General features: G+C 37.0%; 4 protein-coding genes, 1 long non-coding RNA gene, 1 other non-coding gene and 1 pseudogene across 8 annotated transcripts; 2 read left to right on the top strand and 5 right to left on the bottom strand.

The window, feature by feature from the left end:
• Positions 1-14,638: 14,638 nt before the first annotated feature.
• On the bottom strand, positions 14,639-20,241 carry LOC139192868 (uncharacterized). 2 transcript variants are annotated; one of them, XM_070815727.1, is made up of 10 exons: positions 19,267-20,241; positions 19,089-19,190; positions 18,941-18,986; positions 18,778-18,853; positions 18,291-18,660; positions 17,352-17,601; positions 16,759-17,001; positions 16,559-16,678; positions 15,364-15,819; positions 14,639-15,017 (listed from the first exon to the last, which is right to left on the bottom strand). In XM_070815727.1, exons 1-9 carry the CDS (start codon positions 19,336-19,338, stop codon positions 15,371-15,373), a joined length of 1,728 nt encoding a protein of 575 aa, XP_070671828.1. In that variant the 5' UTR covers positions 19,339-20,241; the 3' UTR covers positions 14,639-15,017; positions 15,364-15,370. The 2 variants fall into 2 exon arrangements, with proteins under 2 accessions (XP_070671828.1, XP_070671830.1); XM_070815729.1 differs by having other exon boundaries at positions 19,103-19,190; positions 19,267-20,216.
• A 3,755-nt stretch (positions 20,242-23,996) lies between these two features.
• Positions 23,997-26,321, bottom strand: LOC103418344 (transcription factor HHO5-like). 2 transcript variants are annotated; one of them, XM_029091775.2, is made up of 5 exons: positions 25,886-26,321; positions 25,559-25,782; positions 25,059-25,461; positions 24,736-24,812; positions 23,997-24,633 (listed from the first exon to the last, which is right to left on the bottom strand). In XM_029091775.2, exons 1-5 carry the CDS (start codon positions 26,085-26,087, stop codon positions 24,403-24,405), a joined length of 1,137 nt encoding a protein of 378 aa, XP_028947608.1. In that variant the 5' UTR covers positions 26,088-26,321; the 3' UTR covers positions 23,997-24,402. The 2 variants fall into 2 exon arrangements, with proteins under 2 accessions (XP_028947608.1, XP_028947610.1); XM_029091777.2 differs by having other exon boundaries at positions 24,736-24,809; positions 25,886-26,308.
• Positions 26,322-30,736: 4,415 nt separating this feature from the next.
• Positions 30,737-31,357, bottom strand: LOC139191203 (secreted RxLR effector protein 161-like). The gene has a single exon (XM_070811775.1). The coding sequence runs from the start codon at positions 31,355-31,357 to the stop codon at positions 30,737-30,739; it is 621 nt and encodes a 206-aa protein (XP_070667876.1).
• A 22,452-nt stretch (positions 31,358-53,809) lies between these two features.
• TRNAK-UUU (transfer RNA lysine (anticodon UUU)) lies at positions 53,810-53,882 on the bottom strand. The gene has a single exon. It is a non-coding gene; the product is annotated as a tRNA-Lys (tRNA).
• A 4,767-nt stretch (positions 53,883-58,649) lies between these two features.
• LOC103402785 (serine/threonine-protein kinase SRK2I) lies at positions 58,650-62,344 on the top strand. The gene is given in 9 exon segments (NM_001328726.1): positions 58,650-58,826; positions 59,181-59,255; positions 59,357-59,458; positions 59,571-59,624; positions 59,724-59,816; positions 60,245-60,337; positions 60,867-60,971; positions 61,053-61,151; positions 62,063-62,344. Coding segments are annotated over 9 exon segments (1,080 nt in total).
• A 1,232-nt stretch (positions 62,345-63,576) lies between these two features.
• Positions 63,577-66,782, bottom strand: LOC114822974 (probable disease resistance protein At5g66900; annotated as a pseudogene).
• A 3,518-nt stretch (positions 66,783-70,300) lies between these two features.
• Positions 70,301-70,830, top strand: LOC114820657 (uncharacterized). The gene is made up of 3 exons (XR_003768097.2): positions 70,301-70,495; positions 70,615-70,689; positions 70,782-70,830. It is a non-coding gene; the product is annotated as an uncharacterized lncRNA (long non-coding RNA).
• Positions 70,831-72,089: the final 1,259 nt, after the last annotated feature.

The raw sequence follows: 72,089 nt of genomic DNA, 5'->3' as shown, positions 1-72,089 counted from the left end.
CATGAGAGCATTCCCCCTTCTTCTCGTTGTTCTTCTCCCCTTATGCTCGAAATAATGATTAGAATGTGAGAGTGCTTAGCTGTCATTAGAGTAAATATATACCTGAAAAACGATTCCAAATGATCCAGTACCTACAACATGTTCTGCCATATAATTGATCGTCTGTAATTAAGAACAAATTAAGAATACAAAACAAATGGAAACTGAATAATTCTTCAGAAATTATAGTGTTCGCAAAGAGCCTTAACTACTAGAACTTCTTTTTGATGAACATGAAATAAAAAATTGACCAAAAACAGTGTTCACATAGAATTTATCCTCTCTCATGTCATGTAATCCTGGATTATGAATGAGAAAACTGCACAACTTGTTGTGCTATAAAAGGAATTAAATGGGATGAAGAAAGGTTTGATCATAGTTTTAGCCATCAAATGGATCAAAAGGGGTAAATGATGGAAGAAAGAACTAGTACTAACCAGCTTGGGTTCACCATTTTTACCACCTATTGTTGCTGAAATAATGTGACCAATGACTGCATCATTTCCCTTCAAAACAAGAGCTGACATTTCTTGCAATTTACAGAAACACAAAAGTTCAAACACAAGCACAAACTTCAGGCTTGCTTTGAAAAAATATGACTGGCAGGCTGGTGCTTGCTAAGGATTTACCCTGCCTAAATGCAACTGAAACCAGTAGGCCCCTTACGGGTGATACCCAAAATATGAATTTGCACAAAAGGAAACAATTCAAAAACAACAAACCCCAATTGCTCAAATTGGCTGCTGAGTGGGAAAGTTCGAGCAATCAAAACTTTTAAACTCAGCTCAACTAAGCTTTAATTTCCATATTAAGTAATTTAACAAGCTTATAAATGCAATTGTAATTTAACCCAATCCCACATTTTCTATAATTTTTTCTCCTAATTGTCCTAAAGCAGCTCCACCTCATTCAGGAAAACAGAATTTACAAAAAATTATTATAACTACAGAAATAATAGAAGAAATACCAAAATTAAACAAAAAATTTGAAAAAAAAATACAAAATCTGGCCGGAGAGAAGCTCTGGCGAGGTGGGTAATACCTCAAAAGACGCAGAAAGTTGCGAATCGACTAGAATTAGTGACGAAAGTGAAGAGTTGAGGTGGATCAAGGGCGATCTGAGCACCAAAAACCTACCTTTACGGGGATGAAGCAAACTTTTAAGAGGAGCATAGCTCAAAGAGGCGGTTGAGAAATGTGTGAGAGAGAGTGAGGAGAGAGAGAGTACCTTGTCGGAGTCCATTTGGGGGGCTCAACGAGTCACGTGGTTCAGTGGCTCACTGTGGTCTGGCTGTTGCTGTGGCTGTGCCTCTGCTTGTTGATGCTTCGACCTCAAACCCACAAGGGCCATGTGATGTGAGATTGCGAGTCTCTCTCACACACACCCCTTCTCTCTCTTCACTCTTTTACTCTCTGTTACTGTTACTGTAGGTTAAAACCCACAGAGGCCATGTGATGTAAGATGGAGGGGTTTTATTTTGGAAAAATTTCATTACTGTTGGTTAAAACCAATAGAAACATTTTTTAAAATAAAAACCTACAGAAAATTTTCATTACTGTCAATTATAACCGATAGAAAAAAAATGATGGCAAAAATCCCTCCCAAAATTTTAAATTCCCCCCTAAAATTTTGTTACGATTTTAAAAAATAAAATAATAATTGTTTGGTTTAATAAACAAATAAATAATATGTATTTAAATAGAATACTTTTCAAAAATTAAATAAATAATTGTTTGGCTTAATAGATAAAAACCCATGTAAAATATGCGATAAAGAAATAAAAAGATAATTGTACAATGAAAATGTCGTTACACAAACTAAATATTGTCTAATCAATACTTGAAAAACATAAATAAAAATTTAGCATAAATTAGTTTTCCCACTTCAAAATTTAAGCAAATTTAATGGAGATATATATTCCACGAAACTAGCTTCCATGATCTAACCGTCAAACTTGTTTGTAGATACTGCAAGATCGTATACGTAAAAAATCACAAAAAAAAAAAACATTCAAAGATTAGATAACAGAACAAAAGTTTTCGACGGTTATAAAAAAAATAACAATTTAACGGTTATTTTAGCTCCGGTTTTGATGATTTTTTTACAGCTACACTCCTCAACCCTATAAGAATGTAGTGAACGAATTCGATCTTCAATTTAAAACATTTACACTAGTAGATACCACAAAATCTTATTTTATACTTAATGGAAGTATAATATTAACTCTAAGTGTTTGTTTAATCTACCGTTTTGACACGATATGCATTCTACGAAACTTTTTTCAAAGATCCAACCGTCAAACTTATTTGTACACACTCCAAAATTGCATACGTAAAAAATCTTAAAAAACAAACATTTAGAGATTACGTAACGGAACAAAAGTTTTCGATGATTATAAATGAAAATTCACAATTTAACGGTTATTTTTACTCCAATTTTAATGATTTTTTTTACAGCTACACTCATTAACCCTATAAGAATGCAATGAATGAATTCGATCTTCAATTTAAAATATTCACACAAGTGGATAAATCTTATTTTATACTTAATGGAAGTATAACATTAACTCTTAAGTGTTTATTTAATCTACCGTTTTGACGTGATACGAATTCTACAAAACTTTTTTCAATGATCTAACCGTCAAACTTGTTTGTACACACTCCGAGATCGTATACGTAAAAAATCATAAAAAACAAACATTCAGAAATTATGTAACGGAACAAAAGTTTTCGACGGTTATAAACAAAAAATCACAATTTAGCGGTTATTTTAGCTCCAATTTTGATGATTTTTTTTTTACAACTACACTCCTCAACCTTATAAGAATACATTGAACGAATTCGATCTTCAATTTAAAATACTTACACTAGTGGATACCACAAAATATTATTTTATACTTGATGGGGAAGTATAACATTAACTCTAAGTGTTTGTTTAATCTACCATTTTGATGCGATACGCATTCTACGAAACGTTATTCAACGATCCAACCATCAAACTTGTTTGTACACACTCCGAGATCGCGTACGTAAAAAATTGCAAAAAACAAACATTCAGAGATTAGGTAACAGAACAAATATTTTTTATGGTTATAAACGAAGAATCACAATTTAACGGTTATTTTAGCTCTGATTTTGATGATTTTTTTACAGCTACACTCCTTGACCCTATAAGAATGCAATGAATAAATTTGATCTTCAATTTAAAATATTTAAACTAGTGGATAAATCTTATTTTATATAGTTGTTAGATCTATCAATTTGATAGGATATGCATTCTACGAAACTAGTTTCAACGATCCAACCGTCAAATATGTTTGTATATACTCCAAGATAGCATGTGTAAAAAATCGCAAAAAAAAAAAAAAACATTCAGAGATTATTCTGGCGGCTGTCCAAAATTTTGCTTTGTTCGTGTCGGTTATATCCGACAGGGCCATGAGTGAATTTTTTTATTTTTAAAACATGTGTTTATTTATTTATAATCAATATAAGATTTTAAAATAATAAAATCAAACATGATAGCGTACACTAGATGTTCATGTGTGTTTCTGTGCCAGACAATGTTCTTTGTGACGCATTGAAAAAAATTGTTTGAATTTCTTTGTATCTTGATGCTTGCCTGTGAGGGAGCATAATTTTTATTACAAAAATGATTGAGCTTTGGATTGTAGTCTGTTGTTATTATTTCTCTTAGAAAATTTATGGCTCGTGGGAATTGGGTTCATTAGACTTTAGGGTCATGAGCAGAAAAAAAAATATTTAAAATATGTGTTTATTTATTTATTTTTAATCAATATAACATTTTTAAATAATAAAATTTTCATTGTTGTCGGTTATAACCGTCAGAATACTAAAATAATAACCGCCAGAAAGTAAAATAATAAAATAGTCAATTTCTGTCGGTTATAACCGCCACCATTAACTTAAAAACAGCCAGAAAATATCAAAATATTTTTTTTAAAAATTCAAAAATACTGTCGGTTATAACCGACAAGATTTTTTTGATATTCGCCATTAAATATCCGTCAGGACTTTATGTCAGATATAACCGACAAGATTTTTCTAATACCCCCCACCATCATCTACCATGACACATCCCGATCTAGAAAGGTCGAAGCATACTGGCCATCACCGTGAGGTGACGTAACCATAAGGGTAAGTGATGCAAAAAGTGAATAAAATTATAACTAATTATACTAAATGATAAAAGGGAAAGAGTGCGCATTCGTGGAACGAACCCACTACAATTATTCAGAGCGTAATAGACAGTGAGACTACATATTAGTAGTCAAAGTAGTTAAAGTACGCTTATTACACAAGAGTGATAAGTTCGTACGTCTAAACAAAAGAGAAAGTCAGAACCGCCGTGATTCCTCAAGTGCCACAAAGAGTACAGCTATCTAGGTCCTGGAGGGGCGAAAAACAAATTTGAGTGGGTCAACAAAACAATGCTTATACGAAATCCTTTATTTTCGAATATACTAACTCCTCGCCTTAAAACAAGTATAGTTTCCTTGAAACGTACTACGTAGATGTGTAACCAATAAATCAACAACATTATAGTAGTATAATAATCAGAATTATGCCAAATCATGATGTATCAAATGCCACAATAATATAATCATGTGATAATCACGTATAGCTAAGTGCTCATCCATCTAAGCTGACATACAAGTTCGAACAGATAATTTCTGACACAAACATGACTGGGTGTAATCAATATGCTCTAGTACTACGATCACGTGAAGACTAGTGCAGAAGCTAGGTCACATACAAGTCGGATTGCCTAATGCAATTTACCCGATAGGATTGGCACCTAACTTGGATCCAAGACGAGCGAACGATGCAATGTGAACATACACGTGAAGGACTGGCACTGGCCCTAGAGCGAGTACTAACACCAGTGCAGCAAGATGAGCATGTACAAATATGTATGAATGCTATGACAGTAATATCTCAACCATAAAGCAGCAATTATCACAATTATATAGTAGTTATTAATTATTTGGCAATATATATATATATATACACGCAAAGTGAAGCAAATACGTATTTATAGAAACTATAAACATGAATAGGTATAAAACAAATGCCAACTCACAAGTACGTCGCTGGGTCGTAACCCCCGAGCCTAGCTTGGCCTCAAACATCATCGGGATATGTTTCCCCTATATGTGAAATAACTAAAATATAATTAATTAAAGCACATATAAGGAAACTTAAATAAAACACCCATAGTTTCCTCAAACCTAGGGTTTAAATATACCATCGTGACCTACTCGACGTCATGAACATCCCCAAATTTTCAAAAAAAAATTTGGATGACTCAAGCACCTCCACGCGCCATCAAGGGCATGGCCAGACGCGCCTCATGCATAGGCCAGTGCCTGACGTTCGTCAGGAATATTCCATCAACTCTGACGGAATATTCCGTCACCTTCTCCAATCGCCCTTGCCCTCACCGCCGTCCGCAACTCGATTTTTTGCCGGATTTCTGGAAAATTTTCAAATTCACTATTCTTCTTCATTTCTCAACCATTTTCGACGTACTATATATGGATTTGAAGCTAGTGAAGTGAATGATCACGTTATACCTGTTTGGAGTCAAAAAAGTGGACGGAGGTCGCCAGAAAAAGCCTCGAAAGTTCCGGCCAAAAGTGAACTCTTCGAAACCCGGTCGTTTCACGTTAACCTTCTTCCAAAACAAGCCTAGGACCTTCAAAAAGTTGTGTAGAAGCCTTCCCAAGCTTCAAATCATCCTAACTCGTTCAAAAATACGTCGAACTCAGTGTGCCCGAGTTCGGACCTCACGAGTTAACGAGTCAAAACTCGTCTAAACTAGGTTTCAAGAACATTGTTGAGTTCGTGAAGAGGAGGGGAGTACAATGGTGTGGTTTTTGGGTTCGTTCCATGAGCTTAGCAGCTCATTTAAGGGTTTTGCAGAGAAGAAAGCATACGGGAGAGAAAGAAGGAAAAGAGAGAAAGAAAGTTCCTTTTTCTCTTTTCTGATTGGGGGACAGAAATGAGGGAGAGATGGGATTGGTGAGAGAGAGGAATGATGGAGGAGGGTGCACGGGATGGGCTAGGGAAAAGCTAGGGATAGGATTTTAGATTTTCTACTGAAAAGAGTATCGAAAATCTATCCGGGAAAGCGTTTTCACACTGATAAAAATTTACGTACACTCGTAACGACATGTACAATTTAAATGCGATAGCGATAAATAAAATGAAAGCGATAAGAATACGTCCACGCCTTTTGCCAATAAGGGCATAATCGTCAATACACATACTCGGGGAGAATTTACATAGGAAAATTAGGGACGGGTTGTCACACGCCACCTAAAGCTAATATTGTAGTAGTGTAATTTTGACCATTGGAAAATAATAGAAAACACTAGGTTTTCTCGGGCGTTTAAATTTTTTACCGTTAGAAAAGGTAACTCCTGTTTATGAAGCTTTTGCAAACAAGGGTGATTTTATGCAATATCTTTCAAATGAACCATGTATTGATTTGAGAAAAGTTTAAGAATTCTCTGCTCTTGTGTTCCAATAACATCATCACTGATTGCTTCCGCTGTGTAAATCTGGTATTGCAACTTTGAGGTAATAATTATTTGTTCTTAATCTCATGTTGTAATTATATAAATGTCTGCAAGAAATCTTGTTTTCTGATGTTATTGTGAGTATAGAGACCAAATAATGTGAATAGTTAATGATGTAAACATTCTCATCCTGTTATGCATATTTAACTTGTTCATTGGTTTTGTTGTGTTTATCTGATCTGTTGGAACTGCAAAATCATGAGGATTGAATATTCAATTGAGTCTGATATTATAACTACATAATTGTGTAATCTATATATGCTTTTCATTCATACTGAAAAGACTATATGTATGACTAAATTAATTCATTGGTGTCATGTAGTTAGTGAAAAACGTGGATTGAAATCAGAACTTACAGTTCCTTTTGTGATTGCATTTTGAATGTCTGCAGTTTCACTTAAGACTCTCAATCTTGCCAATGTTCCAATTCTCAATGGGGGAAGTAACTATAAGAAATGGAGGCGTGAGATTGGATTGTTGCTAACTTTAAATGAGTTTGACATTGCCTTGGACACACCCAAACCACCACCATTGACATATAAAAGCACAAAATCTGAGAAGACTGAGTTTGAAAGATGGACTAGGGCAAATAGCCATGTCCATTCTTGAAAATGTAATGACTGACACAATAGGAGGGGGAATCAAGAAGCATGACCTTGCTATTGACTACCTCAAGGCTATTGAGAACAAGTTCAAAGAATCTGATAAGGCAGAGATCAGTCAATACATGTCAATTAGACTGTTTCCATCAGAGATCATATCATGAAGATGACAGATGTTGCAGAGAAACTCAACTCAATGGATATGAATATTGGTGAGAAACAACTGGTCTTCATGATATTACAAGCTCTCCCAACAAAGTACAGTCAATTGAAAGTGCCATACAATACTTAAGACAAGACATGGAATGTAGATGAGTTAATAGCCCAATGTGTATAAGAGGAAACTTGGCAAAGACTAGAGAAGGGCAAAGAAGTAGAAGCTGTGAATTTTGTGCATGCTAGAAATAAAGGGACCATGGCTGCTTTTGGTAAGACATCTAATCTCAACAATCTTGTTGATAAGTCTAGTAAGCCTGCTAAATACTCAAAATTCTCTAAATCTAACAATCTTAATGTCAAAATAAAAGATGTGACTAAACTTAAATGTCATCATTGCAAACTTAAGGGTCATTTTAGAAAAGATTGTGAAAGATTCAAGGATTGGCTGAGGAGTAAAGGTAGAACTGATGTCTGTGTTTGTGTGGAGTCTAACTTGATTGAAATTCCTGGTGGTTTGACACAGGGTGTTCAGTTCACATTACAAACACATTGCACGGTTTTGAAAAACAAAAACAAACAAATAAGGATTCTTATAATGTTTTTGTAGGAAATGGAACAAACGTGTCTGTTGAAGCAATTGGGGTTGTAAAACTCAAAATGAACTCAGGTTTTGTTCTTCAATTAAAAGATGTGCTTTATGTCCCAAATATAAGAAGAAGTTTGATTTCTACATCAAAATTAGTGAAATAAGGTTTTGGTTTTCTTTGTGATGATTAATGCATAAAATTTTTTCAAAAGAACAAATTGAATCATGTATTATGGACAACTACTTTGCATAAAGAGTTATGGAAATTAGATTACATATTTGAGGAAAATCCACCACTGGTTTTAAGTACTACTTAAGAATGCATGAATCTGAGTCATCATATAGTTGATGGCTTAAAAGATTAGGCCACATTTCAAAAGAAAGAGTTTTACAACTAGCTAAAGCAAACTTAATTCCTGCGCTTGATTTAAAAAATGTGAAAGAATGTGTCGACTGCATGAAGAGTTTTACAACTATGCGCTTGAATAGTGGCATTAAAATTGTTAGATTAGATAGAGGGGGAGGGTACTTTGGCAGGTACATTGAGGCTGGACAACAAAAGTGTCCCTTTGCAAATTATCTCCAACAACAAGGTATTATGGCACAATATACTACACCAAGCACACCTCAGCAAAATGGTGTATTAGAGAGAAGAAACATAACACTAATTGGGATGGTCCGTAGTATGATCTCTAGGTCTAAGTTGCCTAGTTTTCTATGGGGTGAAGCACTTAAGACTACAAACTACATCTTGAATAGAGTACCAACTAAGTTTGTCAAAGGTACACCTTTTGAAGTCTAGACAGGAATGAGGCCTAGCTTTGCACATTTCCATGTATGGGGATGCAAGTTTGAAGGTTGTTTTTACAATCCCAATGAGAGGAAATTAGATGCAAGAACAACAACTTGTTACTTTATTGGATATTCTGAGAAATCCAAAGGTTTCAAGTTTTATTGTCCACATGCTCATTCGAGAATTTAAGAGACTTATAATGCTGTCTTTATTGAAGAATAAGATGTATTGAATTTGGCAGCTGAAGATTTTGTATTTGAAGAACTCAGTGAACTCAATCCTACATAAACTGATTCTGCAATCAACAACTATGTGCAGATTCTTATCTTCACAAATGCACTACTCACAATTGGGAATGAGGACTCTGAGATGACTAAAAATGAGATACAACCTGAAGTAGATGATCATCTGGAGCCAGCTATTGAAGAGATTCGAAATCAGAACCATCAGTCTGTGCAACGACCTTTAAGACAGTTAACAAGAATCAAAAGACTAGCTATTTCAAATGATTATGTGTACCTACAAGAAAATGAGTTTGATCTAGGTGATATTGATGATCCAGTAACTTATTCTCAGGCAATGACAAGTCCACAAGCAACCTTATGGAAGAAAGCTATGCAAAATGAATTGGAGTATATGTCAAAGGACAATGTGTGGACCTTGGTAGAGTCTGATTCCAAAACTAAATCCATAGGTTGCAAGTGGGTTTATAAAACCAAGAGAGATGCTCAAGAAAGAATTGAAAGGTACAAGGCTCAATTAGTAACAAAGGGTTTTACACAGAGAGAAGGGGTTGATTTTAATGACACGTTTTCTCCTGTTTCTTCAACGGACTCCATGAGGATTATGATGGCATTAACAACTTATTTTGATCTTGAATTACATCAAATGGATGTAAAAATTGGCTTCCTCAATAAGATATACATATGAAGCAGCCACCTAGATTCATTAAAAGAGGGAAGGACAATATGGTTTGCAAGCTCAATAAGTTAATCTATGAACTTAAACAAGCTTCTAGACAATGGCATCTTAAATTTGACAAAGTTATCACAGCTCATGAGTTCACGAAGAACAAGCTAGATGACTGCATATACTTCAAGTTTAAAGGTACCAAATTTATCTTTCTGGTACTATATGTCGATGACATTTTGCTAGCTAGTTCTAACCTGCAATTGCTACATGAAACTAAGACTATGCTCAGTTCTAATTTTGAGATGAAAGACTTAGGGGAGGCTCATTATGTTATAGGGATTGAGATAACCAGAGATAGGAAAAAGAAGCTTCTAGGATTGTCACAAAAAAGATATAATGAGAGGGTCCTAACTAGATTCAATATGGAAGATTGCAATGGTGCTTATGTGCCTGTGAACAAGGGGGACAAGTTCACTCAAGACTAGTGTCCAAAAACTGAGTTAGAGAAGAGAAAGATGAGCTTAAAGCCATATGCTTCCTTGGTAGGTAGTTTAATGTATACCAACATATGTACCAGGCCAGATCTTGCCTTCATTGTTGGTTTATTAGGTAGATTTCAATCGAATCCAGATGAATCTCATTGGATGGCTGCAAAGAAAGTGTTAAGATATTTGCAAAGAACCAAGGGTTTTATGCTGGTATATGGTTGTGAAGATGAATTAAAGGCGATAGGTTTCACTAATTCCGATTTGGCTAGAGACTTGGATGAAAGGAAATCGACTAGAGGATATGTGTTTATGCTTAATGAGGGTGCTATTTCTTGGAAAAGTGCTAAGTAAACTGTGATAAGTACTTCTACAATGGAGGCAAAGTTTGTAGCATGTTTTGAAGGCATGAAGCAAGCTATATGGCTTAAAAACTTTGTCACTGAGTTGAAGGTTGTTGATTCAATTCAGAAACCAGTGAAGATGTTTTGTGACAACAATCGTGCAATGTTCTTCTCGAAGAACAACAAGAGAACTTCAGCATGTTTCTCAAAGTAAAGGAAAAGGTCAGACAAGGTGCCATCATTGTGGAACATTTGACTATTGATTTGATGATTGTTGATCCTTTAACAAAAACATTGCCTAATGGAGTTTTCAAGTCACATGTTACTCGAATGGGAGTGAAAGAGGCTTTAGAAAAGTGGGAGTAGTTGCTACAAATACAAGAGCTGTTTTAGAGCTACTGGAAAATGATTGTGGATTATTTTCATGCAAAGATATTCTACAACAGCTTCTGGAAGCTAAGTATTATTAGTTTGTTTTAGCTAGTTTTGTTATTCTGTTTTATAGATAGTTTGAGGTTTTCATTTAGTGCAGCTTTTCCAGATGTGTCTGTGATTGGTTGTACTAGGAAGTAGGGGTGGGCGCAGTGCGGTTTGGTGCGGTTTCGAGTGAAACCACAACCGAAACTGAAACATTTTGCGGTGCGGTGCGGTGCGGTTTTGAAGCCAAAACCGAAATGAAACCAAACCGTTCGGTTCGGTGCGGTGCGGTTTCAAACAGTTTCGGTTTGGTTTTTGAGAAAAAATGTACAATTTAAAATATACACCTATTTATGCATAAGACGGTCTTATTTTCCTCATATATTAATTAATGAATATGCAGTAAAATTGCAGCAAAACTGCAGCAAAAAAGAATCAAAACTGCAAAAAAAAAAAATTGCAGCAAAACTGCATAAAAAACAGCACCAAAACTGCACATATCTGCACCAAAAAAAATGCAACAAAAATGCATAAAAAACGATAGCAAAATAGCACCAAAAACTGCACAAAATTGCACCAAAAAATAATGCAGCTAAACTGCATAAAAAAAACAGCACCAAAACATCAGAGTTGAGGTTGCAGACTTGCAGTCGCAAAGGCAGACGTAGAGATGCAAGCAGAAGCAGTGGAGTCGAAGTGCAAACCCACCGCAAAACCAAACTTATAAGTTATAACCTAGTTGAAAAGTTTAAAATATAAGTTATATAACATTTATTTATTATATGGTGCGGTTTTGAAAACCCAAAACCATAACCAAACCGTTTTGTGTGCCGCGGTTCGGTTTTGAAACTGAAACGGTTTCAAAACCGCAAAACCAAACCGTTTGGTGCGGTTTGATTCGATTCGTGTTTCAATTTCGGTTTTCGGTTCCAAGTGCCCAACCCTACTAGGAAGACAATTTTATAATTCAATAAAAGCTCTTGAGTCATTTTGATTTGATGAAGTGGTTGTTTGAATTATAGTCAGGTTGTTCATATCGATTAGAATGACTTTGAGTTGATAAGCTTTTTGTTGAAAGTTTTGATCTAATTGAATCGTTGGGCTATATGAGTGGGAGTAAACAATTTTTGGTTTACTTATGAGTTGAGAAACATTGTTGTTTCCATAAATTGGATGTTTGTGACTTATAAGTTGATTCTGTATTTAGTATTGCAAAAAAATTATAAATTCAAATGTTTTGATTTGTGCAAATTGTAGTTTTAAATTATGACATGTTGGGATAAGACTTTGTGTTCACTTTATACAATTTTGAGATGATTATTTGGTGTAATGAATCATACTCAAGTGGGAGAACGTTGGAGTATGAGTGTGATTCTTACGAATTGAGATAATCCTTGTGTATTTCTAATTGATATAAAGAAGTCTTAATGTGTCTATAAGAGTTAATCCATTTTTGGTTTGGATTGAAACTCTGTTATTGGCTCGAGAGTAGAATTCCTACTTGTACAAGGATTGAGTTTTTGTATTCCTTGTATGATTGTTATAGGGCAATCCGGGCCTTGCAGTATAAAATCACATGCCACTACTCTCACAAAGATTGCACTCTTATTTGTTCCAATAACCTATAATTTGGAGAGCATTGAGTTTTGCAGAGAGGAGAAGGTTTTGTGTGTCAATTGGTATGGCTTCTTCTTCCACCAGCATGTCTGCAGGTATGTTTTCCTTGCTCAGTTTAGTTTGACAATGTTCTTTCTGGTGCTTGGTTGTGAGATAGTGATTTAGTTGTTCGATCCTTGTATATATGGTTTAGAGGTATAAAAACATCATCTAACACTTCTACCATAACTCTAGCAGTAGCAAAGATTTGTATATGAAAATTCAAATTTTGACGTTCATCATAATTGAACAGAAATTTTGATGTAGATGTCCATCAGTTCGAAACCAGTTAATTCTTTAAAAAAAACTCAATTCATAAGAAAAATCTCATTGGGATTGATTCATTAGTTCTACACAACCAAAACAATCTAGGAAAGTTGGTTCAAATGATTAGAAATCAAATCTCAATTGTTGAACTGCTCAACAATATACTTAAAAACTGATCATTTAGCAATTGGGATTTCAAAAATATTTATTTTGACTAAGTTCTCAAAAAATATTTCCAAGGTCCTCAACTGAGTTAAAGTAATACTAACAAATATTTACAATTAAGATTAACAAAATAATTACCATAAATAGTTTTTTATCCGTAAATTTCATTTCTAGCTACTAACCAGTTGGATTTCCTCTGTACAATCAATTGGCTTCATTTCAAAGCATTGAAAGAAAAACACCATTTTTTTTTGTCAAAGTATTAAATTTAATTATATAGCTTCAGAGAATTCAATATCCTCTCGTTCCTAAATCTCAAATATAGAATTTCAACTACTTTTTGTTTCAAGGTGATAATCTATACTAAACTACTATGCGTAGGGAGGTTCAAACTTGAGTGCAAGGAGACGGTCACACTGCCTTGCCTTGAATTGATAAGAAATAAAAAAGAGTAACCACTTTTTTTGAATTTCTAGATTTCTTTTGTATACGTTTAATTTGCAGTATTGTTCTTGTGATGTACTCTTCTGTCCGTTTTGTCATTTCTCAGAAAATGGCAGACTTTTGCAAAACCAGAAGAAATGGTGCTGCAGATCTTGTCATGTCTTCCTCCGCATTCTCTATTGCGATTCAGATGCGCTCGTAAAATCGTGGTACAAGTTCATCAACAACCCTAGCTTTGTGGATGTGCACCTCCCAGAATCCCGAGACAACATATTTTCATCCACCCACAAAAATATACATCCTTTCCAACCGTTGCATCCTCAACGAAACCAACGATGACTCGAAGAATTTTTTTTTGTCGCTTGTAGGTCTTTGCAATGACAACAATAGTGATGTCTAATACCTTAAAGATCTCGACCTCAATGTTCCATTTTCTTGAGGGCTATAAGGCATCCGAAATAAGGTTTTTCTATGCAATCCGGCGCTAAAGGAATCCAAGATTCTTCCCAAGTCGTGCCTTCATCTCCCTCCCCCGAAAGAAATGAACATATTGCAGTCCACAGGAGTAGCTGTGGGATTTGGCTATAGACTACTAAGTTGTTAGAATCGTAATGCATTTCGAGGGTTTTTGGATTTTGTTTCACCGTCGCACGGCAGAGGTGTATGGTATGAGTTCAAACAAACTGTAGATGAAAACAAGAAAGCCATCCTTTCGTTCGACATGGATGAGGAATCATTTTCCGATGCATCCGTGCCGGATAGTTTACAAGGTACAAAAGAATGTTATGGGAGCCATACAGTGTGGAATGAATCCGTCGCTCTTTTTTCCTTTCACATAGAAAGTGGGATTTGTAAATTCATTGGTGTACGGGAAATGGATTTCAACCATGGGGGGCGTTAAGAGTTCTTGGACAAAACATTTGACCATCGTACCAATTGCCGGATTTGGAATATGCCATTCACATTTTGGAATACCGACGAGCTTCCTATGGTTGCCACAATTTCGACGAGCTTCTAGCAAATGGCAATGTAATTACTTCTCCCATACTGTCTAGTAGCCATATCAATTCTCATGTAGTAAACGAAACCACTTAATATCGACAAACAAATCAACTGTAAACATGTTTATAGATACTATTGAACTTCAACTACGTAACTGGTGGCATTGTGTCCAAATACTTTCGATGAAATTGAAATTTGATGTGGGAAGAAAATGGCGACATGAAACATCTTAGTATTTTATCCACATAATTTTAGAACCGAACGTAAAAACTACAAAGATTTTACATAGGCACACAGATCTTCCCACATATATTTGAGCAGAAAACAAGACAATGTAAATGACTAACTCAAAATATCCAGCAGTATAGAAATTCATTGCTCCTTGGTCTCTCATCCTTTACCAGTTTGCCCTGTATTCCGAGTTTCGAACATACATCTTTGACTTTCACCACAAATTGACAGCTTGAACAGCTCTTTCTCTTCTCTTTTTCCAGATCCAGCCATATCAAACTCATTCTTTCCGCACTTCCACGTATCTCCACCTGCGTAAAATCACGCGTTAGTAGTTGCTTTCCCCAGGCAAAGAAAGCTTCACATTCAACCCCCCTAAAATGTTGAATCATGTCTGCTCATGCATCATTATCATTATAACTTGGTCAAATTCATATAGATATGGTTGGCCCACTTTTTTATTTCGATTATATAAACTAAACAAATATTAGCAAATACTATGGCTGCCCGAAGAATTGAGTGAGCAAAACTAAGAGGTAAAGGAAATCCAATTAAGTAAAGGTGAAGGACTCAAGAGGTGCTATGATTGACCAACGACTGTCACTTAGATAATATACAAAGAATAAATGGAAAGGAGAGAGGCATAGAGACACTAACCGGAAAATTAATCTGAATCAGATGACATTTGAGAATGCGGATCCAGTGTCGCGATCATTTTAGACAGCATCTCACCCATGTCTTCTAATTCATCCTTTGCAAAGCCCCAACTTCTAACTAACTCCGCCCCAGGAGCTCCTCTGGCAATCCCACAGCTACGGAGGCCACCCAATCTATTCTCCAAAAATGGCAAGACAGCACTGCTAGACCGTAGTCTAGCTGCCATAGGGATGGAATGAACATCAAGTGATCCCCTTGTGGGGGAACCAACAATTGGCGTGCTCAAAAGTTCACCATGTTGGCCAACAAGGTTGCCAAAAATTGAAGGAAAAGGCAAAGGTATTGGAAGAGGACATTGAGCCACTGACAGATGGCAGTAGATCGGCCTTGTTATTGCATGCTCATAGGCAGCGTGAACTGTATCCTTAACTTCAGAAATTGATGCCCGATGACCTCCTGTTGAACAGAAACAATGAGTTAAAATATAATAAGCATCCAGTCCACACCAGTCCAATGGTACATTTCATACCTTTTTCCCCCCTCCCAAACTCACACCATCAGTTGTCAAACTAATTTGTTCGGGTACCATATCAAAAGAGTGGAAACTTAAGTTTCAACAATGAGAGGCTTTGTAATTCCACAAGCACTAAACTCATATTTCCTCTAAAATAACAAGTTACGTATACATTATACAGCAATGAAATGCACAAATGATTCATAATGTAATCAAAATGACAGTGAACTAATGACAAGAATAAGATGGAAAAGGAGCACAGTTATCACCAGAGTGGACATTTTTAGGGATGGTTTTGCCAGGGAATACATATTCAGGAACTAAAACATTTCTTTGTAATGTACCATATAGGGCACACATATCTTGTAACCTATGATAGATGGTTTTAAGCCTCTCCCAAGTTCCAGTTAACAGATACCACCAGATTTGATTACCAGTGAATAAAATGTCACCCAAACAAAAAAAGCATATAGCCTTAAGATTTTAGCTCTATTTAATGCCAACACCCAAAGTTACATTGCTCTAGTCACTAAGGCAACTAGAGCGTTCACTAAATTTCATATTCAGAAAATATGATCATTGAACGATAAGCCAGAAGCGCAAAATATGAACTATCCTTAATGTTCTCTAGGAAACTAAAGAAAACATAATAAGGAACAACTGATGCTGTACTAAACGTACCTGATCCTAGGGCCCCATGGACTGTCATGGATTCTACTGACTGTAAGTCCTCAACATCTTCTGCTGTCTCTGGTGTCAATGGCTGCAAATTCCTTAATAAAGTCTCACCAAGCGAATTCCCTGTTTAAAATGCCAAATAATTAACCAAAATAACTGCTATTAATTGAGGGACTGATATGAAAATCAATTAAAATAAATACCAGCTAAAGAAGGGGATGGCATTGCAGCATCCAGAATGGCAACCATATTTTGCCTAGCTTGCCCTGATAAGATTTGCACAACCTCACTAACAGTCACAGCACCAGAAGCATAAGATGAGTCTCCAGTGGGCCCAAGTGGTTCCATTCGAAAAGGGAGACTAACAGAATGTAGGGTGGCAGCGTAAGCTGCACTGCAGTGATAAGGCCTTTCATTGTTGATGCTGAGAAAGGTTGAAGCTTTGCCTTTCAAATCAAGTGAAAGGATGATTAGTCCACAAGAAAACTTATCCGGAACAGAGAAAGTAAGGGAGCATCTACACTGACCATAGAAACCGAATAGCAAACCATTGGTTCAAAATAAAGCTTTTAAACCATAGCTTCCATATCAGTTATGCCAATACTCTTTTGGTGGGCTATTTAACTACCTAAGAAGAATATTAATGATATCATCATGATAAATAGGATGACACCGGGCATCCGAGGGGAAAAAAGGCTCTACAATCACAATGTTGGAGCACCATGTAAAATGAATCTGAAGAGTCTTGAAAATCAATTGTATGAATAATACATTCAACAAGTGGAAAATTTCTTACTTGTACTCAATGAGGGTAGCCCAACTGGAACAATCAGTTTGCATAAGGATGACAGCATTGAAAACGAAACTGCATCGTGAAGCTTCCTACTGACTCTCTGCTTCTGGCTTCTGGGGTCCATGGAAGAACCTGAACCACGCACAGCATAAAGCATCACAGGAGCATTTGTGTATTCATCAGCAATACTCTCCAGAACGTCCACAGCTAGAGGAGAGAAACCTCCCGAGTCATCAACGATGAATTGAAAACCCTGTCAAAATACAAAGACTCAAGGTTATACATTAAATCAAAATTCATGTTGAACCCCAACATTGAGAAGCTTATACCAAAAAGGAGCACCAGAAACTCATTTGAAACTGAAAATATGGATATTACTTCTACTCTTGATGTTTAAAAGGCTAAGAAAGATTTATTCAAAGTTAATATTAGCCAGTGCAGCAATCAATCTCAAAAACAAAAACAAAAAAAGACAATAGTCCATGTAAACATAGCTCATGTAGTTTGGACAATGAACAGGTCATTGTCATAGATGATGTTTCAATCAAATTAACATATGTCCATATAACTAGAAAGACATTACTTATACACCATATTGGACAGTCGTGGCTTTCTCAAGGCTAAAATAAAGTACATGATTAATAGAAAATAGTACTTCTAGAGTATATTTGACAACGAAAATTAGATGTATTGCAGATGAATACGTAATGAAGACCGATAAAACAAAAGGAAAGTAATCTCAGAAATATGTGATGATCTATAATACCAATATACCAAAGTAGGCATCTCACGCTCCTTACCTAAGAAAACAAAACTCATTCGACTAGCACTAACTGACAGCTTTAGATCGAAACTCATCCCCTCCCCAAAACAAACTAAGCCAAGAAAAAAAATGTAAATAGATCAAAGTATAGGAGAAAGGTTTGTAAAACAAAAATAAACCTGAATATGGTCACACTCTTCTACAAAAAAGCGAAGCCTCTCACTAACTTCTTCTCCCTGTAAACCCGCAGATAAGGATTCTCTTCCAATCCCGTAATTGTCAAATTTCTGAGGATCCACCCACAATCCACTCAATTCATATAAACTCTGGGGATGGTAGTGAACTTTTGAAAAATCAGTCCAGTACCGGACCCCATTTTCTAAACTCTCCACTATTTCGCTGTCATGAATTTCTCTTTGAGAACTCTCCTCCCCACCACTGACACCACTTTGAAGAGTCAAAAAATCCCCCTCCTCTTCCTCGTACAAACTTTGTAAGAACAAATTCTTCTTATGAGGCTCAGCGGCTTGAGTAGAAACATTACCACCCCTGCACATTGGTCCAGGGGATACTAAATTCATCTATATACAACAACAAAGAGAACATATATGGTAACACATTAAAAAATGCACAAGTTTTTAAAAACCAAATACAAAAGGGTCTAACCATGTGAAAATATTTGACGATGCAGATGAACCCTCATTATACAATGTGCCGCGTGAACTCATAGACCCGAGGGACCCTGCAAGAGGCAAAAAGAACGAAAATTTACACTTCCATACATTCGAGGCCAACAAATACACAAACCCAATTGAAAATTTTGACGTACCTTGAAGATCAACCGAAACGAGGCGGGGTGTGTAAGTCACAGTGCCCTGTTCATGTCAAAATTCACGAGTCTCTTAAGTAAGAAAGTGAACCAGAAGCAAAACAATTGTTCAAACATTCTAAATTGAAAAAGTAAAATATCTGCAAACCTGGTGCGTCTCACCAGAGCGGTAGAGCACGTCCATGTTCAAAGATTGATTCTTGAACACCGGATCGGCGTAAGCGTCCTCCGCCAACCCGAGTAGTTCATCCTTCAAACATATAAATATGTTAGAAATTTGCAGAAAGAAACAATTAATGGGTTTTTGGGCAAAGCCGTAGAAGTACCTGGAAGTTCCAGAAATGGGAGCCCACATAGTTTGCAAAGCTTCCAACTTGAAGAGTGACGAGTTCTCTCATGGTTTGGGAACCAAAGCTGCGAGGGGATGGTAGGGAGGGAGGGAGGGAGGAAGGGAATGAATTTGGAGGCAACCTTCGTTTTGTAGTGGACCAGACTTGGACTATTGGGTGCGTTTGTTAACCCTGGATTAGCTTCAGGACTAAATTAGATTAGCTTAGACTATATTAAACTGAATTAACTTAGTGAAATATTTGATATAACAAATTAAATAATTTTTTTTTTCCATTTTCTTTATCTTTTTCCTTTTTCTGGAACACTCTTCTCTCTCATTTCTCTCATTTTTTTTCAGTACTCATATCGCTTGAACACCCTACCCTCTCCTTTGAAAATAGGTTAGTTTATTAGAACACTCTTTGGGATTTGGAATTAGCGATTCGAATTTGGGTTTCATGATTGAAGATTGGTTTTACCCTTCCACCGAATCTGGGTTTTTTTATTCCATCGAATTTGTGCAGATATGCAGAAGACTAATATGAAACTGTGGTTGAAGATGGAAGTGGGCGTCGGCTGGTTGTCCGCCTGCCAAGTTCTCTGTCTTTGTCTACTTGCGAGGGCCCAGGCAAGCTGGTGAGCTTGGAGGTGAACAAATGACGAAGAGAGCATAGAGAGGAGAGAAATTGTGACTTGATTCTGGGTTCTTCGAGATTCAAAACAAGCAGACGAAGAGTTGGAGATTTTGGGTACTCCGCGATTCGAAACGAACGAACGAAGAGTTGGTGATTTTGGGTTCTCCACGATTCGAAACGAGATGACTTGATTCTGGATTTTAGGTTCTCTGCGGTTCTGGGTTGGTAGGTGTAGGCGATGTTGGCGAAGCAAGCATACGAGGTCTTAGCAATCCCATGGTATTCAAGGTGTCTCACTAAGACCTCTTAGCAAAGGAGATAGTGCACGCGAGTCCCGCTTTATCTAATTAAATTAGTCTATGTAAGTAACAAACACAAGACTACACTAACGTGTAATCCAGTCCAGTCCAGTGAAGGTTAACGAGCCCAAACAAACATAGTCTTTTAACTACTGAATTAACTGGACTTAATCCCTATATGTTTTTAAAAACGAACTTTAACGAAAAGCTTCAAATACTATTTACTTTAACGAAAAACCACATTTTGACACTAAAAGGTCAATCATGTTACTATTCATTTTACCCTTCAGTTTGTCCTTATCGTTAAAACTCAAAATTTTCGAACTATTTTTATTAGTTTTTCTTTAAAATAATGAGTAAAAAAGCCCAAAAGACATTTCCCTTTTTTCATTTAGGCATTTCAAACAAACAGTTTGTGGGCATGGTAAACAACTCTTTTCGTAGCAATAGATGAAAAGGTTTTTAATTGTACCAGTACAAATTAATACAGGGTGTCCATGGAAGAAAGAAGAAAACAAATCAAGTAAAAAGTTGTAATTTAGAAACATAAAGATGAACAAATAACAGATACCCACCAACAAAGTGGGAAAAGAAACAGTGGAACTGGAACATTGTTGCCATTGCAATTCTGGCTACTCAAGACCATGCGGTGAGTCTTACAAATGCTATTGTATTAGTAATTCGAGACATTATAACGACGGTAGATCTGTTTTATAAAAGTTTTTCTCGAACAGGCAAATAAGGAATCCTTACTAAGGAGGTGGTCATCTCTAATTGTCTCCGGTCATGGGCAGACCCATTTAATGCCAAGGGGAGCAACTACCCACTTTTTTTTTCCTGATTAAGTAAGATATCTTTCATTACATTAAAAACTAGTATAAGGCCAAAAAAGAACTAGGTAAACAACTATAGATAAAGTAACAGACTCAAGCAAAATGAGAACGGCAACTCAGGATACAATAAGAGGTCCACACAAGGTTAGGCCTGAAGGTTGCAAGAAACAAACAATAGAAAACCCTAATCTCCAGCAGCAAAGACCACACTGTCACATCTTTGGAGGAAGCCAAACTTCGAACCGAAAAAGTAGGCACCAAATCCAAGTCCCCTTCACGAACCATTGCAAATATATACAAAGAAAGTAACATATGGGTAGAGTGAGGCTAATAGGTATGTAAAGTACCCAACACTTGGCCTCTATGAGGATCCGACATGCCTATTAGGGGAAGGGAAGTGAGGGATGCAAGTGGGTCTGATATCCAATTTCTAATCGGAGCCTGCCAATCCAAGCACATGGTAGGATGTGGATGAAGTGTCACAGCTAAGGAGGAGGGAGGAAGGAAAATTAAAAGATAGAAAGTAGTAAAAGCAGGCGAAAAACGCCGGATAAGGGGCATGAAGCCCAAATCTGAGACAAACTCAAGGATAGTTGAGATCCGGTTAAAAAAAAACTTAGATAAAACTCAGGAAAAACCGAGAATGAAAACAAAGGAAGGAGACTAGAAAGAGGGAAGGAAGAGGAGGTGGATGCAGGGATGGGGAAAGGAAAGAGGAGTAGCGAGCTGCTGCCTACCTCAAGCAAAATCAGGGACGGCGGCTAAAATTAGAAACTAAGAAGGGGTGGGGTGTGTGCTACCTCAAGCAAAATCAGGGACGGCGGCTAAAATTAGAAACTAAGAAGGGGCGGGGTATGTGCTTCTGGATCTGGGATATGGAGTTCAGAGAGAAAAAGAGAAACTACCTCAAAAAATCTCCCTATCAGACATGAGTTCGCGCACTCAACAATTGGGCAAGAAAGGGTGACACGGGAATTCCAAACCCATTTCATACCAAATCGACATACTTCACTCAAATGTTTCTTTCCCAACTTTTTTCCTCAACTCCGTCTGTGCCATCATCGCTAAGACCTGCCCACCAACAAAGAAGCAGAAGTAACAACACTACGCCAAGCTTTTATACCTCGCACACTCAAAAAAAAAAAAATCTATAACTGCAACTATCTGCCGTTAACCTTTGTTTTCCTGACAAACATTAATACTACTGAGAGACTATTCTTACCATGGCAGCATAGTGCCATAGACTCCACAAAGGAAATATGGGGAAAAAAATATAAACTTTTATTAGCATGAGTACTAGAACGTATCGTGCATGGGGTATCCTCATTCCTAAAAATGGTACAACCATAGTTCTTCAAAACAATGGCATAACCATATGTCCAACTCAAATAAGTTCTCAAACTCGCACAGATAAAAAGTATCTTGAGGTTTCGCCTCTTTGGAGCAAAAAGTTTTAAAAAATCGAAGAAAAATTTAGAGTTGACTTTGTTTGGAAGGTTACATCAACATTGAACCGTCTAAATAGCATGACGTTGGCGTAATAATGCATAGTTTGACAATATATGTATTTGTCCAAGTCTCAATAAAAGATCAATATCCCCTAAACATGCCCATAGAGTTTCTTTGCTGGTTTGAAAACGGATCCGTAGTTTATGTTGATACTTTACTAGTGGATTATCTGTTGGCATAAAACACAGTCCAAACACTTAATCAAACCAAAATCTTAGGTCATTGACTCATTTCTTAATCCAACAATTTTAATTCCAGTTGACTGCAACACGTTTTCATCACCACCACTGATTGTGCTCCTTTACAATCTAAAGAATCCATAAAATCTAAAGAATGCATAAACCCGACAAATAAAAACTAAAAAATATATCAAATAATTGACATGACATTAAGCTAATTTAAATATGAAAATGTTTGGTACTTAAATCATCTTTTGAAATATTTAATTTTCTAACCCATAAGATTCTTGGGGGATCACTCAACCTACCAACTCTTTTGAGAGATTCATTAGAAAAAATATATATTTGCATTATCTTGAAGGTGACTGCTTTATCTTTGCATGAGCCTGGCTCTGTAAGATGAGATTATTCAAATGTTGATGTAAATGGATAATATTAAGAAATAATGCGACCCATTAATTAGTCTGAAAGTCAATTAAGAAATCGATTATATAAGTAATTAGGTCTCCAGATCTTTATTTGACAGTGACCACTGATGAAATTTCAATACTGGCAAATACCTAATTTTTGTAGAGATGTTGCAGAAGATAAGCCATTATTTAATCTGAGGCAAACCACTAAGATTAAAAAGAATACGTATAGTGGCATGGAACTGGATTTGCAACAGAAAAGATGCTAGAATCAGTTGCCCACACGTTTAGGTTTGTCCTAACAGTGAATACAATATATTATCCATATGCATTAAGGATCATGACTAGCCTGTGGACGCGTGCGACTGACCTTAACACTACTATTATGACGGAAAATAAAAGTTTGTATGAGAAGTGATTAGCAGAGAGAGAGAGAGAGAGAGAAGCTGGCATGCTACTAAGAATTCCAGGACAATGCAGGTGCAAAGGTTAACTAGCAAGTGGATAAGAGTCCAATCCTCCAGGGACCATGTTGCTGAAAAATAGAAAATTCGAGATATAGAGGACCCAGTTGGACAAAAGTTTGATCTCAGCTTGATGACGACAAACATTCAAGAAGCAAGGCAATCCCTATCTAGGTTTACAGGTTTTCATGTCGAATCCTAACGATGAATGTCGCCGAGGATTAGGATAAGAAAAGGGTTTGATCTCTTCCAAGTCCGGAACTGTCATATCCCACGACCCCAATGTAGTTCCGAAGGCAAACAATATGTAGCAGATTCGTAGTCCATAGAGATCTCAGTTTGAACCCTCAGTTCATATATTAGAGCATATAGCTAATACAACAGAGAAACTAAGCGATGGGAACAAATTAAACTGAATAATATTATGTTGGGAAACATTAACATGGCACTTCCTACAATTAAATAAAAGGGGTCATTACATAATACTAAACCTGTATAAAAGAACCAGAGATGAAGAAACTTGCTCTACAATGCAAATTCTTCTCTCTCTCTCTCTCTCTCTCTCTCTCTCTCTCTCTCTCTCTCTCTCTCTAAAAGTACCTCTAAAAAGAAAAAACTTGAGTTCCACATCCTCCTTTTTTGTTGAAGGTAGCTTATTACTACTATATGCTCATAATTCAGAGACTGAGATTTTTCCCCATGTATATTTGTATCTGCAAAACTCATGTGGGATGATGATTGTATGAGACTCCCTGTACTTCTCCAGCTCCTTGGTTGTTGTTGTGATTCCCACTTTTCGAACTCTAACCATCCGATTTCTCGTCCTCTTCGGCTTCCCTGCTGTTGCCTGACTCGCCTCTAGTTGTTGATCGACATTTGGCAAACCCGCCCGCAAGGAGAGGACCCTGTGGAGAACCAGACTGTACGTTGTTTGCCTTAGAATGGTCTCCACTGTGATCCAAGGACATGAGCAAGGCATTCCCTTGGCCGGCAGCAGCAGAAGGCGGTAGCTTTCGGATGTGAAGGCGGTATTTCTGCACAGAAACATATGAGCAAACATTTCAGATGGGAAAATTAAATTGTGATTTGCAGAGGAAAGAAACATAACTATTAAATTCATTAAGTAATTAACCAACCTGCAAATGGCTCTTAACTTCATCATTGGTGAGACCCTCCACCTGCATAAGCTCTCTTATCTGCTTAGGAGTGGCTACTACCAAAAACAGAACACAAATTAGAAACAAGCACATATAATTAAAACATAGAGGAGAATTCGATTCGAATTGTTCGAAAAAAACCTACTAAATTCAAGTAGTTTGGTTTAAAAGCATAAAGATCAAGCATTTCCTCCAAAAACCAACAATAAATTTTGCAATTTATCAATTTTTCCAATTCCAATTTCAAGTCATGAAATTAATACCAACACTATTACAATATTTTATAGTCACAAAGCTCCAACCTTCTGTTCCTCCAAGCTGCTGAAGGGCATCAACAAAGCGGCGATGGAGCTCCGGGGACCAGCACCGCCTTGGTTTCCTCAAGGGTTGCTGCTGCTGCTGTGGCTGGGGCTTGTTCAGTAATTTCACTTGTCCTGCCACACCAGAACCCGAACCGCTGCCTTTGCAGCCATTACTGGTCCTAGAGTTTGCGCTTGCAGAACAACCCAGTGCTTCAGACATCAATGGAGTCATAAGACAAAGGTTTGGAACCTCGGAAACCTCCTTGACTTCCTTCAAACATGGTTTTGCAAAACCAGACAACTCATTCTGTCCCCTGAATGCCAGTAATGCCCCCTCCACGGCTCTGTTATTACTCACCTCAATTGGGTTCTCAGTCACCGACCGATCATCTTCCTCATTCCCCTGTCGAAAAAAATCCAAGATAATATGAAATTTCAGCAAAGCCCCAATAAAGTTTCAGTCTGTACAAAAAAAAAGTAGGTGAAATTTAGAAATTAACCAGTTTAAGTTCAACAGAGTCGCGTTTGGTGTAATCGAAAACGTTGATGCTCGTGTTCCACAGCTGAGCAGAGCTCATCCAGTTCTTCTTGTCAATATTTTCCTTTCCCGAAACTAACCCTCCGTCCTCCTCAGAATTGCCCTTCAACGGTATGAACACCTCCACCACCGGCCGCTCTTCCATTCGCCTCCACCGCATTCCTTCCTCCTTCAACAGCTCAATCGCTGCATGCCCATCAAACCAATCAAAACCCCATCTCAAAAATATTACAAAAACCAAATCCTAGAGAGAGAAAGTTAGAGAGAGGGAGAGAGAGCAGAAACCCACCATCCTTCAAGAGAAGCATGCAGAGAGGAAGCTCCCGCTTGAAAACTTCAATCTTTCTGAGTTCATCTTCCAATCTCTTCACGTACCCATCGAGCTCTGAAGACCTCTGAGAGCCATCTTTAATAGCGGCGAGCTGGGCGAGAAAGTCGGTGATTGTTTTCGGGACGAACAGAGGACTGGAGTCCAAGCTCAACAGCTCCATTTTCCCTCTATTCGTTGTTGTTAATTTTCTCTCTCTATCTCGATTTCGAGCATTGCCCAGATAAAAGCCTGATTAGGAACAGCAAGACCCGAATTTATAGGGAATTTGAGATTCAGGACGCACACAAAGATTCAGTGGTTCGCATAAGCGGATCGTCGCGTCTCTGGGTCAACTCGGTGACTCAGTCGGGAACGAGTTTTCACGGCAGTAAGGGAATCTTTGGAATCCGTACTCACGCGGCGAAAATGTAATTATCAATTAATATTATTATTTTCCCTTTTTTTTTCTTTTTACTTTCGGTTGGTATTTTGTGGGGTGCTTCTTCGAGATTCTTTGGTAGGTGGGTTAAAGTTAAAAGGAATCATTGATCTTGAACTTCTTCAACAGTTTTGTTAAAAATTTGTTGGTTTAGTGTAAGCCTGATATACGTGTCATGTTTTTTTTGTTCGTGTTATTTTTATATTATATACGATATCTTAATAAATCGTGTCGTGTAATATTTATTAAAATGAACGAGTAGTATGATTCGATTCGAATTCGACCAGTTAATATTAATAAATAATATGACCCGACCAGTTACCAGTTAAATAAAATATATTTTAAACTAATAAATACAACAACAACAAAGCATTTTCCCACTAAGTGGGGTCGGCTAATATTTTAAACTAATAAATAATCAAAGAAAATATAATACTAAATTAGTATATACATACCACATTGTCTCATAAATATTATTTCAAAACATAAAAACACATTTGTTTTTCAAGTATTACACACCCTAAAATAAGAGCCCAATGAAAAAATATTAGTACATTACTACAAAATATTTAGATCAAAATTTAATCGTTGATTTGTCATTACATTTACGCTTGTAGTGACAAGTTTTACAACTTTCGTGAATGGCTCAACTTCGAAATTGGCCATTATAATCAGATAAACTATAAATCAAAAGTTAACCGTTGATTGTCATTTACATTCTCTACTAGCGGATGAATAGTGTTAGAAAATTATCTTGGCGAGTATATTTAATTTTTCATCTCGAACAACACTTTTTATTTTAAATTAGTATATTTAATTTTTATCTTGAACAATACTTTTTATTTTTTTTATTTTTAAATATTTTATTATTAATTATATCAAAAAGAAAAAAACTCAACTATTCACTTTCTAAAATCACTGTCTCCCTCTTCATTTTTCTTTCCTTGAGAAAGGATTCTCGTTGGATCCTCTTTTTAAGGATTCCAGGGATCCTCCAATCACATCCGTTCATCGTACATCGTGTAGCCAGTTATTGTCAGGTACTGTTTACATTCAATTTTAAATATAAAAAAATTTACAATAATTTCTTACCGCACGATGTACGATGAACGGATGTGATTTAAGGATCTCTGAGATCCTCACAACAAGGATCCGGCAAGGATCCTCACTCTTTTTTCTTGGCTCACAAGCCGACCCATAAGTTTTATTAATTTTTTAATATTTAACTAATTGCTTTATAAACTTAAAGAGTAACTTTGTTATAATAAAGACTCTTTAGAGCAAGTCCACCTCTAAAAAATGAGCTGGCCCAAAGTCCATTTAATCAACCCAAATGAATAGTAATTGATTGCAATGAACAATAATTGGCTAAGTGTATCTCTACCCCTAAAAAATGAGCTGGCCAAGAGTCTAGTCAATTTGTATTAAAATATTATTAATTTTTTTATAAAATAATAAAAATTATTTTTATTTTTAATTTCGGGCAGGATTTTTAATCAATCTTGTCATGCCACGTGTCATTATCCGAAAATACTATTTTTGTGGATAGATTTTCGATAAGATTTTGAACCAATCTCGTTGTACCATGTGTCACTATCTGTTTAGAATACTTTATAATAGATTTCGATAAGATTTTCAACCAATCACGTATTGCCACATGGCACTATCTACCACATCATCATTTCTTTTTTGTCCATATAAACCTTACATCCATCCTAATTCATATACCAAACTCAAACTAGCTCAGAATCCTTCTTGATCATTTTTAAATCTTGAGTTCTTAACAATGTCTTCTTCAAAGAGATTGTATGAAATCGATGAGGAAGAGAAAAATTGTTGGCAGAACATGAAGAATTGTTCAATCTTGAGGATGGTGCAGATGAGGCGTTTGTAATGGAAGAGGATGATGAACTTAGAAGACAGAGATCCTCATATTCATGTCGTGTCATGCAAGTTGTGGGTCAGATCTCCAAACCCAGACGTGCCACAAACTTTGATATAAAGAGGGAAAGATGAGGTAATGATCTCTTGGAAGCAAGGTTCTAATAAACGTTAGGTGCTAGTCGGTCAGCAGGCTGAGGCCTAGCGCCTAGATGACTAAGCAGAGTCTAGGCAGGTGCCTAGACGGATTTAAGTAAATCTATTATATTTCGTGTAAATAAATGTCTATTTGTACTTCAAATATATATAATTTCATCATAAACTACAAATAGAATGACATATATACTATGAAGTATTGGAACATAATGAAAACATGGGGAACAAGTATATAATGCGTGTTCATTTAAGTATTCAACAAGTTTCTTATAATTTATTGAAAAAAAAAATCAAATGCAGAATGAAAGTTATCTATTTTCTGTCTAAGTAAGTCGCAACTTAGAAGGGTGCCTAGACAAGTTTGAGCGGGTTAGGTAGGCGCCTCAGCAAATCTAGGCAACCTTTCTTAATTTTCAAATACTTACGCATTAATCGGGGCGGTGGCTAGCCGCCTAGCGCCTAGGTGGCTAGGAGGGGATTTTTAGAACAGTGATTCGAAGATTATTTTATTCCCAACAGTGTACTCCCAGATCATGTTTTTAGACGTCATTTTAGAATGGAACGAAGTTTGTTCAACAAAATCATGATTGTTGTTTGCAACCATGATGCATACTTGGTGCAAAAAAAAGGATGTTTTTCATGTTGTAGGTCTTCGTCCTGAGCAAAAAATTAATGATGCTTTGTTGATGCTTGCATATGGAGAATTTGCATATCAATTGGATGAGATTACAAGGATGAGAAAATCAATTGTTCTAGAGTCCCTGATGAGATTTTGCTCCACAATCGAAGCCCTCTACACCAATGAGTACCTCCGGAAACCCACAACAATGGACCTGTGAAGGCTTCTGAAAAATGGTGAGATGTGAGGCTTTCCTGGCATGACTAGAAGCATCAACTATATGCATTGAACCTAGAAAAATTGTCCAAGTGCGTGACAAGCAGCTTATGGTGACAGAAAATGAGCCAAAAGTATAATTTTGGAAGCAGTGGCATCATTTGATACATGAATTTGACTTTTTTTTTTTTGGTGCTAAGGAGCTCAAAATGACCTTAATGTCCTTACCCAATCTCTAGTATTCGACGAGGTGAAGAAACTTGTGGGGATTGAAACAAGGTGAAGAAACTTAAAAGGAGCTTGTGGTCGAAGAATAAAGTTCTTAGTTTATTTGGTGTGTTTTTTTTAAGTTTTATTTGGTGTGTTTTTTGTAATTTTATTTGGTGTGTTTATGTAATTTTATTTTGTTTGAATAAACATGCTCTTAGTTTAAATGAAGTACTAAAAATAAATATGAAATTACATAAAGTCTGAGTAGCTAGGATATGTGGTGCTACGATCTTCATTGCTAGGATCTATGTAGCTAAAACCCCCTCCACTTGTTCCCTCGTTTCTTGCACGCCTCTTTCACACCACATCCTCTTTTTCCAATGTCCAAAAAGATTTAGAATTCAGAGATATTCCTACTAGAGGCTTGTTCATAGTGTCACGATCTTCTTGAGCCATCATTTCTTCTCTAAGCATCTCCCTTTCTTGATTAAGTAGTTCTCTTTGTCTCTCATTAGCCACATCATGTCTCTCAATAGTTGCTAAGATTGTTTGCATAGTCGCAGCTTTTGCCTCATCTCTAACTGCGTCCCGCGCAAGTTCAGTTCACCTTTGCAAGCAAGTTCATTCATATATTTTATGTAGTCATTCTTGGAAGAACTCTTTTTTTCCTTTGCCACTTTTTTACCTTTACCTTGAGGCCTTAAGGACAGACGAGTCAGCTCCGGCACTGCTTTAAGCGTCCCTTCTGGCTTTTCAAATGCATTGCCTTTCTGTTGGTCTGGGTCTGCTTCTGGCAAATTGTGTAGAGGGATGTCGCAGATAGGTTCTAAAAGACGTTAGGCGCTAGTCGGGCGACGGGTTGGGGTTTAGCGCCTAGGCAGCCAAACGGGGTCTATGTGGGTGTCTCAGTAGAATGACATATATATTATGAGTTATTGAAACATAATGAAAACATGGGAAACAAACATATAATTGTTAGAACCAAGAAAAATGTAGGAGTTTCTGCAATGCAATACTAGAAAGCTTTCAGAAATCAGAGAGAATTCTTATTAAGTGAAAACAACTATCACGGCTATTAAATAGCCTTACACTTGAACTGAAAGGAAATAACAACTTCCCACGATTTTACAGTTCCTATAATCGTGGTAAAAACTACGTCAAAACAGAAAATGCATACTTGTCCCTCAAGAATAGGGATTATTGAATAACAACCCTTAAAACTAGGAACCCTAGCTATACCGGGAACCCTAGTAGTAACGAAAAACCCTAACAACTTTAACATCCTCCCTTAAACTGAATATTCAATCATTCAGTTTACTTCTGAAAACTTGCATACGCCCAGTAAGCCTCGCAACTTCAAGAAAACATCACCCTTTAACGGTTTTGTGAAAATATTTGCAATTTGTTCTTGAGTTGAACCCTGCACTAGCTCCAGAACTCCATCTTTGACTAAGTCTCGAAGAAAATGAAACCTTACATCAATATGCTTGCTGCGACCATGCATCACAGGATTCCTTGGAAGTTTGATTGTCGAAACATTATCACAATACACTAAGGTTGGAGCATATTGCTCCTGATTAAGATTCTTCAAAATCCTTTTTAACCATACGACTTGACAAGCACTCGAAGTTGCTGCTATGAACTCCGCTTCAGTGGTGGATAAAGTGACAATCGGCTGTTTCTTTGAGGACCAAGAAACAGCCCCTAAGCTTATTATAAACACATAACCTGAGGTGCTCTTTCTATCATCTTGATCACCTGCATAATCGTTATCCGTATATCCAGTAAGCCCCTCAGTTCCTCCATTTTTGTAGAATATCCCCAAATCAACAGTTCCTTTCACACACCTTAGAGCTCTTTTTACTGCCTGCAAATGAGACTCAATTGGATGCTCCGTGTATCGACTTATCAAACTAACAGTAAACATCATATCAGGTCATGTGGCTGTCATATACATGAGGCTCCCCACCATTTGCTTGTAGGCAGTGCTATCCACTTCAACACCTCATTCATCCTTCATGAGTTTAAAACCAAGAACCATAGGATTTATCACTGGGTTACACTGATCCATGTTGAATCTTTCTAAACCTCTTGAGCATACTTTCTTTAACTGATAAAGATCCCACCATAACTTTGTAACACTTCAATACCAAGAAAGTATCTCATTTTTCCAAGATCAGTCATGTCGAATTCAACCATCATCGATTCTTTAAATTGTTCAAACATTGCATCATCATTGCCAGTAAATATGAGATCATCAACATAGAGACACACTATTAAGATCTTACCTCCTTTCGCTGACTTTGTGAACAATGTATGCTCATAAGGGCGCTTGTTGAATCATTCCTTAATGAAATATGACTCGATACAACTATACCAGGCTCGAGGGGCCTGTTTAAGTCCATATAAAGCCTTTTTAAGTCGATATACCTTTAACTCTTGGCCCTTCTGTTCATATCTCGGTGGCTGATCAACAAACACCTATTCATCAATCTCCCCATGCAGAAATGTAGATTTTACATCAAGCTGATAGATCACCCAATTCCTTTGTACAGCAAGTGAGATGACAATTCGAACAGTGTCTAGGCGAGCTACTGGTGCAAACACCTCTACATAGTCGATTCCATACTGTTGACAGTAGCATTTAGCAACTAAACGGGCTTTGTACTTGTCCATTTCGCCATTCTCATTCAACTTTGTCTTAAACACCCACTTCACCCCAATGGTTTTCTCTTCTGGTGGTAGCTCCATCAATTCCCATGTATTATTTTTCTCTATGGCCTGTATTTCTTGATCCATAGCACACCTCCATTTTTCAAACTTCACGGCATCTTCAAATGTTGTAGGATCCTGTTTAATACACAATGCCAAGTGAGCCATGTTTGCATCCTCTTCATCAGATAGGCCTTGACCCGTCTCATAATCTCTCATCTGCACTGGTGGTCTCCGAGTTCGTCCCATGTGTGGTAACATCTCATCACTCTGAATGTCTCTTTCAATTAATGAGTCACTTGGGTTTGACTCGGATTCAGTCTCTCCCTCGACTTTATCTTTATTAGACTCGGGGTCGATCTCCTCCTTTGATGTGTTATTCTCTTCATCAATGTCCCACTCGAGTTCTGCTACTATGACTTCCTTATGCCTGTCTCCCCAACTCCACTGTTGATCATCTTCAAACACAACATCTCGACTAATAATTATTTTTTTGTGAAACGGGTTCAAACAGTCGATATGCTTAGATTCTTCACTTACCCCAAGAAATATGCACTTACAGCTTTTGGCATCGAGCTTCACCCTTTTGTTGTCAGGTACATGGACATGTGCAATGCAACCAAAAATCCTGAAATGATCCACAGACGGTTTGTGTCTGTTCTAAGCCTCCTCCGGTGTTTTGTTCTTCACAGCAAGAGTAGGACATCGATTCAACACATGCACGGTCCAATTCACTGCTTCAGGCCATAAAGTTTTAAGGATTTGTTTTGCTGACAGCATGTTTCGCACCATGTTCATGATGGTACGATTCTTTCTTTCTGCAACCCCGTTTTGTTGAGGGGTATAAGCTGCAGTTAGTTGCCTATGAATTCCATTCTCAAGGCATAAATTTGCAAACTCATGCGAGGTGAACTCTCATCCTCGATTTGTTCTCAGACTTCTTATAAATACCCCAGTCTCTTTTTCAACTCGTGCCTTGTAGGATTTGAATGCGCCAAAAGCTTCTGACTTCTCTATCAAAAAATATACCCATGTTTTTCTGCTGAAATCATCAATAAAAGTAATTAGATACCTCTTATTGTTGTTCGAAGTAGGATTAATTGGTCCGCATATGTCTGCATGCACCAACTGGAGAATCTCAGATTCTCTCCCTAAGCTTTCTTTGGGAAATGGATCTCGATGTTGTCTTCCTACCAAACAATCTTCACACACCCTTTGAGAGGCTGTGAATTGAGGCAATCATTTCACCATTTTCTTCTGTTGAAGTACTTTAAGCCCATTCCAACTGAGATGTCCAAAGCGACAGTGCCATAGATTTGCTTGATCTGTAATGAGAGAGGAAAAACATTTTTGTTCCTTTGGAAAGCAACGAGCCAACACTGTAAACATTCTATTGTGACTCATCGTGGTCTCCATAATTAGTCCTCTCTCAGAATGAAAGATCTTGCATTTTCCAGCCTGAATTAGCATTGTAAGCCCCTTTTCTTGCAACTGACCGATGCTCAACAATTTTTTTTTTCAAATCAGGCACGTAGAAAACACCTGTGATCACATGTATGATACCGTTCACCTCCATTCGCACACTTGCCTTGCCTTGCACAGTTAAACTCGAATCATTTCCCAGCCTGACTGATTCCCTGAAGCTATTATCAAGCTCACAAAACATGTCCTTCTTGCCACACATATGGTTGCTGCATCCAGAGTCCAGAAACCATATATGATCCATTGTTGCCTCCTTGATATCCACCAGTGCCATCAGTAGCATCTTTTCTTCGTCTCCACATAGTTTGCTTTCTCTTCCTTAGGTTTCTTAGGACACTCCCACTGAAAATGCCCTAATTCATGGCAATTATAGCATTGTAGGGTTGACTTGTCAAACCCTCTACCCCGTCCTCTTCGTCTTCCTCGAGAAGTTCCTCGACCTCGTCCTCCTTGTTGGACTCTATGAGTGACTTGGAGAGCTTGTTCATCCATCACATGTCGACTTATCCTTTGCTCATGGACCAAAAGACTACTTTGAAGCTCATCAATAGATAAGGTGTCCAGATCGTTGGATTCTTCAATTGAGCAAACTACATAATCATATTTTGGGGTCATGGACCTCAAAATTTTCTCTATAATTACCACATCATCCATCTTCTCCCCATGAATTCTCATCATGTTTTCTATGGCAAGTGTTCTCCCAAAATAATCATTGACTGTTTCTCCATTCTTAATGTGCAGCACCTCGAATTCCTTGCGAAGAGCCTGCAATTGAGCACGTTTTACATGTGCAGTTCCCTGATACTTTTGTTTCAAAGAGTCCTATATATCCTTCACAGTTTCCTTCTTCATGATGGTCTCCAATATTGACCGATCTATGGCTTGGAACAAATAGTTCTTAGCCTTCAAGTCCTTCAGCTTCAAATCATCCAGAGTCTTCTTTTATACTTCACTGGATTCCGATCCGCCTGCTACAAGAGTGATCCCAAACTCCACCAAGTTCCAATACTCTTTGGAACGAAGAAAGTTTTCCATCAGCATACTCCAATGGTCGTAGTGTCCATCAAACCTTGGAATGGCTGGTTGCACAAAACTGTTCTCAGACGCCATGTCTTGTTTCTTCACTCTAGCACCTAGGTTGCAAACTTTTGATCAGGTCCCGTAGCGGGGCTCTGATACCAGATGTTAGAACCAAGAAAAACGTAGAAGTTTCTGCAATGCAATACTAGAAAGCTTTCATAAATCAGAGAGAATTCTTATTAAGTGAAAACAACCATCACGGCTATTAAATAGCCTTACACTTGAACTGAAAGGAAATAACAACTGCCCATGATTTTACAGTTCCTATAATCGTGGCAAAGACTACTTCAAAACAGAAAATGCATACTTGTCCCTCAAGAATAGGGATTATTGAATAACAACCCTTAAAACTAGGAACCCTAGCTATACCGGGAACCCTAGCAGTAACGAAAAACCCTAACAACTTTAACAATAATGTGTGTTCATTTAATTATTCAACAAGACTCTTACAATTTATTGAAAAAAAATGCAAAATGAAAGTTATCTATTTTCTGTCTAAGTGAGTCGCAACCTAGGCGGGTCTTGGCAGACTAGGCTGGTGCTTAGGCGGTTTAGGCGAGCGCCTCAATAGCTTTATGCGCCATTTCTTAATTTTCAAACGCCGCGGATGACAACTTCTAGATCGGTTGGCACAAGTTTGTATTTGGGACAATTTTTGACAACATTCCAACATTCTCAGGGACTAAATGATTTGTGTTTGTTGTTCACATTGTGCCAAGCTTGTGCTTGAAGTGTCTATAAAATGTGGGAGAAGACAAGTTTATAATCAAGGTAATTAATGCGGGACAAGACAATATTAAAAAATGCGGATGTAATACAAATAAATAAATAAAAATATTGTAACCTAATTCGCTAAACTTCTGCCACTACTTAGATTATTGGCAGCATGAGATAGGGCGTTTTTCCAACAAGTAAGCGATTTGTTGAGTTTTTTTTCCAACGACCTTGATTACTTCTTGCGTTTTTTTCAAGCTTCTCGCAAAACGATGTAGTAATTCTACTCCAAAGTTCTCGCAACTGCATCTCATTACTCGTAATCGGGTCATGAGTAGCTTGAACCCAGCATTCACATAACATAACATCTTTGATGACTGTCCAAGTAGCCATTTTTTTTGCACACAAAAGTATATGAAAGCTTTGGTTCAAAGTGTTAAAAATATTGAAATGTGATGTAAGGTGGAAGATGATGGTTAGGTATTTATAGAAAAAAAAATCGTTTTTTTTTTTTTTTTTTGTATTTTAAACAAATTTTTTAACAATTTTTATTAAGTTAATTAACCTGGACTGTTGGATTTCAAAAAGATTGAAATCCAGTAGCCTAAAATTGGACATGTGGCCAACGGTAAGATTTCTGACATTTTCTTTATTATTATTATTTATAAGTTTTTTGGCTGAAAAAACTTGGACCTTGATCTGGAAATTGAATGGTCCAGATTTTGCCACGTCACTAGCGGTTGGGTTTGAAATTCAAAATTTTTTTACTGTTGGAAATCCAACGGTCCAAAAAATATAGTCGTTGGAAATCCAACGGCCATCACCACGTGACATGGCCCATGTCCCGCGTCCCATTAGTGCGCCTGCAACATAGGGCCCGCCCTTTGATTGTTGTCGGGAAAGCAAGCCCATGCGGGCGTGTTTCCTATGCATGAGACGCAAAAAAAAAATCTCATCCCGTAGCTGACGTCAGCGTGATGTCAGATGAGCCAGTTTCTCACTTAATCCATTCTAAGCTGGTATCAAAGCTAGGATGGACTTTAGGCTAATCCATTCTAGGCTGGTATCAAGCTAGGATGGACTTTAGGCCAGCTAATTGGATGGGGTGGGATGGATTTTGGGTGGGGGGTGGGATGGCCTGAAAAATGGACTTTGACCTAGCTCATTTGTTAGGGGTGAAAGTGCTCTTATAGAGTCAATTGGAGTTGAGTTTCTTAAATTTGGCTTTTTTAAAATAGATCTTTAATGATTTTACAGCTTTTCTTAGAGATGCTTTAACATGAGAAGACCAAGGGCAATTTGGTCAACTTACGAAAATTTTTATTTTTATCTTTTGACAGGAATTTGATACAGCCCAATTCATCTACAGGAAAAGTGAATATGTAAATATTATAAAGGAAAATAAGAAGCGTGAATTAGAGAAAAATAGGCATCCACGTATAAGGCGAGTAAAACGCGCGTACATCCTACATAATTTTCGTATGCGCGTAGGAAGTTGTCTAACTGTATGATTAGTATCTATAATAAATTTGGGATCTCCATCCATCAATGGGCGACGATTGCTTATGAATGGAAGCCAACAATGGATCGAGTCTCAAAAAGCAAAATACCGTAATAGAAACGCGATCATTATGATGTTGCAAAATTTGTCTATAAAATCAGAATTTTTAACAACGAAAACGACAAACCCTTAGTCATCAACTTGTTGACTGCAAGAGCAATCCAATCAAGAACCTTTTTGTGTTACGTATATAAAGTTGAAGATTATTGTAATTTTTCTTTATTTAAGAAAATCTCCAATAACGACAACTATATATGATAAAATTCACAATACTAGAATTAATAGTCAATAACATAACTGTTAAAAGAATGTTCGAAGGGCAACATATGGAAGTGACGACCTTTTTCTTTCTTTCTGAATAATAAACTAGTAATAATATAGTTCAAATTTGTCTATGACCAAATGACGACTTTTATGTGTTACGTTTAATAATTGAATATTATTGGACAGTCTTTTATGGGGAAAGAAACTCTAATCATTACAATAGTAGTTATCAGAGTTTATTGAAAATATGACTGTTGCTCTTAGAACTCAAGTTTCTTTCCATAAAACCTAACCTAGACTGTTACCTAAATAAAACCCAATTATTAGGGTTCGTATAAGTAAATTCATTAATTTTGTTTGACGTTACACATTTTTCATTTTTGGAATACCTAAAATACACCTAATTACGGTTTTAAAGTACACAATTAATTGCATATGGATTTGAAGGGAGGGATAAATGTTTATTGAAAAAAAATGCATTAATTTTGAAGTGAGTGATCTCGTTCGATTCCTAGCCCATCTCAGGTAAATTCTAGAACCATTGCATGTGGATTTCACCTTCACTTTTATGAGTTTCAATAGAGCACTCATGATTCCACATTTTTTTACGAGTTGCAGGAAATCCCGAGCGGATTCCATCAAATTCTCATTGAGTTGGACAAGACCGCGGCTAGAAATCGATTCCTCTCATCCTAACTTCATTTTGACATATTTTTGTGTGAAAAATGGATGTGAAATGGATTAGTTTTATCTCCACTTTGAAATCCGACGAAAAATCTATATTTTGGCGAAATTTCGGTTGACGAATTACAGCGCAGGTGACAAACCATTGGAGAAGAAGAAATAATATTGCTTTAAAATTGACGAAATATTCTTACTGTGTCAAGTATAGTCATTAAAGTTCATGTTAAGTTAAACGAAATATTTTGTCAACTGACAGATTATTCCATCGCTAGTTAAGCCACCTCGTGTTGGCGCATGACCGGGATGTTTTGGCTCCAGTCGGCGTGTGACGGCTCTAGCCAGCGCTGGTGGCACATGACTGCTTTAGCTGGTACATGACGAATTAGGCTAAAGTGTGATGGCTCCGACCGGCGCGTGGCGGCTTGTGCATGACGTAATGTGAACCGTTTTTCTACCACTTTTAATTCTTGAAATAATCAAACAAAGGGAAAATTTAGATTCTTTACATTAATAATTTTTAGTGTAATGATTAGTGTGGTAATTTATTATAGGAGAAACTTAGCACAAGGACAAGTTAGGCAAGATGGCTACGACCCTACTACGTAACTTTGAGGGGGTCTTTACTTTCAAGTTATTATCTTATATGTGTTCCTGAAAAGTGATGTGATTATGTGACATGCGATGTTTGACTTAGAAAATAAGAAAGGTCTTATATCTTATTATTTTATCATTATTTTGTGTTTACAACTGTGACATGTTCATGCTTGTGTTATATCTGTTAATCATCCATGTTTGCACATTATCTTTTTTTCATTTGCACCGTTTAGACCAGGACCAGCTTAACGTGTATATTCAATGTGTTCACTTTGGATCCATAATAGGTGTTAGCCTGTCCCTAGATTGCATTAGGCAACTATGATTCGTATGGGAGCGCTTAGCTCCAACTTCACGTGATTGTAGAAATATAACATAACTTCTATACCCAGCCTGTTCATGTAGCTCCCTTCTACATAACTTGTGTGCTTACATGATTTCAATGAGCATTTTTGATATACTGTTTAATATTTTTATACACTATCCTTGCACAATTACTGTTAATTGGGTACTTTACTATTATACACACGAATATTACGAGTCTTGAAAACTATATAGGTTTTACAGCGAAGGGTTATTATTTTCCAAAAACATCGATTTTTGAAATACTTTACTTTTTGGTCCACTCAACTTTGTTTTGCCCCCTCTAGGACTTAATGGTGGTGCTCTTATGGCGACGAGGATTACTAAACACTGACATTCACTTCTAATAATGTAGAAAGTTATTTCCTTTTATTGTTTAAATATTCATCCTACTCCAGATGAGAATATTTGTTTCTTTATACTGCACTTGTACTTATGCTTTGACATTTATGCATTGTAATTTGGGTACTAACCCGCACACTGGGCACTCTTATTCAATTAATTTTAGGTTTAAATTTATTCACACTCTTTCACATCATCATCCCTTAATGACTTCGTAACCTTCCAGGTACTTGCTAGTATGCCTTAATTTCGATGTCCAGATTGTGACAACCCATCCTTAATTCTACGATTTTATAAATTTTAAAAGTGTGAATTGATGAAAATGTCCCTAGAGGGGAGGGTGTTGACTTTCATTGACCTGCATATTGGGAGACGTATGAAACATTCTTTTAGCGTTCCTCGTAGAACTCGTCACTTCGAACGCGTAGGGGCAAACGAAATCGAAATCGGAGTTACGGCTAAAATTTTACGAAACTACAAACATGGAGGACATTTTGGTAATTTCACGTCGCGGGGAACATTTTTCTATTTTGTCTTTTGTGACATTACTTTGTGCAGCGAGTGGGGCCTATAACCCATTCTCTCCTCATTCCTCCGTGTCCCTCATCTCCCAAACTTCACTTTCTTATTTTTTTTCAAATCTCCCTCACCTCACTTCACCACTCATTGGCTGCCACGTCACCTTTTTTCCCTTTAACCCTTTCAGCTCTTTCCCTCTTATCTCTCATCTCTCTGTTAAAAAAACAGTGAAGTTGAGCAGCACAACCATCACCTCGCCACCTCTCCGGCGATCTACACCTGAACTACCACTGCCATCTCACTGCCTGGATAAACTCCATGAAACCCAGAAGTAGGGGAACAACCCCTAGGCTTTCTCGTCCTTCTCTCATCTTCAAACTGTGACCACCATCACCATTATTATGATTGGAAAAGCACACAATCACCACCATTCTGCTCCAGTGGACCACCATTTTCCTCTTGTCGTTTTACTCAAGTCACCCTGGCTTGAGGGCTTTTTCCCATTCAACGAGAACCACCACTGCTCAACGTTTTCCCTGACGACCTCTGGCACGGATCATACCAATCTTAGTGATGGTGAGCTTGAAAACACATTAAACGAACTCCTCTCATTGTTTAGAATCACTTCTAGGCGTGATATATGACTTTTAGGCTTGTTTGTAACAGGAAACACCTCGAGGAGACTTCCCAGATTTCTGGGAAAAAATAAAGCCATGACCACTTGCAGGCCATTTTCCAGACAACACCAACCTTATATCGGCCTCACTTTGGTATGGTTTTGTTCCCTACATTTCTAACTTCAAAATAGCTTTTGAATCATTGATTTTGGTGAAGGATCGAGCTCGATAGAAGCTCTAGAAGTCGGATAAAAAACCTGCAAAATGCAGGCATTCGCTAGGAAGGAGAGTACGATGGTACTCATATGCGAGTGGGCGTGCGTGGGCTCACGTTGGTCGTCTACGCTTGCAGCGCATGGCTGCCAGTGCAGCCACTTTTAGTGGCGCATGAAGGAACCCGAGGTCCCTCCTTAGGTTTCTCGACATACCGAATCTGAATCCGCCGTCCATTTTAAAATAGTTCCTTTATTAGCCATACTTAGTACGAAAACGCGTAATTACTTTAGTACATTATATTTACGTAAATGATTTCGTTTCTAGGTGAAATGCATCGCAAAGATCTTCGAAGCTTGCGAAGAGGTTTCGACTCGACGACATGATCTGTGAATGGGTCTTTTCTTTGATATATACATACATTTATTTAGTTTCCATATATACATCTAGTAATGAATTTTCTATGTGACTTTCGTAATTAAATTAACATTTATAGGAAATGACGTAACGATGAGAATTGGGAAATCATTATAAATCCTACGGGATGCCTCAATTAGAATTACAGTTATGGATAATATTATGTTGATTAGAATTATCGAATTATTGCAACATGAACCCGGAATCTCCCTCCGCCCCGGATTCAACCTCAATTAGTACTTACTCGGGCCAGGGCCAGTCTTTCATGTGTATGTGCATATCGCACCGTACGCTCACTTTGGATCCATTGTAGGTGTCAGTTCTGTCCTAGATTGTTATAGGCAATTAGGACTCGTATGTGTTGCGCATAGCGTCAGTCTTCATGTGATTGTAGTACTAGAGCATATATCATTGTTACACCCAGTCATGTTCATGTCAGAATATCTCTGCATCAACTCGTGTGTCCACATGTGTCGATGAGCACTCGATATGATATGTTTGCTTATGCGAGATTATGCGATTATGGACATCATGTGATTACTTATGAAATATTGTGTTGTATTGAATTGGTGAGATAATGCAGGTTACGGTAAGTATTTTCTTAATATATGTAGCCGGCACCTAGGCTATCCACTTCAGCCCAACATTTTGACAAGCACCCAGCCCAAACCAGACAAGAGACTGGCCTAAAATTGACAGACCCACATGTCGAGCCATCTAACGTCAGCCGGGCCATCAACCTCCCGCATGATCAACGCGTCGTAGAAATATCTTGGTGCAGAGCTCCTCGAGGTTGAGGTTGATTTCAGGTTTTTGGTGCAGAGCTCCTCGCGGCTGAGATTAATTCTGGGGCGAAGGGAGATTTTGGGATCTTGGTGCAAAGCTCCTCCAAATCCGAATGGGGAGGTTGATTCCGGGTTCTTGGTGCAGAGCTCATCGGGGCTGAGGTTGAATCCGGGGCGGAGGGAGATTCCGGGTTCTTGGTGCAAAGCTTCTCCAAATCCGAATGGGGAGAGAGAGAGGGAGAGAGAAATGCAGGGAGGTTCCAGACTTACCTTTTTTTTTTTAAATAAAATTATTATTTTTATTATTTATACTAAAAAATAATAAAATTGACTACGCTATTTTTTGTTAGGGGTGGAGATGCATTTAGTCTATTACTGTTTATTAGGTTCTATCACTGTTCACTGAATGAATTAAATAGGTTGGGTGATGGCACATTTTTTTAGGGGTGGAACTGCTCTTAGGGCGAGGGGTTATTATGTTTTTGAAAAGGTTCTTATAAAACTTTATTTTTAGGCCCACTAACCTTTGTTTTTCACCCCTCCAGGTTTTAGTGGCTGAGCTTTTATGTTGACAAGGATTTTTGGTAAATTGTTGTTGTGGGAATACTACCGATGGTATAATTTTCATCCTACTTTACTATACTTTACTTATGCTCTGAAATCACATGTGAAATGAGCTCATTCCCGCTCACAAGCGCACTTTTATATTTAGACACTTTTAGGTTTAAATTTATTCACATTTTCCACATCACTACACTTTATGGCTTTGTCGCCCTTCGGATGTCGGCCAACACAGCTCGATCCGGAGTCTAGGTGGACATTTCGGGTTGGGGTGTGTCACATATAGACATTCTGGGACGGGGTGTGTCAATCAATTTCAAAATTCCAGCATTTCTGCAATATCAGTTTCCAAATTTTTAGCATTCCTGCACATCTGCAAGATTAGTTTCAAAATTCCAGCATTTATGCAGATATCAGTTTCAAAAGTTTACGTGCTTTTGCAAGAACAATTTTAAAATTTCAACATCTCTATAAGATCAATTTCAAAATTCTATAATATCAGTTTCAAAATTCTAGAATTTATGCAAGTTCAGCTTCAAAATTTCTGCACTTTTGCAAGATTAATTTCAAAACTCGTACACTTCTGTAAGTTCAGTTTCAAAATTCCAATTGCAAGATCAGTTTCAAAAATTTTAGCAGTTTTGCAAGATTAACTTCAAAATTCCTACACTTCTACAAAATTAGTTTCAAAATTCATGCATCCAATCAATCAAAACCTCAAAACAAATACTTTAAAAAATACTCAAAATTCCAATCGTTCTTAGAAATGGAAAAAAAAATTGTTATTGACACTCTAAAAATATCATTTTGCACTCACAACTTTCTATAATTAGAAATAATACATGTATGAAGAATATAGAATTAGATTTTTTGAGTGCATTAGCAGTTCCATAAAAAAAACCTCATATTTCTAGGGAACAATATGAAGAAGAAGAATAATAGGTGAGGGAGAGAGAAAAGTATGAAGAAGAGATAGAGAGGGGAAGAAAGAGGCATGGATGGGAACTTTAATGAAAATCTCTCAATACTGCTTACTTTAACGAAAAATCATATTTTTATACTAAAAAGTCAATAATGACACTATTCACTTTATCTTTTATTTTGTCTTTATCGTTAAAACTCGAAGTTTTCAAGCCCTTTTCATTAGTTTTCATTTTTTTTTATCAAAAATGGTTCATGAAATTGTTCAATCACATCAAGATAATTTCTGAAATTGAAAATCGATCAATGTAATCAATGTGTCACAAATCAATGTAATCATTCCGTCATAATTATGTTCGAAATTCTGTTATGTACTGATGTGGCACGTAACCGTGTCCTACAAGTCTAATTAAATATTATTATATGAATTAAAAATGTTTAAATAATAGGAAAACAATTTTTATTTTTGTATAATTAAAAAAAAAAAAAAGAAGGAAGAAGAAGGCGATGTTGAATGATGTTGAAGGAGAGATCCACTGATATGTTTTCCTCTTCATGTTATTGTACCGACTGAGAAACGGAAAAACGGTGGCTCAGTAACTTGGGGTGCTTTTATTTGAATTTGTCGGCACAGTATCATCTCTTTCCGAAAAGGGGAAGAAGATAGACTTAGCTGGAGAAGAATTGTCAGCAACACAAATTGAGTTATCGATTTTGGGTTTTTCGGCTTGTGTTCTTTGAAACAATTATTTTTCCTTCATATTTTCTTCTGGGAAATTGGGGGGAGGAGGGATTTCGAACATAACGCGATTTGATCCAATTTTGCCATGGCTGGGGATGTATGAATCAGGGAAAATTCATATTTTGTGTGTAAAACCATAAGTTTAATTTTAGGTTAAGGGGTCGGCTTACAACTATAAAATATCAGTCTCCTCCTCCTGACTATTTTGCCATTCTACCCATTTTTTGCTGGGAACGAGTTTTCTTCGGAAAGGGATTTTATCAGTCTCCTCCACACCATCTTCTTTTCTGTTATTTTAATTCTACAAAAATAAAAAATAAAACTTTAACGAAAAGTTTTCGGCACGGTTTATTTTAACGAAAATTAAATCTTTATACTAAAAAGTCAATCATTGTATTATTCACTTTATATTTTATTTTATCATTATCATTAGAACTCAAAGCTTTCAAACATTTTTCATTAGTTTTCTTAAATAAAAATTATTTTGTTATTATTTAAATATTTTTAATTCACATAATAATATTTAATTAGATTTCTAGGACCAGTTATGTGCCATATGAGCACATAATAGAATTTTGGAATGAATTGTGACGGAATGACCATATTGATTTGTGACACTTATTTTCAGAGATTATATTGATTGATTTTTAATTTTAATGACCATCTTGATGTGATAGGTCAATTTTAACGATGATTTGTGATAAAAACCCTTGTATAAATAAAGAGATACATCTTATAGAGAGGGTAAATGAAAATGATCATGACACTCCTACCACGTGGATAAATATTGTTTTTGTTTGAAATAAATAAAAAATTTAGTCCCCCTCAAAATATGGTCATAGTTATGTTTGTGTTGTTATTCTTATAGTTAATTTATGAGAAGATGGATTAATCAAGTAATTTAGTGAATTTCTTTGATAAATTGAGGATTAAAAGGAGAAAAGGATACTAGCTTATCCTTTTTCTGGAGATCCTAAGAATCTTATGATCGTGATCATTCATCGTATATTGTGCAGTCAGAAATTATTTCAAATTTTAAAATTTAAAATTAAATATAAATAATATCTAACGAAAACTGACCGCATAATATACGATAAACGATCATGATCGCGAAATCTCTAGATTTCTCAAAAAAGGATCAAGGAAAAGGGGATGTGAGAAAGTAGAAACTTTGATATTTTATTAATATAGAAATGATATTCTGATTGCCAACTATGCCCTTGCCGAGCTCACGAATGGCTTGCATTTCTATATCTTCTTTGGTCAATGACGACCTTTTGGAAATATCAAAAGTAATGTTATTGGTCACGTTGCCACGTTCTTTCTAGGAGATTTTTGACGGTGCAGTTGTTTGTTTGTGTGTCAATTATCTAGCTCCCAACCAACAACAACATACCTAAGGGAATTATTAAGCTAATCACATGATATGCTTATAAAACATATCAATTAACCATAATTAGTTGATGTAAAGTACATCCCAAATATGCTTTAATAAAAAATTAAAACTGTAATTACCAAATTAGAACTCAATTTCTATAGCTCACTCTAATAAGAAATGATTTATATATATTAGTAGGAGCTATATTATTAGTAGTTAAATAGTTATCTCATTTTGGGGAGGAAAATCATCGTATATGTTATTTTTGCTATTGTAAAGCATATCATCCGTAATTCTACATATTGTTTTTACCTTTTACACATAATTATGGAGGTTTTAGTCATTGACTCAAACAAATTAAAAAAGAATTAAGAGTTATAATTGTAAAATATTATGTAGAACGAAGAAAGAAAGAAAAAAAAAACGTGTGCAGAAATCCCTATAAGATGCGAATAGGGTGCCACATGGTCAGCTTGACATGAAAAACCAAAGTACCGAGACAAGATCCTAGAGATCTTCTAATCACATTCGTTCGTCGTACATCATGTGGTCAATTTTTATTAGATATTATTTATATTCAATTTTAAATAAAAAAATTTATAATAATTTCTGATCGCATAATATATAATAAACGAATGTAATTAAATCATCTTCAAAATCCTCACAAGAATTTCTGACCGCGAAATTTACCCAAAACGTTTTTTTTTTTTTTTTTGGTAAACAAGTACCCAAAACGTTTGTCATGTGAATGGATTGTTTTTTATTCTCTGAGTACAGCACCTTTTTCTAGACTGTTTATGGCAAGTCTAAAATCACACATAACATAAGAAGGAGAACTGTGTCACCACCAACCATGTACAGACACGTGGGGCACGATCCCGGTATCCGGATCGGTTAGATTCTTCGGTGCGCTCTCGTCCACTAGTACATAATGGTTTCCAGAATTTCATGGCTCGGCGCACAATCGGCCAGGTAATTTTAGATTCCTGCCGTTAGATTCCTCACCCTTTAACCGACACGTGTCCAGAGCATCCCATTTTTCTGCATGGTGACCTAAATATATTTTGGATTTTTTTTTTTCTTGAGAAAACTGTATCTTTAGCTTTTTCGTGAAGGGATAAGGATTCTTTTGGGACGGGGGACTCTCATTCAACGTGACAAGTATTTGGAACCATCCATTGTGTTCTAATCTTTTTCAATTGCATTTGTAATATCTTATTTGCTATCTAAAAGTGAAAAATGCCGAATCCTTGACTCACTTTATGTAATTCGAAGTTTTGGATCCTTAATAATCAAGAGAGTTATGAGACTGTGAATATAGTGCTTAATCTATATTATCCAATAACTTCTTTTTTTATCAGAAATGTTCTTTTAGTCAAGAGGTGTCTAAGAAATGCATAATCACTAACTCGGATTCGATATCAACAGTGAAAAATAAATATATTGTGTTTTTAGTGTTCTAGTCTTATCATTGGTATCAAATTTAATGGTGATTGATCATGAATCAATAGTCACAATGTGACAAGAAGAACGTGAGAGTTATGAGAATGTGAATATAGACGGAATGGTTTATCTATATTATCCAATCTTTTTTTTTTAATCAGAAATATTCTCTTAGTGAAGATGTGTTTAAGAAATGCATAATCATTAACTCAAATTCAATATCATGAGTGGAAAATAATATATTCCATTTTAGTGATCTGGTCTCATCATTTGATATAATATTTGATGGTGATTGATCGTGAATTACCAGTCACAATGTGACAAGAAGAATGTGACTCTATCTTTTATTTAATTAGCGTTTAATTTTCAAGGGTAGGAGCTTCGTTTCCACACAAGTTGTCTTATGGTTCGATTGGTTTATAAGACTATAATGTAATGTGGATAAAGAATGTGAATATATACGGATGATTTGCATGGATTTTGTTTAGAATCTATCTACGTAAATGCACGTTGTACGGTGAAGGAATATGGTTCCCACGCAGACATGCATTTGTGGATTTGTCTATGTTTAAAACAGTAGTTGTGTTTCGTTTAGATGAAGAATTTCGAATTGGAGAATAACCTTTACAGAAACGATGAGAAAGACATAGAGCTAGGGTTTGAGTTTTTTGTTGGCAATTTATTAATAATGGAAAAAGAATGAAGTTCGTCTCTCACGAGAATGCTTTTAGCAAATTAGCACTCATAAGTCATAACTTCCCTGCTCATCTCTTGTGAGCATCTATGTTTTGATGTAATATAGTTCAGTTTGATATGAAAGCATCCATTCACATTTCTCTAAACTTTTTTAGATATCAGTGATATGTCTTACAAATTTTAAGTGTACGATTGCATGAACTTGTTTAGAGAGAATGTAGAGAAATTTACACTAGTTCTTATTGTTTTTTCAAGTCTACTTCCTTGAAAACGTACGTGACAACTATACATATGGGGATTAGGCTAACCGGACAAAGTATTGGACATGCCTTTATAATGTATATGTATTTGTTAACCATAAAAACTACCTAGCATACGTGGCGCGCAGGCCGAGTAATTAATAAACTAACTACGTCATTCGGTCGAATGCGGGATGTGCTAACTCGTTGGCCGATCGGCCGGGGAGTAAAATATGTTGATGTGGCGTTGGGTGCGCTGCTGACTTCTTGATCTCGCGACTATGGCCGAGGAAGGAACATGTCTTGGCCTTCGGGTTCTAGAACCTGATGACAAGCCTGCTAGTTTTGCGAAGCTCAATATCAAATTCAGCTTTCAGTGTGTCGAATATAGTAATCTGGTAACACCTCATTTCGCCGAGAAGACTAATGAGATGACCTCTACCAACAAGGACTCAGGAATCCTTGTTGATTGAGACTTGGATAAATAACTAGTCGGTCTCGAAGCAGTGCTGTTTATCTAAACTGAAGGTGCACCTCGGTTGGCTGGTTCTATGGCTCCAGTGCTGTTTATGCAAATTGAAGATGTTGGCAGAGAAAAATAAAATAAAAATCTCAAGATGTTTGAGAGGTTTGCGCAGGACAATTGTGTGTTGAATTGGAAAGGCTTTGAATGATGCACTCCCCTATCTATTTATAGTAATGATCTCCTCCATGGTCGAGGTAGAATTCCACTTGGATTAGAATTCCTCAACCCAATCTCATCAGGTCTCGACCAATCCTAAACCCTATAGGACTCTGAACCAAACTCTTTAATCACCCAAATTCATCCCTTGATTCTCGGCATCTTTCTTGGCTCAAAGCATCCTTACTTTTCGAGAATCCTCATTGTATTGCGATTTGATCACCTAACCCCTATCCATATAAAACAATCTCTTGATAGGATTCGGCCGAACTCCACTGGGCTCAACCCATAATAGAATATTTCCAATATCCCTTTCTGGACTAAGAATAACCCTAGGCTCGGCCCAAAGTTTTATTTTAAGCCCAAACAGTATTGCAGGATATCGTTTTGTTACAGAATATGACAATATAGATTATTGTAATATATATATATATATATATATATATATATATATATATATATATATATATCAGTAATAATAACAAATTTCTTGAAAAAAAAAGGTTCTAAATTTTGCACCCCTATGTTGTTTGAGACTAGTAACATGTTGGACCAAGGGCGTATGTACATTGGGACCATATCATTTGGAGTTCTGGAAATATACATGTAAAAGTTTGCGAGGACCCTTTGAATGTTGATACGGGTCTGTAGACATCGAAATTTCAGTGAAATAAATGTTGATCAATAATTAGAATTTCAACGTTCATGTGTCACATAAATTTTACACGTAGCATGTGACTTAACAAAAAATTGAAAATCATCGGAAAATTCATGTTTACAGGGTCTCTTTTGTGTCTATCAAGTGTTTGATGTAATGTTTGTTAGGCATCTCTCGACATGTTCGACATCACTTGACAAATCCTCTTGATATCACTCATCAGATTGCTTCAGTATATGTCGATATTTGTTGATATGTAAGCAATATGATTGACTGACGACAACAAACCCACTAAGTGTTCGATCATGATTGGAATTTAGTAAGTCGATAATGATGTGCTTAAATTGGAACATTATGTGTGGTCCACTTACCTTTGTTTCTGGTTTTTACATTGCTGCTAGCTAGCTGTTTACAAATTTGGATTGATCGAGTGCTTATCCATTTAAGTATCTTTGACTTCTGTGCTACGACATATGTCACAGTTTGCTCTGAACAATAGAGCACACTAGCTAAGACCCTTATGATTTGGGACAATGTTATTAGCTTAATTAGCTAGGTTAGAGACAATAATTCCAGCTTAAACATTATTGGATTAATCAACGGTGTAGAGAGTGACAATAATTGAGTTCGGAGGTGTAAAATAGTTGGGTTGATAAATAGAAAAAAAATAAAAGTAGATAGAAATACAAAGCAGAGAGAGAATAATTATGGTTAGAGAGGTGTAAAGAGGAGACAATAATTCGGTTATAACTTAGAGGCTAACTTATCTTTGTGTATTGAGTTCGTTTTGGACATAGCTTCTTTAGGAATTACTTCTGCTTATTAAGATACCAAACTGACACATCCTGACCGTAGAATTTACGTAGACATCGAAATTGGGACGTGTTAGTTGGCATCTGGAAGGTGACGAAACCGTAAAATGTAGGTAATGTGGAGAAAGTGTGAGTGAATTACAATGCATAGATGGGTTGAACCCCTAAAAGTCTAAGTATAAATAGTAAAGAAGTAAAGGTCCTAGCCCATCCCGAATAGGATGAACATTTATACAAAAAGTACATGTTAAGTGCTTCTCTAGCAACTTTACCAATGATCTAGAAAACACTTCTAAACTTTCGTTCAAATGCATAATCAGAATCACTTTTAGCTGTTGACAGTATTGTTGCAATACGAAATCGGCCTCAGCCTAAGTTGAACATTTTAAAATAAAATAAAATAAATTGAAAATATGATAGCATTGTTTATTTTTGGGGTCTTTTAATTTATACCCAATCAACTCAGCATATTTTAGAAAAAAAAATCAAATTAAATTTTTTGGTAATTAATGTCAATTGAACTTACTATTTTAGGGTTGAATATTTTTCTAGTAACAAATTTGCTCTTTATGATAAAGGTTTTAAAAATCTTGATTTAATGCTAATTTGATCAAATTTTACATTTTGGATTTGAAAGCTTGCATTGCCGCCATAAAAACTTGAATCCACAAGAAACAATTTCTAGTCATAAGATCCAAGATTGATGTAAAATAAAATGTCTTTTAGCCAATATTTTAAAAGAGAAGGGCGAAACCAAGACATTTCATGGATAGAATCGTCTTACTGCACCGTATCTAAGATTATTATATCCTTAATATATATAATATATAATATTTTCTATAACAAATATTTTGTCATTTTATGTCTGTCCTATCCATTGGACTTGTTTTTCATTGGGCTTTGTAATGCTTTAAAAAAAAGGAAAACTAATGAAAAGGGCTTGAAAACTTTGAGTTTTAATGATAAGGACAAAATAAAGGGTAAAGTGAATAGTACCAGGATTGACTTTTTAGTGTAAAAATGTGGTTTTTCGTTAAAATGAACAGTACCGGGTGCTTTTCGTTAAAGTTCCCTTAAAAAAAAAACCATTGTACAATTATTTAAAAAAAAATGAAAGAAGAAAATCCGATTCGTCTAAGCGGGTCAGATCCACTGGAGCTCCGACCTAACCCGCCTACAACTTCTGTTTTCGACCATCTGAGACGCGAAATCAGTGTCATTCAAAGGAAGTCCTCGAGCCTAATCAAACCGTCGTGTTGATTTCATCATTATATCCCTGTACATAGCGAATTGAGGTTGAGAAGGTTTTAAAACCTGTACTAACCTTATGCCGCCTAGTCCAGTTGACCACAAGTGTTCTTCTGATAGATCGCCGAAAAAACGGCCTAGATGAGTATCTGTTAACGATCAAGAAGAGCACGTGGATACGTTGACAGCTTTATGTCACAAGTCTCTTTGAGGAGAAGTACTCGAATGCTACTTAACAACATGTAAGCAACAACAAAGGCTTAGGACGCGAAATAAAGGTATTCAGGGCAGTGCTTGGTAAGGCAAGGTAAAGTAACCGAGACCCGAGTGAGACGCTCTGGCCTCCTAGGCATTAAAAGACGCACCAGTTGTCTACAAGAACGTCACTTCATCGACAAAGACCAGGTAGGTGAAAAGTTGTCAGTAGTCTAATACAAGTGATGGCACGTTAAATTCTGGTTTGAGAGGCCCAAAGGGGGGGGCGAGGCCTATATAAGAGCAACTCCAGCCTTGCTGGTTGCTCGGGCGTCAGGCGAGGAGAAAGGGTCCTCGGGCCGGTGGGAGCAAATCCAGCGGGGAAGGGCCAGAGTGAGGGTGGGAGGTCGAGCGAAGGGGGGGTGGGGAGTCGACGGGCCTGTGGCCCGAGGGTTTTGTATTTTTGTATTTTTTTTGTGTCAGAGAGAGAGAGATAGCATTTGTAATTTTTTATTATTTAAACAAACATAAAAAATTATTATTTTTATTGCTTATTGTCAGGGGGGAGGGTTCCAATGGTGGAGATGTAAATGACAATTACTGTTCATTAATGGTAATTACTATTCATTTAAGGCAGTTACTGTTCAATAGGGTGGATTGAATAGTGGATTGCCAGGGGGGATGGCTCCATGGGTGGAGTTGCTCTAAAGGGGTAGAGACCTCCATCATGGGGTCGGGCAAATCAGAGAGAATAAAGTGAATGTATTTGCCGAGAACAATATAGCCTTGAAATCAATTGAGAAGCAACACGTTGGATGTCGTCTAGTTTTGAGGAGTAAACTACTTATATCTTTGAATCCGTTTCATTTAAGTCCAATTCACTAACTCACCTAAAATCATTTATTTAAGTTTGTTAACATTACAGTTTTGAGCATTAACAATATCAAAACTATTTTTATTTTACTTTTTTAGATGCTACTCATAGCGCTTAGTCAGTTGGAACCTTATCAATAGGTAAGCAAATTATAACTACATTACCTCTGCAATAGGTTTCAAAACCTATCTACGTAGGTTTTAAAACCTATGTTTGTACCATATTTAGGGCATTTGTATTTAGACCTCGTATAAATACTCAGGGGACTCAAATGTAATTATGTAATAAATGAAGGGGCAAATATGTAATAAGTGAGGAGCCCTTATTCTATAAAAAGACTCCTCACTCTCCTCATTAGGGGAGGTTAAGGTTTAGGCCATGAGAAGAGAGAAATCATCTCAGAGAGGGCAAACACAGAAAATAGGCTAGAGAGCACACTGCATCTAGCCTTTTTGTATATTCACCATTCAGAGTGAAACAATATCAATATCAGTGTGGACGTAGCCCAAACATTGGGGTGAACCACGATACATCTTGTGTTCTTTACTTTCTTGCAGATTCACGGTCAGATTTACGTTGTTCCAAGACCCCTCCGGTTTTGTGCATCAACAACCTATATCTCCATCTTACCTATACATTTGGTATCAAACTCATTCACACTACCTACACATTTGGTATCAAACTATCCACATTACTCAAAAACATTCAATTTCAATATCATTAACCAAACGTCATAAGGTTACTTATCTTCAACTTTTTGTTATCCAATAGTAGTTGGTTTCTCACTTTATTAAAGTACATGAATTAAAATCTCATGAACGAAAAATACTGATTAATTAACCACCAACACAACACACACAAGTAATTAACATTGTTTGAAACTATTGTTGATTTGATCTCGAAGTCCTCATATAGCACTTCTTTCAATCCTAGATGGGTGATCACTTGTAGGAATGACATAATGGTAATTCATATTCCACACAGCCAAGGAAGCATTATTTTTTAATCTCATTATGACTTGGTTCTTTAAGAGATGCTAAGGAGACTCTCTTAACATGTAACTTTTTATAAACTTTATATCAACTCACAGTCATGGAACTTCTTATAAACTTCCTGTCAACTCACGGTTTAATTTTCATACTAATATTATAATCCTTAACCATACATCAGATTCCATACTCGACATACACTTTTATTTTGGTCCGTGGTTTGATGATGGACGATGCTAGTTGGTACGTGTAGAGAGAAAGAAAGAGAAAATGATAAAAAAGGATAATGGAAACTGAGGAACCTATCAGATGAGCGGTTCGCCGCATACGAACTCTGCTACTTACATGTCTCTCTCTCTCTCTCCCTCTCTCTCTCTCTCTCTCTCTAGATCTCTATCTTTCTCTCTCTGTTTCTTCCGGTCTGTTGATGCTTTTTAATGGTTGATCTACGTGTTGCCCACTAGGGTTTGTTTTCCGCTATTTCTCAGTCCTACTCGTACGCTCCTTCGTACTTGGTCTTGCGCAAAAAGGGCAAAAAGGACAAAAAAAACATCAAAGAACAAAAAAAGAAATGAAATTGCAAAATTAGATGCAATTCGCCGTCTGTGGGAATCGAACCCACGACCACGTGGTTAAAAGCCACGCGCTCTACCAGCTGAGCTAAGACGGCTTACTTGATCATTCCTCCGATATTTCCGCATTTATGCGAGACTAATCGAAGGGCTTCTTCCAGACTTGCTGTAGGCATATTTTTGTTGGGCCCAGACTTGTAGTCCAGGTTTATTCATAATCTGGCTGGGCTCAACCCCGAAGCCCAGTTATCAACACTAAGCAATTGGTCTAGTCAGCTTGCTTGCCTTGTTTACATAACTTTTTTTAGCCTCCCACGTATTTCTCTTTATTTCTAGTCATCAGACTGAATATTTCAAACGAAAAATAACGAAGAAATTCATAATTAAATAATGATAGGCTTAAAGCACGAAACCACTCACAAATTCATTAATCTTTGAAATTACATCACATAAACAACATGGAAGCATCTTTGAAATCGAATACTTGTTAGTTTAAAGAGATTCTTATCCTTCACTCTGTCTTCACTGGAAGCAATCTTTTTCTTCACTATTTATATAGTTTCAAAGTGGTCATTCCATGCCCCACACGTGTTAGACTTTTGTGTTCTAAATCTATATTTATAGTATATTTATAGAGACATGATATAATGCCTCGGGATTGGTTGATTGGTTGGTTGGTTTGATCAGCTTGTATTAAGGAAAAAGCTAAAAACTTTATTGTGTTTGGCTCGTGAGCAGTTTGTAAATTTAGAGTAAATTTTATTTGGGAGAGTATCTTTTTAATAATAAAACAAAATGCTTAAAGGATTGTGTTTGTTTCTACGTTTTGAAGTTTATATGAACTTTGCCAAGTATTATATTTGCGTTGAACCTGATAATTCATATAGGATTAGAAAGAGAAGTATCGTTAGAAATGAGCAATGTTAGGCTGATATTGATTTTAGCCAAAAATGAGGCCCAATCAACTACATTTTGTTTTGGGTCAAAGTCCAATAATTTTGGGTTTGCAAATTTTCAACTTCATTAGCCCAATTTACAAGACATAATAATAAACAAACAAAACCTATTTTCATTTTATTTTCTAGCCCATTAAACCATCCCAAACTTTGAACTTACATGATACAGGTAAACCACCATTATAAAATATTGTGCCAATAATACGTCACGTAAAGAAAAGTTTTCATATTTCTTATATTATTAGCACATAACATGAAGATGTACTCGTGCCATATAAGTTATTTTTATGTAGATAAATACTTCCTTACATCCACATGCATGCATCATAATTCATAAAGATCATTATCAAGACAAAAATATCTTTAGCTAAAATCAATGTCTCAGTCATTGCAATTGCCCACAAACCTTTGTCCGTTTGCTAACGGGATTTTATTTAACTTATGATGTATAATATATCTTTGGCCCACCATCCAAAAGCAGGCAACAAAGACAAAGGCTTAAAGTAAAAAGAAACTAATGAACATGGTTTGAAAACTTTGAGTTTTAACGATAAAGACAAAATAAATGGTAAAGTGAATAGTAGCAGGTTTGATTTTTTAGTGTAAAAATGTGGTAACTTTTCGTTAAAACTTCCTAAAGTAAAAACCTAAGCCTTTTGAAAGTGAAATTTAAGAACCTGAATAAGAATAAAGGTACTTTGAACCGAATCAAACCGAACCACAATTCTAATTAATTAAAACCTAACTCACAATAATTAACCACAATAAATAAATAAAGGGTAAATTACATAGTAGCCCCTCAGGTTTGAGGTCTATTACAATCTCATACAACATCTTTAAAACATTTCACTTTCATACCTCAAGTACTATTTTATTTCAAAATAATACATCCGTTACATTTTCCATCCATTGATCCGTTAAGTGCTGACGTGGCTGCTAAATGTGTGCCACGTGGCTGCCAAATGTATGCCACGTGGCATAATAATAATTTTTTTTTTTTTTGAAAAATCTGAATCTTCTTTAAAAAAAAAAAAACAAAAGCAAAATCAAAAGCTGAACCCCCATTCCCCTCACCCCACCTCGCAGAGCCCTTCCCGTCGCCCCCTCCACCCCCCTCTCATCTCCCCCATCTTCATCTTCTTCCCCCGACCCCCATACCTGCAACCCAGAGAAAAAAAAACCCCAATCCCGTCTAAACTTCGATTCTTCTCGCTCATTTGACCTCTCGCGCTTCGCTTCCCGATGCTTGGACCTCTCTCTGCTCCCTTCCCTCTCGTCCCTCGGCGCGTAGGACAATTCACGGTGGTTGCGTGAGACATCCCGGCCGTCGTCGCTCAGCTCGCTTGACTGTTCGCGGCGAGATTTGTGGTCGCGGGGGTCGAGAGAGATCTCGCGCTTGGAATCGCGGTCCAATCGGTGGTGGTGGCGGTGGTAATCGGAGTCCTTTGACGATTGGTTTTCGTCGGCATCACGACTGTGATGTTTGTTGTAGTCTCTGTCGTCCTCACTCCAGAGCTTCAAGGAATGGTGGTTGCTGTCCCTAAGGTCAAACTCTTGGATTTCTGTATATGAATTGAGAAAATTGTTGTTTAATTTCATGATTTGAATATGTTGGAATGTTGTGGGTGAGGTTACAGATGAGAGAAGGGAGAAAAGGGGTGGGGGTGGGGTGGGTTTTTGGATGGGAAGGGAGGTGAAGAGAGTGGAGGAGAGGGAGGTGGTTGGGAGGGAGAAGAGGGGTAGGGAGAGGTTGCGGGGGTGGTTCTGCATTTTCTAAGTTTTGGTTTTTTTTTTTTATTTTTTATTTTTTATTTTTTTATTAAGAAGATTCAGATTTTTCAGAAAAAAAAATAAAAAATTATTATTTTTGCCATGTGGCATACATTTGGCAGCCACGTGGCACACATTTGTCAGCCATCTCAGCACTTAACGGACCAATGGATGGAAAATGTAACGGAGGTATTATTTTGAAATAAAATAGTACTTGAGGTATGAAAGTGAAATGTTTTAAAGATATTGTATGGGGTTGTAATAGACCTTAAACATGAGGGGCTACTATGTAATTTACCCATAAATAAATAAATAAATTCTCCAACATCACACTTGCAACTTTGTTATTGGACGAATGTGATGTTTGGTTGGACATGGATCGGTGAATGTGGGAATTATTATAAGAGTACAGATCCAAATGTCACCTACTTTTTGGAGGGATTCTTATGTACGACCGACTGTCTTAAAAAAAAATCTATTTGTTTCTAATTTTATATTAATAGAGCATATAAAGCCAGTAGTTGATTTAGGATTTTAACACCTCTTAATCAAGATACGGTGCCGTTAGTCGGACAGCAATTTAAGGATTAGTGCCTATATGTCTAGATGGGATCCAAGTGGACTAGACGGATTTTAAACAAATTTATTATATATCATAAATTAAGTGTTTATTTACACTTAAAAGAATTATTTGTATTAAGAATTTGAGTTTTTTGTAGGACCATCTTTGGTATTGTATAATTAATATTTGTCTTGCTGGACTGCACTTAGGCTACCTACGCTCTGGTTGTGTGTAGTCACCTTTAATATCGCACTTTCACCTTATCTAATCTAGTGTTTTAGTTAGTTGGTTTTTATTTATTCGCATTTCTTATATCATTATTGCTTTCGCACTGTGCACATGACTACGTCATCCTCACGTGACTGCTAGCATGCCTTGATTTAGGTCGGGGTGTGTTATTTGTGGATGCTTAAAATACACTACAAAATCTCTCTAATTCTTAATAATTCCTCAAATTTTCCAAATTCTTTAAATTCAAATTCTAATTGAATACATCTGGAATGTTATAAATTTCTTTAAAATTCTAATTGAATACATCTCCCTTAAACTTGTTTGATTTGGCTTATTTGAATGGTTTAAGATATGTACTAGGATTCTCTCATCTCCTCTCACATTCTTTTATTTTGTCTTTCTCTTCTTACAAAAAATTAATATAAGATGTTGACGTGGTTTAACCGTGACTGTTCAAATAGAAGAGAAGGAAATGGGAGGAAAAAAAAAGGAGAGATAATCCTACTCCTTAAGATATTTGGCGTGTAAAAAATCGAACTTAAAATTTTCGCTTATGACATCATCACTTATGACGTAGCGATAAGATATTGTAAGAGTTAATTCAAATAACCCTTCGTCGCTTTTAATGTCTGGACTCTCATCGTTTTGTGATCAGTTGGCATCCATGAGGACATCATCCGGAGCTGCCTTGCTAAATTGGGCAATTAGATTCCACGGAATATCCTCCATCCACTCTTTCAATGTGCTTGGCGTGCATTCACACGATTACTCACCCCTTTCACTTGATCGACTATACACCCGCCGTTCGATCTCTAACCAAACCTTCTTTACCCGTGCCGCGAAGCACCAGATCTTACCTCAGCAGAATCATCTGAAACAGGGGTATTTTAGTCATTCAAGCCGAAGCCGTAGCCAATCACAATCGACAAAAGCAGACGAGCAAACCAACCAACCAGCCGCCAGGAAACGACGGAGCCCATGCTGCTAGGAAAGCAACTTAGCAACCTCCACCCGAAAACGGCGTCGTATCGATGAAGCCTAATTGCTAAATCCACAAAAAACGACGCCGCTTCCTCTTGTCTCATTCACCTTCTTCTGATCTTATCTCATCGGCAACATCATTTCCCTCTCCCAAGTCATCCCCGTCACTGTCTCCTCAGTACCAATCCACCGCCGATCGGAAAACTCACTCGACGACGGCTCCGCGGACTCGCGACGGATCTTATCGAACCGAGTTCAGCGGTTGATCGCGATTAACTGGAAGCGACGACGCCGTTTACTCTCCCGATTGTTCGCTCTCTAATGTGACGGGCTCTGGTAGGGGACAAAGTCGTGATTTCCTCGAAATGGATCGGCAGTCGATGACGGTCGGGCCGGCCATGGACATGCCGATCATGCACGACAGCGACCGGTACGATTTCGTCCGAGATATCGGGTCAGGAAACTTCGGGGTCGCCAGGCTGATGACGGACAAGCAGACCAAAGAGCTCGTCGCCGTCAAGTACATCGAGCGCGGCAGCAAGGTCAGTTTTGGGATTTCAGTGTTGTTATCGGTGGTTTTGACTAATTTTTGTGCACCATCCATTTATGGGAATAGATTTTTCAAGTTTTCAGTTTCTAAATTTAGTAATTTGATCGTTTTTTTAATAAATTTTGCGGCGGTTTTACCCTTTTTGTATTTATTAGCAGCATTTATTTCTTCTGATTGATGTAGTTAGCATTAATGGATGATTAAATGTTAGAAAAGATGGTGTTTTGATTAATTGATGATTAAATCATGGAGAGTTGGGGTAAAAAAGATATTGAATTTTTTAGTGTGATTAAACTTGCAAGTGGAAAATATTGCTTGTTTCTCACCATGGTTTTCGGTGTTGCAGATTGATGAAAATGTTAAAAGAGAGATAATAAATCACAGGTCTCTGAGGCACCCGAACATCATTAGATTCAAGGAGGTTAGTTTAGCCGTTTCTTGACGATAGATTTTGTATTCGGCTTTCTAGTGATGGTAGGATGATTGGCTGCTAATCTACTCTGGATTTCACTCTACATATAGGTCATTCTGACTCCTACCCATCTGGCCATTGTTATGGAATATGCTGCCGGAGGAGAAATGTTTGAGCGAATAAGCAATGCAGGGCGGTTCAGTGAGGATGAGGTCCTCATTTCAATATCTCTCATTCCTCCCTGTCTTTCTATTTCCTTTTCAATTTGGTTACTTTTACTGTTTTACTTGACATGTTGAAGGGTGTTGTTGATTTTTGGTCCAGGCCCGCTTCTTTTTTCAACAACTTATATCTGGAGTCAGCTATTGCCATGCCATGGTATCAAAATCTTCCTTTTGGCTTTGTTTAAGATTGATGTATTTTTCCATTGGATGTGGACTAGATGATTTATTTGAACTATCACTTTCCCTCTTGAAGCAAGTATGTCACCGAGACTTGAAGTTGGAAAACACTTTGTTGGATGGCAGTCCAGCTCCTCGTTTGAAAATATGTGATTTTGGGTACTCAAAGGTACTGGCTGTTTTTCGCTTTCTTACTTATTTGGTGTATGCTTTTGTGTTCATATCATTAATTAAAATAAAGGGAACTCAAGGCTAACTTGAAATGAACTTCTTATGTAGAGCTTTTGTTCTAAGATCCTGGCATATCTGTTTCCTTTAGTTTCGGCTTGATCTTAGGCAAGTTTGACCTGAGACCTGGGGTTTTCGTTTTGAATACTTTGTTTATAGATCATTTGAGGATTTGATCTCTCTAGTTAAGGAGAATTCCATCAATGATGTGGTTTATGGTATAGTTATGTAGCCTAGTTGGTAGTAAGGTACTGGCCTGCAGACTCTGCTCGAATATCTGTTTAAATGATCTTGAGTCAAGTTATTTTAAGTTCTTTGTATGCTTATTGGATCATAACGTGTTATGTATCTGATGTGGTTATTTATCAGTCTTCAGTGCTTCATTCACAACCAAAATCTACTGTGGGAACTCCTGCATACATCGCTCCAGAAGTATTACTGAGGCAAGAATACGACGGAAAGGTATAAGAATTGCTTAATCTTGGTAATCATTCATCAAATTATGATGCCATCGGACCCAGAAGTTTTGTTTAATAATTGACTACCACTCTGTTCTGGAGAATTCCATGAAGCTGAATTTTGATAAATGTTATTGTGATTAGTTCATTCTATGCTTTCCCATTTGTTTCAACATTTACAAACTTTAATTTGAAACCCCCCCCCCTCCTATCTGTGTTTATTAAATTCTCTCTCACCATTCAAGTTTTGCTTTTGAATTCCAAGCAACATTTTTAGCATAATTTTAATGCTCATAGTTTAGTTTTAAATGTCAAAATAATAAATACTTTTGCTGGTTCATACAAGTTTGAACTGCCGCTTAACATGTGTTTGATCAAAATAAGAAACACTTTTTCTTGCTTAGACTATATTTTTGAACCATTTTTTTCCCTTTCCATATCATGAAGCTGAAGTTTTTGTTAGTCTAAAAAAAAATGTAACCCCGTTAAATGGATTGAGAAGTTTGTATGTTGAAAGTGTGTTACAACATCAGATTGCAGATGTATGGTCATGTGGGGTAACCTTATATGTGATGCTTATGGGAGCATATCCTTTCGAGGATCCTGATGAACCGAAAGATTTCCGGAAGACCATACAAGTATGTCGTTCAGCCTTGGCACAACATAAAATTTCTTAATGTAAATTGCTTGACTCGGGATTATTTATCTTCTCCGTGCAGAGGATACTCAGCGTCCAATATTCCATTCCAGATACTGTTCAAATATCTCATGAATGTCTAGAGCTGATATCAAGAATTTTTGTCCCAGATCCTTCTGCGGTTAGCTTATAAATCCTTCTGAATTCTTGTTTATTCTGCACTACGGCTTGTGATATATGGTTGCAATTATCTTTTCCCTTTCTTTATTTGGGTCATTCTTTACACACACACACATTTGTTGTTGCGATAAATACCTTTTGTTTTGTGCATTGAATTTGTGTGTAAAGGATTGGAGGTATTGGGGAATAATCCTTCTGTTAAGCCCACCAGGGAACATAGAATTGATCAAATAGCATGAGTCTTTCTATTAAGACTTTGAGGTACATTTTTTTTAAGGTCGAGGACAGAAAAGGGAATTGGAATAAGATTCATAGAAAGAGGAAAGTGGCCGTAACCACCTGAAGATATGATTGAAGGCTCCTTGCTCTTAGAATCTTTCAATATTATATTACAAGACATTGAAGGTTAATTGTGGGAGTGAAGACCAAATTAAATTATTTTCCCAATTGGATTAGTTCGAATTAGACAATATAATTAGATTCTGTATTAGAGTATAATCAAATATGGTAGTCTTATTCCAAAAGGAAAAAGTAATATAACTACTTATGATGCTCCATTGAAAGCCTAACATAGGCCATTTGTGCGTGTGTACGCGCGGGTGCGCATGTGAAACTCCTTTAATTTCTTTTTTTTTTGGATGATTCCTTGAATTTCTTGTGACTTTGCTTCTTTTATTCAAGGATATTTTGGAGGCCTTTTGGTTTTCCTGGAAGTTAAAACAGTTCTCCAGTTTCCCATTATTGAGCACTTAATGCCAGAACTGGAGGAATAAATGGACTTGCTACATCTTGAAAAGTATTTGCTTTTGAGGGATTCTATTTGTCGAGAACATGGGGAATCTAGCTTCTTTCTCTTCCTTTTCTTTGTTGTTGATTGTGCCCGATATTTACGGATGTGCATGCATGTAACAGAGAATTACCATTCCTGAGATAAAGAACCATCCGTGGTTCTTGAAGAATCTCCCTGCTGATCTGATGGACGAGGGCAACCAGTTCGAAGAGCCTGATCAACCCATGCAAAGCCTTGACGCAATCATGCAAATCATTGCCGAGGCCACTATACCAGCAGCTGGAACCCTTGGTCTGAGCCCTTACATGACGGACAACCTGGACATGGACGATGATATGGACGACTTAGACTCAGAGTCTGAACTTGATGTTGATAGCAGCGGGGAAATAGTCTACGCAATTTAATTCAAGTACGCGATGTTGTTAGTTGGAAAGAGTTGTTACCGTTGGTGAAAAACTAGTAAAAAACAGAGAATGTGCAATAGAGTGTGTGATAGATTATTAGCATAGAAAATCAGATAGGGGGATTGAAGGCTCTATGCTATATCATCTCATATACTCTCCTTGGAAGTTGGAGGTTGGAGTCTGTCTGTCGTATATTTATAAACCTAGTTGTATATTTTTACTGGGGAGTAAATTTGTTTTTGAATTGTTAATCTGTTTGTGAGGGTGGTAAGTGGCGGATATTCTATCGATACATGATAATCCACACCCTCTCTTCATGTTGTTAAACCTCTTTTTATAGCTGACACTACTTAGTGGGGATAAGGCGTGATTGTTGTTTTATTTAGCGGTTTTGCATAGGTCTTGTAATTCCCTTTTTTTTTTAATTGGTTCTCAACCATCGTTTTTATATGCTGCCGAACCCAAAGATATTCCTCTCCTGCCTTGTTAATTTGGTTTCTTGACTACTGTCTTTGAGGGGATTCGAGTTCGACCATTTCAAGAAGTTTGTCCCCAACACAAAACCGATTGTTGTCGCCGAAGATTCAGTAGGCACAAAGTTGAGTAAATAAACGCGTTGGACAAAACTGCCCCAAGTAGAGCTTTTGCGGCGGTAGGTCAAGGACCCCAGCAACAGAGGACTCTTTAAATTTCGCGACAAATTGACTGGCTCCAATAGGGGTTTTGCGACGATCTGAAATGAATTTTTATTTTATTTTCCTTGCAGCTAATGTAGCTGAAAAAAATGTTCTAGGGCTTTGGGTGAATATTTTCTTGTGATTTTGATTCCGTTATGACAAAAGTTTGCAGAGGAAAATAGTTTGAGAGAAAAATGAGAGAATTCTTATTAGAGATTTTCTTCTATTACATGTACGGCATGGCCACTTTTATTAGAGAATTTCATTTATTACATGTGATGTGAGCATGACAACCTATTACGTCTAGTGGAATTCCTCTTCATATGTAAGTGAGAGATCTTAGGTTCGATTCTCACCAAAGACGAATTTGAACCACATTATTGTTAGCTCATCGTGAAGCTAAGCTTACCCCTCCTCTTTAATATAGATAATATCGTTTGTTATAAAAGAAAACTATCGTGTCAAATTACACAAATATCCCAAGTTCAATAACGAGAATCAATTGCCTAATCAATTAGCTTTGCCTTTGGCTCCAAGTTATTAGCATCCTACATATACTTTTAGATTGAATAAATCAAAAGAGAATTTAGTTACAAAATAGAAGGCGAAAGGCGACATGCGAAAATGATTCCCAAAAGGTAAAAGAAGAAAACCAGAAAACACTAGTCCATGGACCGATGTTGTATATTGAAATCGTCTCATCCTAGTTTATTGTCTTTGCTATGCAACATCTCATGTAGTGAGTAAACACAGCTCTCAAATTTGAAGTTTGTGGAGCCAATCCAGGCTGGTTTCTTCTTTGGCCACAGTTATTTTGTCGATATTTGATAAGACAGGTTCCCGTAAATTTCTTTTGTCTTCGTCCCATATCACTTTCTCTAACTGCAGATCAAGATCAAACACTGATGGAGGATTGTGCATTGATCGTTCTTCAACCACTCATGTTACCGATGCCTTCAGGCAACTCCTTAATGCCGAAACAATTCTATATGTCAAGAAAGCACAAGTTAGTGAGTTTTTCAATCGAGACCTGAAGCTTTACCAGGTCTCTGCGGGACCTTAGCCTCAACACTTATGACAGTTGTTGATGCTGGCAGATAAGATCGCACTGCTTCACAGGCAATTTCAGCAAATCATTACAATAGTCGAGGTTCTAGTTTGTTGAGAACGATTTGTCTGAAAACAATGTGCTATATGATGCGAGTGTGGGGAGAAATTAATGTGGAAGTGCGTATGTGAGCTTGTACGTACGTGATTGTACATGTGTATGTATCTATTTTTTTAAGGAAAGAGAGATCACAGATACCAACATGAGACAGATACTAAGCGAGCTTCTTTGTTTTCTGCTGCTTCTCTATCCACCACCGTGGAAGCTCATCTCCTCGTATGTCTATAATCAGTCTATATATGTCCTATCGGGTCTTCACGAATCTCATGAATTGATAGCAATTTAAGCATATCATGTTGGATAGCAAAGTGTTCACCATAGTAGCCATCCAAATCCTAATTCCTGGTTGTGATATCAAAATTTAGTTTCATAGAAGAAATTTCTGAAACGTGCATATCACAATAGTAAATTAGTTATAAAAGTAAAATTTCCATGCCTTGTGACTACAAGACCGGCCAAATTACGGATGGTGAGCTCGTAGAGGTTCGCCATTGACACTTTGTCAGCTGATCCCTCATATAACTCAGCCCACATATCAAGGCTGGCAGCAACGGCGATTCTTTGGTCTTCGGGAAATAAACCAAGGTCTATGAACAATCCTTTACAGCAGCCAGAGCCAGTCCTTTATACAAGTCATCTAATCAACTTTTGAGGTGATCAAGCAAGCTAGTCTCTGAATCAAGAATGGAAGAATCTGTGGACAATTGGGTTCGTCTTTTTTCTCCATATCTCTATAGGGCGATTGCGAAGTGAGGGTCCTATAGTTGCAATGGCCAGTAGAAATTTTTTACAGCAACGTCCAATTTTCCAAAGTGAAGTCAATAACTATTTACAGATGTGGTAAAACCGACACTTCACTGGTGTACATAGATGATTCAGATAAAAAGTGAACATAATTTATTTTCTCCGTTTGCGATCCAAATAAGCATATATATTTGACATTCATATTAATAAATAACCACTTTCTGAAGATAATCTGGTATGTTAGAGCTCGTATTTGGCATGAATGCTGAACGACGAAAAAGAGTCACTGCACTGCACCTTCATCTGTCAATGCTTGCAAATTATATGGAAGCCTGAATTTCGGAAAGTGATACTTGATGTAACCAAAATCTTGTAATTTGGCATTTTGATTTCATCAAACTCATCAAGAAGGGATTCTGATCCAGACCGACCATCATCCAAGATTAACAGCAAAGGATTTTGCCCTGCTTCACTGAAAAACCGCGGCAGCCGGCTAAATGCAAATTCTTCATTTTCTAAGCAGGTACCGTGAATCCGGCGTGTTGACACAATTCTTGGACAAGGTAACTGGGCTTATTTGAAACCGTGGCAAAGAAGATATTCTGCTTGAATTTATCTAGCCAAGAAAACACAGAGAATTGAAAACATTACTAATCAGAAGAAAAAAGAGAGAAAAGGAAACCGATATAATTAGTATACAGATAGCAGTCCTACGTTTTGATTAACTGCCCTTGCGGACAAAATATCGACCACGCATTGACAATTGTAAGTGCGCTATACCAATTATATCAACAATATCGAGTGTCCGCATCCAAAAAATGCTTGCCGCAATGTATAAAAACTTTATAGATAGATACCTTTGACAAAACATATTTTCCACAGTGGTTTTCCCACATCCTCCCGGAGCAGTGAGCGCAAGCATTGACCCCGCGTCATCCTTAAGGAGTTTCATCTTCATCTCCGCCAAAGGCTCATCCAGTAGAAGTGTATAATGTATTGGATGGAAGGTCAGGAACTACATATCATGTTGTAATAAGGTTTTGGTTTTGGTTTTTATTTTGCGCCACAAGATTTGCATCAATTCGGTGGAGCACCACCGCAGAAGTAGCTCCTAATTGCAGATTCTGCAGACGCGAGAGTCTTTGAAGAGATTTATCCAATTTAACAATTTTTTCTCATATTTGCGCTTTTCCAACAAGTTCAGCATCTCGGGGGGAAACCTTGTCGCACCTTTTGACGAGCTGCTTGCCATCCTCCATTCTTCTTGTAAACCTTTCAGAAACCGAAATGGTTCCGGTTTGGTTTATCTATGAGATCAGTGGCCTAAAAGACTCTAGCGTGGAACTGAGATCACTGTGGAGAGTTGGAAACATCTCAGCCGTCTCCTGCGCTTTTATGGCGGCATCAAACAGCAATTCAAATGGCAGAACCTACAAATACCGTAACTACTTCCACAATTACAACCACCACCCAGTTCTGAAAATCTAAACTTCTAAACAAGAGAGCAAAAGTTTTGGATCACAAATGCATTTGAAACAACGAAGAACCTACTTTCTATATACTAGAGATAATTTGCCTTTGAACTAATTTAATCTGCGGGGAGAAATTGAAACTCGGCTGCATTGGGAGAGACTACTCTTTAAGTCTTAAGATAAGTATGGAAGGCGAGAAGAGAACAATATATCAATAAATTCAAACCAAACACAATGTATATTCATATTCAATGATAAAAGAATATGTTGTTTGCAAAACTTTGTAGGTTAATGACTCATGATGTTTTAAAAATCTTTGCCTAGCGCTGCCTAGGCGCTAAGACCATCTCCAACCGAATGAGGGTTAGAGGGCTCATTTTAACCCTTTGGCCCTTCAAGAAATTAATATTTTAATAAACAGTGTAGGGTCATATCTCTTACCATCTACAACCGAGAGCCAAATGGTCATATGCTCGTTTTAGCCCTGTCACAAAAAAGGGTCTCCAACCGAGGGCCAAACATAATTTATTATTTAAATTTAAAAACTACAATAACTTTTAAAAACTACAACAACTTAAATTTAAAAACTACAACTTATGTGTCACATCCCGGCCCAGGGTCCACCACGTCCTGGGCTCGCTCCATCATCGTAGCACGATATTGTCCGCTTTGGACCCCGACCACGCCCTCACGGTTTTGTTTCTAGGAACTCACACGAGAACTTCTCAGTGGGTCACCCAACATGGGAGTGCTCTCGCGCGCTACTCGCTTAACTTCGGAGTTCCAATGGAACCCGAAGCCAATGAGCTCCTAAAAGGCCTCGTGCTTGGTAGGGATGATAATATACATTGAAGGATCATTCCCTTGGGTGATGTGGGATGTCACATTATGACATTACAGTTCTTGGGCATTCACCCCCTCTTCAATAACCTGACGGAAGGTAAATCACCTCCACTTGACTACTACATCAACGACTGTCAGTACAATATGGGGTATTACTTGGCAGATGACATTTACCCAAAGTGGGTGACACTAGTCCAAGCAATTACAAACCTTAAAAATGATGCCGAAAAGTGTTTTACCTTACACCAAGAGGAATACCGAAAAGATGTTGAGAGAGCTTTTGGTGTTCTACAAGCACGGTGGAAGATCATTAAGGAACTGGCAAAAGGGTGGAGTCGAGAAAATTTGGACTCCATCATGATGTCTTGCATCATATTACACAACATGATTGTGGAGGATGATCGAGATGGGTATATTGATGGAGAGTTCGACGACGACCAAGAGGATCCAAATAGGTCAAGAAGGGCTCGTGCAAAAATATATGATGAGCCTAATTTGCCTTTCAATCCAAGAATTAGTAATATCTCTATAAATGAGTACATGAGGCGCTATAGCTATATGATGATACATTCCCGTGCCACAAACAAGTACCTACAACAGGATCTTGTTGCACATCTTTGGCCCAAAAGAAGCATGGAATAGGCGTTTAAGTTTTATGTTGTTAAATGTTTTTAAAAATGTTGTTTAATTTTTCATGTTGTATAATTTTTATATTGGTTAATGTTATTTAATGTTGTTTCATATTGTTTAATGTTGTTTCATGTTACTTAATTTAATTTAATGTTGTATAATAGTTTAGGAAGTTATAGGGAAAAAATAGAATTAAAAAAAAAATAAAAAAATTTTGTTTAAAAAAAAAACTGCAAAAAAAGGAAATAAAAAATAACGGCTAGCTAACGTCAGCAGATAGCCGTTGGTTTTTTGAATCCTGGCCTGACTGGCTGGCTCATTTGGGCCGCCCGGTTGGCCCTTTTTTGTTTAGTGGGGTCCACGAGCTCTTTGGCCTGGCCCTCGATTGGAGAGGGTTTTCAGGCCATTTTTGACCATTTGGCCCTCTGGATCCTTCGATTGGAAATGGTCTAAGCGACTGGCCAGTTCTCCAATAATCCTTAGGCGTTAAAAATTAAAAAAGGACACTTAGACTTGCCAAGCCCGCCCAAACCCGTTTAAGTAGCAACTCTTACTTAGACCGAAAATAGATAGCTTTTTTTTTATTTTTTTATTTTTTCAATAAATTGAAGAGACTTGTTAAATAGCTATCGCCACAAGAAAAATGGGCTTTGGGTACAAAATTAAGGACACAGATGAGGAGTTTGTGCCTCTTTGAACACCAATAAGGTGAAAAAGTGCCCATTCAATAAAGGCCACCATATATTGTGCCCAATGTAGAAAAAAAGGGACACAAACACATTATTGGGCATGGAAACAGGCACGAAAGACTTTTTGTGCAATAAATAGAATTTATAAGCACAATTGCATGTGTCCATATTTATAATAATGAAACTTTATTAATTAAATATACTATGTGTGACACAAAATGGCTTTTGTGCCTTTACAAAAGCTACCAATATATATTTCTCAAGGGTTAACAATGTCACAAGCCTCCCTTCCATCTCCAAATTTTCCTTTGCAATTTTTGTCTAGAAATAATGAAGCCCAAAATATTTTCTCTAATCAATTGTTCAACTTCAATCACAAGCCATGATACCCAAAGTCAAATGTTAGCTCAATTGAAAACACCTTGAATCGCTCACCCCAAGTTTCAAAAGTAATTTTAACTAAGGACACTATGAATCTCTCACTCAATTTCAAAAGTGATTTTAACTAAGAATTGTCTGCCAAGAGTTACACACCCAGATGTGGCGAATCGTGAGCCGTGCAACTCCAACCTCATGGTAACATACCGGAGTTTTGTGCCCTTTGATTTAATATATTTAAATCAAATATACATTTTGAATTATTTGCACTGTGTACTTTATAGATTTCAATGGGCACATATAATAATATCGTGCCTTTTGTGCAAAATAACAATATAAAAAAGAATGAAAAAACAAAGGTTACCCTCTCTCTCCCCTTTCACAAACTTCCTTGCTCTCTCTCCCCTCCATTCTCTCTCCTCCTTTCCCCTTCACTCTCTCTCCGCATCATTTTTTCTCCCTCTTCTCTTACGGCCAACAGCGTTGCCTTCCACCGGTCATCAAAGAGCATCAAATTATACCTCCATAATCCTCTTCCCATCCTCATTCCGATCCTCAAGTTAGTTTCTACAAATTCATAGCCAAATTTCTTCAATTTCAGGTCTAAGAAACGTATGATTTTGTTCAGGTTTTGTGTGTTTTGCAAGTATGAGAGCGGTGTATGGGATGGCGAAAAGCGGATTAGCGGTGGCGTCGATGAGTGTGATGAAGCCGGAGCTGGTGATGAAGTTGATCGTGGCGATGGTTATGGCAGGTTGTTGGTGATGATCCATGGGATGAGGTGGTTATGGCCAGAGCTGCTCAAGCAGAAGCAGTGGCTCCTTATTGACACGCTGCGACAATTAGAGTTATGAAACCTTATGCTGGTTGAAATTCGGAGTATTCTTCTTTGGTTTCCTACAATGCAGAAATTCTAATTTTCTTAAAACCACCAAGTTATTTGCTAAGGGGTTGTTTGGTTATAGTGTGTGTGTTTCATCTTGTGGAGTAGTCATTGTTGTGATTCATTTGTGTAGAGTGGGAAAATGAGGCTCATTTTTCTCTCTCAAACTTCTGTACATTATAATTTTGAATATAATCAATCTTCTTAATTGTGTTTGTCTGATCACTAGTGGTGGATTGCCTTAGTTCATAGAGTCTTCCTCTTCAACCCACTACGTCTCTTCCGTGTAGAGTAGGATATCACTTGTATAATAAAAAAAAATTGTTTTGGTCTGATCTTTGAGCTTGAATGAGTTAAGTGTTAGATGGATGTGCCACAAACATAGTGAGTGATTTCAGCCAATGTGTGAAATCTGAAATTATGTAATCTAAGATGTTGATATGTAGAGGAAGCTTTTCCATTGTTTTTCCGTTGGTTCACTTGATAAGGTGCAGGACTAGGTCGGCATGGACAAAGCCGACTTTATGTCATCCGTTGCATTTCATATGATTCTTAGTAGCCTTTCTATCAATTGTAAACTAAAAATGTTGTAAACTTGATCTTTTCAGATTCAAGATTTACTCAGCAGGAACTTCCAGCGTGTAAGCCAATTCTCACGCCACGATGGGTAGGTTTTATAGTATTGTATTCGATATCTCCTTAGTTAGGCCATCCACATTCGCATGTTAGATTTTTAGTTGAATTCTTGCCTTATCTCGTTGTGTGTGTGCGCACTTGTTCTTGCAGGTGATCTCAGCATTCATGCTTGTAAGCACTGTATTCATTCCCATCGGAGTTGCTTCCCTTTTTGCTTCTCGAGATGTATGGCTGATTTAAACCCAATTCTCTGCATAATCTATTTTTTCTTTTCTAGTACTACATGTAGTTGATCAGGAAAATGATGTTTCTGTCAGGTTGTTGAAATTATTGATCGTTATGAAACTGATTGCATACCAATGCCCGCAGTCTTAAGAAACTAAACAGCTCCATGAATCTTATCTTTCCGTATGGAAAGATGAAAGACTTCACTAAAGCTGAAAATTAGATTTCAAAATACTTATCTTTATGTAAGAAGGGAATACAAATTTGTGGTTCTTTTTGGTATTTGAGTTTATATATTTTTGGATTTGAGTTATTGTTTATTTTGTTTTAGTTTTATATATTTTCAGGATCCCGAGTTCATGAGGAACCAAAGGTATTCCCTTCTTACTTTCTTTATCCCTTCATTTTCTTGGCTCTTGTAAATTGTGTGGTTTTCTTTATCTTTGCATTTGATATTCATGATTTCTGTGAGGGTCCATATACTGCATGTCATCTGGTTAATTCGTTTTTGGAGCAGCAAAGATTTGATGAAGTGCAAGGCCTGCTAGGGAAGATGCATCTGTCCAAAAATGTTTGCCTTCAAGTTTTTTTTTTTTGTATTAGAGAGAAGATATGTAACATTACAATATATGTTTGTGAGATTCAGAAAGTGAAACTTGGTTTCATGGTTGTAGGCTTTCTTCATTTCATGAAAATTTAATTTTTTTTCATTTCCTCAATTTAATTAGTTTCAATTTTTCAAATTTTTTATTTTTTTATTAATTAATTCATGTTGGCACAATTATAATATAAGTGCTAACATGGCTGGAAAAGCTTATATGAAAAAGTTGTCAGAATGGGGCACAAATGGACCGCTGTTTGTGCTTGCCTCTTTGGCACAAATACACTATTGTGCTCTTTCAGCAATGGTGACGCCTGTAGAGGGCACAGACACAAAGATAGTAGCTGCACTGTTGCTATTGGTCTATGAACACAATTATTGGTGCTTTTTGGCCTCAAGGGGCACATATAATTTATTGTGCGTAGTGGCCATTTTTGTTGTAGTGTATGAACACACATTATATATTTGATCCCATGTTTTCATTGATCATTATGTTCTAATACTTTATAATTTATATTTCATTCTATTTTATAGTTTTTGTATCCCAATAAAATTATTTAATTTTTAAGTATAAGCAGACACTACCCAATAGTTTGCTTGAGATAAAGAAGCAAAAGCATAAAGGAAAAGAAGGAAACAGACTGCAACTAAAACCAATAATTTGCCATTTCTAGGAAACTTGCTTTGTGAGGAAAATCACCCACAAAACAGTGGAAACTTTCTTTGTTCCATTGGCTCTTGCCCTGGTTGTGATCTTATCCAGTCTTCTAAAAAAACAGTGGAAAGGCAGGAAAGCCCA

Source organism: Malus domestica, chromosome 02, assembly GCF_042453785.1.
Source record: "Malus domestica chromosome 02, GDT2T_hap1".
NCBI classification, from domain to species: domain Eukaryota; kingdom Viridiplantae; phylum Streptophyta; class Magnoliopsida; order Rosales; family Rosaceae; genus Malus; species Malus domestica.
The sequence above is the reverse complement of the archived record's forward strand: the minus strand, read 5'-3'. Positions and strand labels throughout refer to the sequence as shown.

Excerpts from the sequence above, each read along its gene's own strand:
- LOC139191203 (XM_070811775.1), bottom strand. The coding sequence starts at position 31,357 with ATGATGTTTACTGTTAGTTTGATAAGTCGATACACGGAGCATCCAATT.
- LOC139192868 (XM_070815727.1), bottom strand. The coding sequence starts at position 19,338 with ATGAGAGAACTCGTCACTCTTCAAGTTGGAAGCTTTGCAAACTATGTG. Across the intron at positions 19,191-19,266 it reads CCCATTTCTGGAACTTCCAG|GATGAACTACTCGGGTTGGC; the intron begins GTACTTCTACGG and ends ATATGTTTGAAG. Across the intron at positions 17,002-17,351 it reads GCTACCCTCATTGAGTACAA|GCAAAGCTTCAACCTTTCTC; the intron begins GTAAGAAATTTT and ends TTGATTTGAAAG.
- LOC103418344 (XM_029091775.2), bottom strand. The coding sequence starts at position 26,087 with ATGGAGCTGTTGAGCTTGGACTCCAGTCCTCTGTTCGTCCCGAAAACA. Across the intron at positions 25,783-25,885 it reads CATGCTTCTCTTGAAGGATG|CGATTGAGCTGTTGAAGGAG; the intron begins GTGGGTTTCTGC and ends ATGGGCATGCAG. Across the intron at positions 24,634-24,735 it reads AAGTTAAGAGCCATTTGCAG|AAATACCGCCTTCACATCCG; the intron begins GTTGGTTAATTA and ends GTTTCTGTGCAG.